Source organism: Lacerta agilis, chromosome 3, assembly GCF_009819535.1.
Source record: "Lacerta agilis isolate rLacAgi1 chromosome 3, rLacAgi1.pri, whole genome shotgun sequence".
In the NCBI taxonomy this organism is placed as follows: Eukaryota; Metazoa; Chordata; class Lepidosauria; order Squamata; family Lacertidae; genus Lacerta; species Lacerta agilis.
Genome location: NC_046314.1, coordinates 97,060,337 through 97,132,425, shown reverse-complemented (window position 1 = coordinate 97,132,425; position 72,089 = coordinate 97,060,337).

Genomic DNA, 72,089 nt, shown 5'->3' with positions numbered 1-72,089 from the left:
ACAAGGGGCCCTCCCGAGATTTCAACTGCCTAGTTGGGGCCTCCACAGGGTTTAATCCGGAACTGCTTATCCTCCAGGAATTTGCCTAATCTTCTTTTAAAGCCATTCAGTTTGGTGTCTGTTGCATCCCGTAGAAGTTAAACCCGTATTTTAACTACGCACTGTGTGAAAAAGTATTCTCTTTTGCCTGTCCTGAATATGGCACTGGGTTTTATTGTTATGAATTGGGGAGAAAAATGTGCCCCAGCATCCCCTCTAACATTTCTCTGGTGAAAATAGGAATTATTATTATTATTATTATTATTATTATTATTATTATTATTATTATTATTTTATCGTTTATACCCTGCCATTTAGGGAAGCTTTTAATGTTTGGCAGACTATTGTACTTTAATATTTTGTTGGAAGCCACCCAGAGTGGCTGGGGAAACCCAGCCAGGTGGGCGGGTTATAAATAATAAATTGTTGTTGTTGTTGTTGTTGTTGTTATCTGACTGGGTTGCCCCAGCCACTCTGGAAGGCTTCCAACATATATAAAAACATAATAAGACCACACAGGGCTTCCTTCTAAAGGACGTACAGTGGTACCTCGGGTTTCAAAAGTAATCCAACTGTTCGAGTTCCGAAACGTTCGAAAACCAAGGCGCAAAGGGCGGCCTGCAAATTTAATTGAGAAAATTAACATATACACTCAGTGGAAGCCGTTTGACTTCTGAGGCGTGTTCGAAAACGGAAGCATTTGCTTCCGGGTTTACGGTGCTTGAGTTCTGAAATGTTCGTCAAGGGAGATGTTTGGAAACCGAGGTACCACTGTATACTTATCTGCTTGGCTTGGAGGTAACATAACTCCATACCCGCCAACATTTCTCTGAAGAAAATAGGGACGCCTTAAGGAGAAGCAAGACATTCTAGGGACAAACCAGAAACCGGGATGGCTTCTGTAAATTCTAAATCCGGGGGTGTCTCTTGTATGGACTGGTCCCTATATACCGTACTTTCTCCACATCATGCATTGCTCTCTTCACTGAACTGTCACAACTTAAAAGTCCCAAATATTGTGATCTTTCCTCATAGGGGAGTTTCTCCAACCCCTTGGTGATCTTGGTGATAAGACTGCTGGCTTAGGACACTGGCCCATCTTGTGCCTCATCCTGTTCTCACAATGCCTGGCCAGATGCCTGTGGGGAACCTGTAAGCAGGACATGAGTGCAACGGCACACTGCCTGTTATGTATTCAGTAGTCTGTGTTTGCCTGAGCTTGAGTCTGGACAAAGGATTCTGAGGCCCTGTGTTCTGATTCAATACATGATATCCAGTCACAGAACATTTCAGGATTTGGGCATCTTCCATTGGCCCTTAAAATCTGAGTTATGATTCGCAGCTTGGAAGTTTAGACAGCCAATCACGTTGGGAGTGGCCAAGGCCTTCAGAAATGTATATACAGTGGTGCCTCGCAAGACGAAATTAATTCGTTCTGCGAGTGCTGTCATATAGCGAAAATTTCGTCTTGCGAAGCACCAACGGGGGAAGAGCGGTTTGACGGGGGGGGGGGAATCATGGAAATTTTTCGTCTTGCGAGGCAAGCCCATAGGAAAATTCGTCTTGCGAGACAGCCTTTCGCTAGCGAATGCCTTTCGTCTAGCGAGGCATTCGTCTAGTGAGGCATTCATCTAGTGAGGTACCACTGTAAGCAGTTGCTTTGCCCCAGTTGTCCAGTTCTGTTAGTTCAATAAAGGTTCTATCTGTTATCACTGTGTCTTGCCTCATGGGAGACCACCTGCACTTCACTGCCTACCTGCCATCCCTAACAACTGGTATTCAGAGACATAATGCCTCTGATAGTGGAGGCAGAAAGTAGCCAGAACGATTTGGTAGCCCCTCTGAAATGGAGGCAGTGAGAGATTTCACTTTCTTGGGTTCCATGATCACTGCAGATGGTGACAGCAGTCACGAAATTAGAAGACGCCTGCTTCTTGGGAGAAAAGCAATGACAAACCTAGACAGCATCTTAAAAAGGAAAGACATCACCTTGCCGACAAAGGTCCGTATAGTTAAAACTATGGTTTTCCCAGTAGTAATGTACGGAAGTGAGAGCTGGACCATAAAGAAGGCTGATCGCCGTAGAATTGATGCTTTTGAATTATGGTGCTGGAGGAGACTCTTGAGAGTCCCATGGACTGCAAGAAGATCAAACCTATTCATTCTCAAAGAAATCAGCCCTGAGTACTCACTAGAAGGACAGATCCTGAAGTTGAGGCTCCAGTACTTTGGCCACCTCATGAGAAGAGAAGAATCCCTAGAAAAGACCCTGATGTTGGGAAAGATGGAGGGCACAAGGAGAAGGGGACGACAGAGGATGAGATGGTTGGACAGTGTTCTCGAAGCTACTAACATGAGTTTGGCCAAACTGCGAGAGGCAGTGGAGGATAGGCGTGCCTGGCGTGCTCTGGTCCATGGGGTCACGAAGAGTCGGACACGACTGAACGACTGAACAACAACAACTGAACATTGAAAGCAAAGTGAATCATAGAAGCCTGACTTCGGAAAATTGATTTGGCAACCATAAGCAACCATCTTTCCTGGGAACAGGTTTATTCAAAGTTATTTATGTTATTCAGCGCAATTTGAAATAAATGCTTACAACCCTATTGACAAAGAATGACCAGTGCCAAAGCACGTCTTAAAATCCCACACAGTCTTATAACTATGTCTATAAAACAGTTATTATGGTTCTGCCTTGCATGTTCTAACTTGGATATATATATAGCCACGCAGTGTGGAAACAGTTAAGTCCATGGAATTTGTGGCAAATTATACTAATGAGCTCTTCTGGGGGTGTTGTCTCCATTTATAGAAGGGGTGTGCTTTTCTTTTGCAAAAAAATTGTCCAAAGGAACTTCGCAAAATAAGAAATGAATGAGATGACTGCCTACTAGTGAATACTTTAAAGCCTGTTTTCATTTCTCAATCAGGGCCCATTCCTTTCTTCTTTGATGCTCTCTTCTGAATTGCACGAGAAGAGACTACACAGTTGCTAATAACATACCTAAGTAGTTGGGTTTCAGAAGATAATCCTATAATTTAACCTAGGGTTAAATATTGGCTGCTACGAAAAATCAACTGAGAAGCAATTCACACGAAATGTTTACAGATGGCTGTGAGCTCCACTGTATCACATTCAGAAATGTTTTCATTCGTTGTTCTTTTAAGCAGCTTTACACAATCTGGGAGTTATTACACTTTACATTATATTTTCTGCCGCAAACTGCATAACACAGGACTTTGCATCATGTGTGTGTGTGTGTGTGTGTGTGTGTGAGGCAGGCTATAATATCATATTAACAAAACGTGAGGTCTGTTTCTTAATCCGTATTCATTGTTCCAGGATTGGGAAAATCAATTGCATTGGTGGGGAATGGTCCAGCTCATTTCCACAATCAAGGAATTCTGATTCAGTCCCAATCAAGGGGTCCCAGGTGACAGCACCACCAACAAGGCCCCAGCTCCCGAAATTTGCACTTCTGAGCACAGTTCAAAGCATAGCTGTCAACTTTTCCCTTTTTTTAAAGGGAAATTCCCTTATTCCAAATAGGATTCCTCACAAGAAAAGGGAAAAGTTGACAGCTATGGTTCAAAGTGTTGGTGCCAACCTTTAAAGTCCTAAATGGCCTCGGCCCAGTATACCTGAAGGAGCGTCTCCACCCCCATTGTCTAGTCTGGACACTGAGATCCAGCTCCAAGGGCCTTCTGGCGGTTCCATCACTGCAAGAAGTGAAGCTACAGGGAAAACTGGCAGGGGCCTTGTTTGTAGTGGAGCCCACCCTGTAGAATGCCATCCCATCAGATGTCAAGGAAATAAACACCTATCATGACTTTTAGAAGACATCTGAAGGCAGCCCTGTATAGGGAACTTTTTGATGTTTTACTGTGCTTAATGTTTTAATGTGTTGGAAGCCGCCCAGAGTTGTTGGGGCAACCCAGTCAGATGGGTGGCATATAATAATAATAATAATAATAATAATAATAATAATAATATAGTTAACATTCTACCAGTGATGCAACTGACCGACCATGTTATGCAATGCATAACTTTTAGAAATTATCAAAGAAAACAACACAGTTTGGGGTCATCTTCTGACTTCTTCCCTAAATATGTATTTTTGAGAAGTGACATGGGGGGGGGATGCAGAAAAAGAAGTACTTGGTTAAGAGGAGTGCATGTCCCCGGCCTCATTAGGAAGTGATTGCCAGTTGCCTAGGATGTGGTTTGCAGTCCTGTCCTTCAACGTGAAGGACCAAGTGCAGTACAGACACAGAGCTGACTCACACACACTGTACAGACATATATTGTAACACTCCCATCATAAATGGCTCTCCCTATGGGCTGATAACATTCTTCACATTTTACTCAACGCACACAAGAAGTTAATAGGTAAGCAAAATATTACTCTCTGATGCGTTATCACCGGAACACAGAAGGGAGGCAGTCATCGCTCGGTAGAACATTTGCCAAGTATTATGACCTGGGATAGGATCAGCCAAAGTTCATATATACCCCCACAGGAATTTAACCTTACCAGAGGTTTGTGAAAGCGCAGCACATGCCAAACAAACGTTTTCAGAGCAGATTGGGTGATGTTGACATGCGTCTTGGGTTTGATTCGACCAATGTGCCTGGAGCCGAGACCAGACTTCATTGGTGATATCATGCTACAATATTAGATCTTTTGATCAACTCGATCTTGACTGCAGTCTAAGCAGCTCAGGTGCTGTCCATCTGCTTCAGGTCAGGTCAGCCAGGGGACAAGATGATGCCAAGCTTCAACCAACTGTCAGACCACGTCACCAGCACTTCGTGATCAATGCTATCAAATATAGCCAAAAGGAATGACTGGCATCAGCAGGACAAAAGCTTTCCTGTTGATACCTAGGTACCATAACAAGGGGCACAAAAGTGTTTGTGCCAAGACTGAAAGCCTCTGGTAACTTTACTGCACAATAGATTGCAGAACCCATTGCATGATGGGTTTCTGCGCGCACAGCTGTTGTTTTGGATTCCACTGCAGCATTAAAAATTGCCCATTTGCTAGTGCAAAGCCCCTTCTGCTAGCAGACGGAGCATGTTGGATACAGCCCAGAGTCTTTCAGGGAACTCTCTGCACTGTGATGGATCTTCCCATTAGAAACTCACTGAAAAGCTACCCAGGAACACAGCCATTTCCCAGAACAGAGTTTGAAAAATTGTAGTCTTGGCCAACATTTCATCCCCACAATTTATTCAGAGATCTCATATATATATATATATATATATATATATATATATATATATATGGTTTGAGTGTCAGGTGAGGCCCTGTTTAACAATACTTAAACTAGATTAATTTTTTTATTAGCCACAACATTGTATTTCAGATGTCAGCACCAATTGCCCCAAGTCAGGCTGAATATTTGTTAAACATCAGATAGATGGAGCCTTACTTTAATCAAATCCTATTGATATGGTTTTAAAAGGGGTGGGGGAAGCGTGCACACATGTGTTTCAAATAAAGTTCATTTTGAATTTGAACAGTTAAAAAGACACACGCACACCCTTTTATCTCCCTGGGATCGATCCCAGTGGAGCAATGTGACTTATAAAAGGAGGGGAACCATCTTGTTCTGTGATTGAATAGGCCTTTGGGAAGCACCAAATGGGTTTCAGATGTCTGTCCAGGGGTGCGCTAAGTGCTTGCACCATGGAAAATCTTCCCAGGTGTTTGCAGTTTCATGCATTGATGAAAAACAAGGACCACAAATGATTTCCCTAAAGGAAGAGCAGCCCGAACGAAAGGAATGTGAACAACAAGAAGATGTAGTCCCGGAGAACGCAACCACAAAAGGATGAAAGAGGTAAAGATGTAAAAACGATATCGTCGTGTGTGCTTTGCAGCAATGGAGGACTTCTTAAGCAAGGACATCAAAGCATATTTTCCGGCATGAATGAAGGCAAGGAACAATTGTAGCAAATAAATCCCTACACAGAAGACGACTCCTTTCCTTCAATCCACTCTGACCTCTGGGTTGGCTGACAGCGCCCTCTTAAGATGGAACCATAAATGACAAGAAAGCTGGATTGTCCTGTGTCTCTTTCTTCCCCAGCTGTGTAATAGTTTTGCTTGCCTTAAGTCCTGACAGGTGTCATTATGTTATGGGGTTTCCAACCTCGCTAGCAAAATTGGGAATAAGCACATAGAGCAATGCTACCAGGACACATATCAAATTTGAAACTTTCCCCTCAAAATTTGAATGATGGAATTGGAAATGCCGCCACTAATTTCCCCCCCTCCATCTGATCTTAACACAACTCTGCATAATTCTCGTTTGTGTCCAGTAAGCGGCCATTTCTGGATGAGAACATAAGGAGAAGCTGCCAGATCAGGCCATTGACTCATCTAGTCCAGCATACTTTTCTCCCAGTGGCTGAGCAGGTGCTTGTAGGAAGCCCAAACACAATACCTGAGCACAACAGCCCTCTCCCAACTTGTGTCTCTCAGCGACTGGCATTCAAAGGCTTGCTGCCTCCAAAAGTGGAGGTATAATCTTTTTCTAAAGAGAGCCAGTGTGGTGTAGTGGTTAAGAGCAGTAGACTTGTAATCTGGTGAACTGGGTTCGCATCTCCGCTCCTCCACATGCAGCTGCTGGGTGACCTTGGGCTAGTCACACTTCTCTGAAGTGTCTCAGCCCCATTCTCCTCACAGAGTGTTTTTTGTGGGGGAGGAAGGGAAAGGAGAATGTTAGCCGCTTTGAGACTCCTTCGGGTAGTGAAAAGCGGGATATCAAATCCAAACTCTTCTTCTTCTTCTTCTTCTTCTTCTTCTTCTTCTTCTTCTTCTTCTTCTTCTTCTTCCATCCAAATTGGTGGCTCTCAGTACTTCTTGCAGGGGCAAATCCCACCAGTGCTTTTTTTTCTGGGGGGACGCAGGGTTACGCATACCCCTAAACATTTTGTGAATCTAAGTCTGGCCTCATTGAGGAGCAGTATTTCAATATGAGTAGGAAAATGAGGGTACCCCTAAACATTTTTTTAGGGGGGGGGAAGCACTGGTTTTACCTATGCATTGTGTGAAGAGGTACTTTCTTTTGCGAATACAAATATAGCATCCGGAACTCTCCTAGAACTCATTTCGTCAAACTCATTTTCTTAAGCAATTTCGGAGGACTGAAATGTCATTTACATGACAGAGCCATGATAAAAACAAACCCATATAGCAAAACTGGGTTCTTCGGGGAGAGCATGAAGGAACTTCTCACGAGGGAACTCATTTGATGTCGAGATGCTGATGACACCCATTTGGCACAGGTGTGAGCTGAGGCGAAACGCAGTCCAAAGTGGCAAAGTGTCATGTTTCAGACCAGCTTGTGGTTGCTGTAAATATTCTATGGGAACAGTCATAGGTCACACATTCTTCTGTACTGTAAGCTCAGCGAGGTAGCATGTAAATGATTCGAGGGGGCTATCAAATGACACAACACGCAATTGCAGCTGTTCTTTTGCTTTTATCAGTTTCCCTACTTCAAATATCAAGCCATCTCTCCTTTAGCCTTAAGAGATTATGTTTTCACTACTTTGTGTGTGTGTGTGTCAACTCCCAGCTAAACCTGAAGAGCAACAAGTAGAAGAAAACTGCCAAGGATTGAGAAGAATAAAGGAAACAGCCGTTAGGATCCTGGGGTCAAAGAAAACGCAAGTCTACAGGCTTTCTTTTTGGCCGCTGGATTATGGGTCGCTTTCTTACAAGCAGTCTGAATCACTTGCTCGAAAACACAATGCACATCTGTCAGGAAAACAAATGATAACGTTTCAGAAGGAAACACGGAGGCTCACTTCTTTTGTGCAATAGAGGAAGATAAATGGTTTTGTAGGCAGAACTTAATCATCCATTTGCACCTTTGGATTGACAGGTGGCATTGGAACTGAAGAACTCTTTGGTTTGGTTTCCAGCTAAGGCTTGCCAGATGCTCCTGAGAAATCAAATCAGGGCGTGAAAAACAACAACCCTCCTCATAGTTTATATCCAGCGTTGGTCCTTCGACGAAGCAGAATGATAGCATAAGAATAAGAATTAAAAAAAAGAAATGATCGCTGTGAAATGCCACCGCCCCCTGAGCATCCATGAATATTGGAAGTAAATGTCCATGGAAAACAATGAACATATTTCAGCAGAGCTTACTTTCAATTAAACGTCCTTTTGTTTTAATTTATTTAATAAAAGAAGCAGCTACATTGGACGCGCATCCAATTCTAACATTGCCTACATCGGATGAAGATGACTTAGCATCTAGCCAGAATTCTGCCCCGTAAGGAAGAACATCTGACAACTCTGCGATGTATGCAGAATGCCCTGCCGTACTCTCAGCAGTCCTGATTACAATGGGCTCTTTTCATTAAATAAAACTTTAGTTCAGTCATTTCCTAGCAAAGGTTAGGTCTCTGCATGACAAAAAGAAGCATTGGAATGTGGTTTTAGAAAGAGAGAGAGAGGGAGGGAGCACTTTACTGCTATTCATTAAATCTCTTTCTTCTTCCGATCGCATACAACTTAGGATGATTGCCTGGATTCCAAAGAGGAATAGCAATGCAAATTTACAGGCTTATTGCAGTGGTGGTGGTTGTTCAGTTGTTCAGTCATGTCTGACTCTTCGTGACCCCATGGACCAGAGCACGCCAGACATGCCTATCTTTTACTGCCTCCCGCAGTTTGGCCAAACTCATGCTAGTTGCTTCGAGAATACTGTCCAACCATCTCATCCTCTGTCGTCCCCTTCTCCTTGTGCCCTCCATCTTTCCCAACATCAGGGTCTTTTCTAGGGAGTCTTCTCTTCTCACGAGGTGGCCAAAGTACTGGAGCCTCAACTTCAGGATCTGTCCTTCCAGTGAGCACTCAGGGCTGATTTCCTTCAGAATGGATAAGTTTGATCTTTTTGCAGTCCTTGGGACTCTCAAGAGTCTCCTCCAGCACCATAATTCAAAAGCATCAATTCTTCCGTGATCAGTCTTCTTTATGGTCCAGCTCTCACTTCCATACATTACTACTGGGAAAACCATAGCTTTAACTATACAGACCTTTGTCGGCAAGGTGGTAGAAAAATCTATTTACTGAAAAACAGCAGCAGCAACAAAAATGGTATATAGGAATTCCTGCTAGATCATTTAAAAATGTGTGATTGCAAACATCATCATCATCATCACTCTGATGATTCAGTGGCTCTGCCTCTTGATCTATAGCCAAGAACAATATTTTAGGGAAGTAGTATTGACTGTTCTCCCCCACTTCCTTGCCATTACATCACATGAGTTGCCTTCTTCACTGGTTTCACATTGAGCTAACAATGAAATGGAACTATTGGCCTTAGGTAGGTATGGCCAAAACCCAAATCCTTCAGCTTCAAAATGGTGGCAATTTGCCTTGTGCTCTTAACATTGCTGTAATGATTATGAGGTGTAAGGTTTTTAGCCGAGCCTATTAAGGTTTTATGCAATAACACCAAGAGTTCAGAAAAAGGACCCATACTAGCTAGATTTACAGTGCAATCTTATGCATATTTATTCAGAAGCCAGTCCCCCTTGTTCAACTGGACTTGCTTCCAAACAAGTGCACACAGGATTCCACGGTTATATGTTCTTGCTTTGATAATATGCTAAAACTGGAATTCAAACTTTTCACCTAACCTAATTCTTAAAACTGGTTTTTTTTGGGGGGGGGGTTAAGTTTAAACATTGAAGCATCAATTTGTAAAAGGCATTATTTATACACAACAACAACATGCTATAATTGGAGCTTTCGTTCGCCCCCAGATCTGACTTTGTGGCCTTGATCTACTTGTGCAGGCAACTGTCCGTGGATAAGACCAAGGAACAGATAAGGATATGCGACTTTCACAGGAAAGAGTTGAGCAGAAAAGGGTGAGGGAGATGATGGTATTGCAGCATTGGTAGTAGTAGTAGTAGTAGTAGTAGTAGTAGTAATAGTAATAACAACACTCTGCCCACTTGCAGTTCCCAGAAACGGGAATAATAATAATAATAATAATAATAATAATAATAATAATAATAATATTTATTATTTATACCCACCCATCTGAATATTAAAAACACCAAACATTAAAAACTTCCCTAAACAGGGCTGCCTTCAGATGTCTTCTAAAAGTCAGATAATTGTTTATTTCCTTGACATCTGGTGGGAGGGTGTTCCACAGGGTGGACGCCACTACCAAGAACGCCCCCTGCCTGGTATTCAGAGGTAGCCATATAATTAAAGCACATCCAACACACATTTAAAACACATGACTTTCCCCAAAGAATCCTGGGAACTGTGGTTTGTTAAGGGTTACTGGGAATTGCAGCTCTGTGAGGGGGCAACTAGTTCCTGGGTATTTTTTGGGGGGCGTAATGTGCTTTAAATGTATTGTGTACAACTGCCTGCAGTCATTTTCATTCATTTCAATGGGTCTACTGAGCTGAGTATCACCCCTGGCCATTCTAATCAGGACATTGGAGGCAGGATATCGAATCCTACGGCTTCTGTGCAAAGTAGTGCTTAAATCTCTTGCTCTATTAGCACAAGGATGTACCCTTGCAGAATGGACCGTTTCGCCCCTCATCTCCTGCCATTCATTCAGCAGTTTCCGTCAATCCTCCAGTGCAGATTTGGGGAGGAAGGCGTGAGATGCACATGGGAGAAGAAGAGGAAAGCTCGGTTGCACAAGCATAAATCCTTGTGCTGGTGAAATGAGGGATAACCCCCCTTGTTTATATAACCAGTTTATATCATCATTCAGCATCTTGCACAAATTCAAAAGTCATAGCTTTGGTCCATAAGTCCATAAAAATATGTGAGGGAAAAAAGAGTTGTGAGTAGAAGGCAGTCGTGTTTTGAATGATTACCAAGAAGGGTCAGCGTTGGGAAGGCAAGGAGGTTGGTGGTGGGAGAGTCTTTAATGATTTCTTAAACCAAGAGAAGGAGCCAGTTCCCACCATCTACCTTCACATGGGTGTTTTTTTTCCCCGGGAAGGCGGGTAGAAAAGAAATTTTATTTGGAGTTTGTTGCACTCCAGGCTATGCCACATGAAGGAACTGAGGACTTTGCATAGAGGGCAAAAGGTGAGCTTGTTTGGTTGATTCCAAAAAGGAACACCAAGAGAACACATAATATGCCATTATGTCTCTGGTTTCCAACTTGAACTCAGCATAAATTATTCCAGGAATGTTTGTGTAGTCCCTTTTTATATCTCCTTGGCAAGAACTATTTTGATCTCATGGCTCCGTTAACATTTCTTATAACATGTTAGAAACTCTCTCCGCCTTACATGTAGATTTTGTTGTTGCTGCTGCTGTATTTTTTTTTCTTTTTTTAGAAAAAAAGCCAAAATAATACCACTTGTCAAAGCAATGAAGCAGGCTGCAGAGGAAATTCCTTTTTTTCTGAAGGAACTAGTTCTGACTTGAAAAGGAAAAGGTGAGAGGATGAGATGATGGTGAAAGAACGTGAGCTAGATTTCCACCAGTTTTGTATTTTTTTAAGCTACGTTTTCAGGGCAGCTACTTAAGGGATGACCAAAAAGGAGGATGCTCATTTGCATACAAATTACATATGGAAATATATATGTACAGATGCAGATGGGAAAGACTTTGACCAGCAGATGTGCATTTCAGCTCAGGTGACATTCACACCATATATTTTATTTTATTTACATACTGCCCTTATTTTATTTATACACAACCTCAAAACAATGAGGTTTGAATAAGCTCTGATTACTGTATTTGCTGTACTTCCATGGAAATCAGTAAGTAGAGTTTAATGTTATGCTGTAGCTGCAGTATCACATCTTTTAAAGAACCCATCCATATTGACCAACCAATTGGTAACTCATAAGTATTCTCCATTTCAACAGAGTATTGCATTTATTCATGCATTTATAAAAATGTTTTTAAACATTAATTCATTTTTTAAAATGAAGCCTTTTTTTAAAAAAAATGACTTTATACCCAATAAATAAATTTTTAAAAATGAATTTATACCCAAAGGAGCATCTCCACTCCCGTCGTTCAGCCCGGAAACTGAGAGCATCGAAGGCCTTCTGGTGGTTCCCTCACTTGTGAGAAGTGAGGTTAAAGGGAACCAGGCAGAGGGCCTTCTCAGTAGTGGCACCCGCCCTGTGAAACACCCTCCCGTCAGATGTCAAGGAGATAAACTATCTGACTTTTAGCAGGCATCTGAAGGGAGCTCTGTATAGGGAAGTTTTCAATGCTTAGTGTTTTATTGTGTTTTTAATATTTTGTTGAGAGCTGCCCAGAGTGGCTGCAGCAACCCAATCAGATGGGGGTGGTGGTGGTGGCATGTTGTTGCTGTTGTTGTAATTTCTGTATGTTTCAATGTATGGCTGTGTGCTGTTCTTCATTTTATTGTTTTATCTTTCTGTAAACTGCTTTGAGGGTTGTTGTTTTTAAAAACTATCAAGCGGTATATAATTTTGATGAAACAAATAAAATATGTTTCTATATATTTATGATCTCAAGGAGGATGTGTTTTGCCTATCATCCCATGATATTGCAATATTTATTTTCATTGCTATAAGTTGCCATCTGCAACTAGGCGCTCTTGTCATGCCAGCTGCTCCTTCCATGCCTTTGCTAGATGAGATAGCTTTAAACATTTCCACCAAATGCACCACATGCTCACGTATTCCTTGCAAGCTTGTGTAGAACAGAGTCAGGGGAGCCAATATTGTGCCTCTGCCAGGTATTGTTGAACTATAACTCCCATCAGCTCCAGCTAGAATGGCCAATGGTCAGGGATGATGGAAACTGTAGTCTAGCAATATCTGGGGGTCACCGCATTGGCTATGCCTGCACTAGAGCGTTGCATCTCGACTAGAGTGGCCCAGGTTCAAGCCCCTACTTACCGAGGGCTAGGCCACCATTCACTCTCAGCCTAACCTGCATGAAAGGTTGAGATGATAACATGGAGAGCAAACCTGTACACTAGCCTGAACTTCTTGAATGAAGGGTGGGGTAGAAAGTGAATAAACAATATAAAGCCCTGGGGACATTTGGCTGAGGTACAGAGATAAAGAGAAGATCAACATTGATGTTCCCTCAGACCTTGGGTAGGCAAGGGGTTGTTGTACTTGCTGAGGCCTGCATTCCCTCAGAGGTAACTTGATGGGAAGCACATGGGTAGAGCCAGAGCTGAAGTTGGGAGGAGCCAGAGACAAAGGTATTCTGGATTAACGAATCCAAACTAAGGAGCACCCTACATCAGTTTTCACCACGGCTGCCTAAGATTAGAATTCCCGGGTCCACTCAGAAATTAGCCGCCCTAAGTTTGATAGGGTTATTTTCCAAAAATAAAAATAAAAATTGGGAGGTGTAGTTAGTTGGGGTTTAGATCACACAGCCCACTCTGATAATGCAGATTTATTCTTGACTATTTTTCTGCTTTGAGTTCCCACCTACATCTAGATCAGTTGGTTGAAGCATGGTGTTGATAATGCCAAGGTTGCAGGTTCAAACCCCATAAGGGATAGCTGCATATTCCTGCATTGGACTAGATGATCCTCAGGGTCCCTTCCAACTCTATGATTCTATCTCTTTCTCTCTCTCCACCCTGTGCCTTGGCTTTGTCTTCAAAAGCCTCTGTCGTTTACTCAAGAGGGTGTCTCCAGTCTGTTGTTTTTCTTTGGACAGGCTCGGGTCAGGAAGTGGCTTTCTTTACAATGGGAACCATGCGAAAGGTCTCTAAACAGCTTCCCTCCTCGGCTATATTTTTGTGAGCACCGCTTGTCAAGAGGCAGGAAAAAGGCTTGAGAAATCAAATACTTCATGAGAACAGGACCATACAAGCACCACATGTTTTGCATGAGTTGTGTTCAAATCCTTTGTGTCACGACTAATCATAGCCTTTGTTGCTTTAAGCAACTTCTTGTGATTTATTTATTTTTTTAAACAATGTTATCCCTGTAGCCATTTGCAATACCTAAGGCAGCGTAGAACACTGAAACGTTTCAGTCAGCGCCAAAGCCATTATCCCTGCAAAAGCAGCACCGAGGACAATGTTAGCAGCTAAAAAAAAGGGGGAGGCATGGTTAAAACTCACTGATTTAAAACAAACTCATTCATTTGTTCCCCATTAATTTCCTAACCGCAAAAGTCTGGGCTGATGTTGTTGTGCCAGGGTGATAGAACGCTTTAAGCCACTTCAATTGTACAAACTTACATTTCTGAACATCAAAACATCAGAACAGCCTGCTAAATCAGGCAGGTGTCACATCCAGGCCAGGAATGCATCCTATTCCCAGTGACCAATCAGAAGTCTATTGGAAACTTGCAAGCAGGACATGGTTAGAGCAGCACTCTCCCCTCCTGTGGCTTGAATCCTTCCAGCAAAATAGTGACAAGTCTGGAGGTTACCAGACTTAGCAAAACTAAGCAGCAGGCTACACCAATTTAAGGCAGTTCATAATTACAGTACCAGCATCAAGCATGCCACTATTTTGCTTGATGCTGGTACTGTAATTATGAACTGCCTTAAATTGGTGTAGCCTGCTGCTTAGTTTTGCTTATTAGCTCTGTTTCTGTCTTTTCATTCTACCTTATTTTGCATTTGAATTGAACTCTTTCTTTATGTAAACTGCCTTGTACAGCAACCACCACCACAGCATAAATTAAGGAATTCAAATAGTTTTTTTCTTTTCATTGTTACAACTAGTCTAGGAAATGATTTTGGGATCACTTTGTATTTTTTTTTTTAATGATAGTGCAACATTCAATACTTTGAATCTGCAAACTTCTTAACTACATATATTCAGAAATGTTTTGAGCTCTACACAGTGCTACCCTGTGCATGTTTACTCAGAAGTAGACACCATTGAGTTCAATGGGACTAATTCCCAGGTAGATTTCAGACTGAGGGAGAGTAATTTGCTCCAAGTACAGAAAAACAGCCAGATTCATATCTCCCATAAATGCAAGGGCTTGATTATTAATGTGAATAGACACATACCTTCATACTTTTCCAAATAACTCTTCATACTTTTATATTATATTATATATTTTTAAAAAACTTATATTGTTCTTTTTTAAAAAAATGCTCTCCCTGATCCTGAGACCTACATATGCACCCGCAGTTGAGAAACACTGACTTAAACCCTTCATTTAGTCACTTAACTGACATGTCTGGGGAAGAATAACAGGTTCTGCATTCTTAGAAATAACCTGTTCTTCATCTCCAATGGGAGTCCTCACCCTCTTATTTTGAACCTGACCTTATGTTCCATATAGCTATGTAAAGAATGTGGATAATGTGTTTTAGGATGTTGTACTTGTGGGTCCAAGTCTCGTTTTTAGCCGTGAGCTCACTTGTTCAGATCTAAAGGTCCAGGGTTATTAGACCCAATGTCATAAACAATGTCCATAATAATTACTTGTACAGTAACCTGCATTAGTAACTGAGTTCTTTGGTCATAAGAAGAGCTCTGCTGGAACAGGCCAAATGCCAATCTGCTTCAACATCCTACTTATGACAGTGTCCAAACAGATGATCCTGGGAAGCCTACAAGTAGAACGAGGAGGCAATAGTCTTCTCCTGTTGCTACAGGCTGCCTATGATCCTGGAGCTGGTATACAATTATTATGATAAGTAGCCATTGATAGCCTTATCTTCCATGAAATCTTTAAATCTACAATAAAGCAATATAAGTTGGTGCCAGTACTGCTTCTGTCTTTTTAGCTCAAAAGTGTCTAGATACTGGAAAGGATGGAGGTTATAGGCCTGACAATAGGCTTTTCATCAAATGACAAACTCCGGAACCCTTTTTATTGCTGCTCAGTGCTCACTGATCTCACTACTATTCATTGATCAAATTGCTAAGGTCTCCACCAAGTACTCCAGCTCCTCTATCTTGCCTCAATGCCTCATTGTCTTCCAAGGTGAAATGGTGCTCTGCTTCCCTCTCCAATCCTTTAAGGAGTCCTTGCCAAAACAACCACTTGAAGGAGTAAGTCATCATCACAGATATGCACAAGAGCGCAGGAAAACTTCTTGGTCAATTTAGCCCACAGTCTCTTGTGATGTTATTATACCGTCTGCCAATTTGTGTTTGTTGGTCCACACCCTTTCACCGTTCAAGCTGCACATCTGGCCTTCAAAATCACACTGGGCGAGGTGGACTATTGCTTTGCCTCAGTCTGGATGTTCTTTCATTGCTTGTGGTTTGTGATTCAAAGAAGAGTATGGCATATGGCATCCCAGAAAGAAGCCAGGAGTTCAGAAGCATGTCAAGGATATATGATGCTGGTCGGCAGAATGAAGTTTGCGTGAACGTACAATTCCGCAGTGTCTCCTGTTTGACAACTTGGCTTCACTCAGCTCAAAGGACATGGCAGTTCTTTGGCACATGAAGTGGAAAACATTGATTGCATGTTAGAAGTTTTAAAATGGTCAGAGTACAATGTTATCCAAAGTATTGTAAAGCAGTACACTTAATGGGATCAGGATGTTAGGATTTCTTGCATAGACATTGGTTAGAATACTAGGTTTTTGCCAAAGGTCTATCTTCCAAAGAGCTTGAGATCAGGGTTCACAACCCAATTCCATGTGAAATTGTTGCGGTCATTTAGTTTCAGCATGGCACTTTGAAGGATGACACACAGAGATGATAAAACCCAACCCAAGGGAGCTTACAATATTTTTTTTTAGACAATGTGAGGAGGAAGAGAAAAGTTAACAAAGGATGCAAATGCACTCAATAGGTAAAGTTAAAGGTAAAGGGACCCCTGACCATTAGGTCCAGTCGTATCCGACTCTGGGGTTGCGATGCTCATCTCGCGTTACTGGCCAAGGGAGCTGGTGTACAGCTTCCAGGTCATGTGGCCAGCATGACAAAGCCGCTTCTGGTGAACCAGAGCAGCGCACGGAAACGGCGTTTACCTTCCTGCCGGAGCGGTACCTATTTATCTACTTGCACTTTGATGTGCTTTCAAACTGCTAGGTGGGCAGGAGCAGGGACCGAACAACCCCATCGCGGGGATTCAAACCCCCAACCTTCTGATCAGCAAGCCCTAGGCTCTGTGGTTTAAGGCTAGGATGGGGAACTCTTTTCAGCCTCAGGTCCACATTCCCTCTAGGGCAACCTTCTGTGGGCCACCTGTCAATAGTGGGTGGAACCAGATGCAGAAGTGGGCAGACCCTTTGTACTGTAGGGTGCAAGTAAGCCAGAGGATGGAAAGGATCATTCTGTCCAGGCCAAAGAACTTGAAGAGGACTGACATATGTGCCACATATCTTGCGCTGAAACCCCCAAGCTGTCAGGTGTGAGGGAATCCAATCCCCGTGTCGTTCTTCTTCAAGTCATGACGTTGCTCTGAGTAACCTCCACGCCCCTTCTCTCCTCCATCGTCAACAGCACCACCCACCTTATGGCCATTTGCCTCTAAGCCCTTTGCTCTCCTACTTTCATTGCTCGCTGGGTTCTGGGAGAAGGGGGGTCTGGAATGCTTTCTAGTGATAACATGTCAGTCAGCTGCTCCAGCTCTGCCTCCCCCTCCTCTTCTCCCATTATTTCCCAACTTTGCCCCTCATCTATCTCTGAGCTGTGACCTCCCACAAACCGCTGTAGTAAATCTATACTGTCTTCCTCTTCTCTGGAAGGCTCATGCTGGGGAGGCGGTCTCCACCATTCCTCCTCTGTCCAGTCCCTGACACAAGCTAGCCTGCTGCCCTCAAGTAGAGTGGACAATGCTGCTTTGACCCTAGCTTTGAAATAATGTTCAGCTCTCACCCACCCACCCATTCCTACCTCCACATTAACTTAGCAAACTGCCTTCCACCAAATCAGACCACTGACCCATCGAGCTGAGTACTGTCTGCACTGGCCTTCAGCAGGTCTCCAGGGTTTCAGGAAGGAGTCTCTCTCAGTCCTACCTGAAGATGCCAGGGACTGAACCCAGGGCCTTTTGCAAGCTAGGCAGGTGCGCTACCACTGAGCTAAAGCCCTTCCTCTAATTATTTCCCCCTTTCCCCCAATTATACCCTCCTTTCCCCTAATTATTTTCCCCTTAACTTACTGATTGGTCCTGAACACTTTTCTTTAGTTCTCTACATTTCCATATCAGTTTGTGGTTTTGTTCAATTTTTATAAGAAAATGCTCAGGAAAATTCATGAACAACTTTCTTTTAATATAGATGTTTATATACATTTTTTTTTCTGAACAAACACATTTTGTCAAAGGACCTTCCCCAAAAGAAAAGTCTCTGAGCTTGATAATTTGTATTTGGGGAACCCTGGATGATTTCTTTTAAGCCCCTAATTTAGTCCCTGTTGTCTTTGTCCATGGAGTTTTCTTGGCAGGGATACTGGAGTGGCTTGCCAGTTCCTGCTCCAGTTCATTCATCTTTGCCGACAAAGGTCCGTATAGTTAAAGCTATGGTTTTCCCAGTAGTGATGTATGGAAGTGAGAGCTGGACCATAAAGAAGGTTGATTGCTGAAGAATTGATGCTTTTGAATTATGGTGCTGGAGGAGACTCTTGAGAGTCCCATGGACTGCAAGAAGACCAGACTTATCCATTCTGAAGGAAATCAGCCCTGAGTGCTCACTGGAAGGACAGATCCTGAAGCTGAGGCTCCAAAACTTTGGCCACCTCATGAGAAGGAAAGACTCCCTGGAAAAGACCCTGGTGTTGGGAAAGATGGAGGGCACAAGGAGAAGGGGATGACAGAGGATGAGGTGGTTGGACAGTGTTCTTGAAGCTGCCAACATGAGACTGACCAAACTGCAGGAGGCAGTGGAGGGCAGGAGTGCCTGGCGGCTCTGGTCCATGGGGTCACGAAGAGTCGGACACGGCTAAATGACTGAACAACAACAAGTTTAGTCCCTGCGAAAAGTATAGGAATCAATCCAAAAGTCATAAATTTGAGCCAAATTATTCCAACTTCATCAAACAGACATATGTTGACCAAGTCTGGTGCTTTGCATGGATTGGTTTCAGCAAACAGAGCCTTGCACCACTGCATCTGTGGAAGCTCAGGTCTATGCCTGTGAATCAAGGCAAAGTGTGTTCTTTCCCCCACCCTTTCCAGGAATTCCCTATTGCTTCCCTTACCATCGCAAGCATTCGGCATGTTTAGATTCCCATACAAAGGGGTGAGAGAGGAAATCCTACTCCTCCCTTCACCCTCCCCAAACATCCTGCATTGGCTGTAACCAAAACTCCTGAACCAATGCTACTATTATCTGGGGTGTGGGCACAGGAAGGAATTAAAGGGGAACCTTTGGTGTGATGTCTTCCCCTATAACTACTATTTTTAGTAGGCTCTGGGATGGATCCAATTGCCATACTAAGGCTTCATAGGTCCTTCACTGAATTTTCATACCGGATCACATTTATATTATTCCAAACCGGAAGTAGTTGCTGGCATGATTGCTTTCCAATTACTAGGCAAATAAGTGCATAAACAGAGTCCCCTCTGTTTATGCACTTATTTAGCAGTTGCATCCTGCCCCTTCCACTCTCAGGGTATCAATATTGTCGTGAGACGTAACTGCATCCCTCAAAAAAGCAAACTGCTTAATCCTGTATATGTTTACTTGAATGTATTTTTCATCAAGTTCAATGGAAGTTAATTCCGGGGATGGTGGCAGCAATGGGCATTCTGGGGCAGCTGTCAGGGCACAAGAACCTCAGCAGGGCCCTTTGCCTACACAGGCCCAGCCCCTTCCCTACACCCTGTGGATAAATGGCTTTGGAAGCCACCAGCCATTTTAAAATTCCCAGAATGCCTCAGTATGTATCTTCAGGGCATTGTGGGAAACTGAAATAGCAACCCCTGGTGACAATTATTTCATCTCACCATGGTGGGCATCGTGAGGTATTTAAAATGGCAGCTCAATGACCACATAGTTTGTTTGTTTGTTTTTTAAATGCTTTTAAAAACTTTTTTGATAATACAAATTAAAAGTAAACAAAACAACTGCGAAGGGTGATTAACATAACAGGCTGAAGACAGCTCAAAAACTATACTTATCTTGATGCCTTCTGAGAGCCCACATCATTGAGACCCCTTCAAACCTAGGACCAACCTTCCCAGTACCAAGTGTGTACAGGACTGCAGGATTATCCACAATAAAATTCAACATAAAGCAAAAAGTCAGCAATGGTAAATACTCAGGGAAAAAAAAACTGAAGCAAAAACCTCTCTTGAACAACAAAACTTTATTGATTGCAGAAATCTGCTGGCTGTTGTTGTCCTTTCCTTGCATTGGATAGTGGCAGTCTTCTGTGTGGGTCACAGCATAATGCTTTCGAATCCCTTATGCAATCCACATAGGATATATGTAATTTACTTGTGCTCCTTGCAAAGTGCCATACACTGTGTTCTTCATGTTGACATTGAACCAGCCTTTCCAATGTCCTTGGCTGCTTTGCATACTTCTTAGAGCCAAACCAGGGGCATTCTTGGCTTCAGCTAAATTTATCTTAGGCCATTCTAGCACAACCCAGTTTGCAGTTCCCTCTAGCACTGAGTTTTCTTTGTGAAGTGGGAGAAAAACAGGATAAAACAGGGTGTGTGTGTGTGTGTGTGTGTGTGTGTGTGTAGGATTATATGCCTGCAATACATGTGTCATTTCTTTAAGCAGGTGATCCAGAAAGCTTTTTCCTAGGAAGAATATGATACTAAAACAAAAAAGAAACACACAAAACACAACTCCACAAATATTTGAATGGCTATTCTTACTGAACTGCAAATTTAAATGTATCCCTATTGTGTTTCATGACTTCCCTGATTTTGTATGTGAGCTGGAACTGGTCTGTGACCGAAATAATAAATTCATTCATTCATTCATTCATTCATTCAACCAACCGGCGTTAATAATATGTGGATCAACTGTACAGGACTGCTACAGATCTAGGTGCTTCATTTCAGAGACCTGCAGTCACATCAAATGAAGGGAAGCATCTAGGTTATCAGCCACCCACCCTGTTTCCTTTGAGCTTTAAGCGAAAACCATTTCTATTGCTTGCAATTCTACTCCTGGTCAGCATAATACAAACCACAACTCACCTTTGCCCACTTTCTATGACATAAGAATCCTGTGTGTTGCAACGGATGATGCTTGCAGCAAGCTATGTCCTCTACACATCAAGTAGTGACTTCACCTTTTGAAGGCTAGACCTCTCTGACAAATGAAGCTGAGCCCCTGAAGGATTCAGAACAGATAAAAGGAAGTAGTTCTCCATCCATCCATCACATAATCAAACTATGGAACTTGCTCCTGTAAGAGAAGGTGTCGGCCACCAACTTGGATGGTTTTAAAAGAGGATTGGACAAATCCATGGATGAGAAGGCCATCAATGGCTACAAGCCATCCTGGCTATATTCTGCATCCACAGTCAGAGGCTGTAATGCTTTTGAATGCCAGTTGCTGGAAACCACAGAAAGGGAGAGTGTTCTTGTGCTTGAGTCCAGTTTGTAGGTTTCCCACAGGCATCTGGTTGCATCATAGGACTTATTTTTGTAAGATACTCTTTTCGGCTAAAAGATCAGTTATAAATGCTGCTGGAAATATATAATTAAATGCATTTGTGACATGGGGGGAAAGGGGCAAGCTGTTTCTGCTGAATGCTTGAGGTCTTTCTCAATGCATGAGGTCTTTATCAGAGCAAGGATAAACATTGCTCGCTGTGTTCAAGCAACGTTTGGATCTCTCATCACTGAATTTATTTATTTTTTAAAATGCGAGCTTTCCCTATCTTCATAATGGGTGCTACCATCCCCATGAAATCAAACAGAGAGTGGTTGACTAACAAGTTTCTCAGACTTCTCTTTTTCCTCTGGAGAGATGCTTTCGTGCCATATGTGGATAGTCAAACTGAGCAAAACACTGGAAAGTCGTCCACAACCACACATAGTTCAGACGGCATAAATCAAATGTGGCTCAGAGGCTGAGATTCCTCGGCACATTTATCCCCTGATCTTTCCAGAGCATTGAGGGACTTTTATTTGCCTAACACCAGTTTAGCAATGAAGCCAAGAGCTTGAGCTAAGCAGGGCCGGATTTAGGTTTGATGAGGCCCTAAGCTACTGAAGGTAATGGGGCCCTTTATATGTCTAGCTGTCCTTTGTCACCAACAAATTGTCGCTGTTCTTTTGTGTTGAGTATATGCTATATGGTAATTTATGGACCTAATAGGTACCTAGAGCCATTTGCACATGTTGCCTTGCAACCAGTCCATGCAGAATGTAGGCACCCTAGTGATATTTTAGGGAGCAGGCTAGCAGGCAGGGCCCATGACTTATATCATAGTATGTAGGTTTCTTTTTATTTGTTTTTTATCTTATATTTTGGAAATGTACACCCAGTTTTTTCCTTTAAATTTTGTTTAGCACCCCCAAGAGAGTGGGGCCCCAGGCTATAGCTTGTTTAGCTTATACGTAAATCCGGCACTGGAGCTAAGTATATATACCTGTTTGGGGAAGGGCCCAGAAGTCGGAGACATCCTTTGCATTCCTACAGTTCCAGGTTCAATCCTTAGCTTCTGGGGGAGATGCCTAGCTGTCACCATGGAGAGCCTCTTGTCAGTCAGTGTAGACAGTACTGAGCTCAGTGAACCAATGGTTTGACATGGGCTGGATCTACACTGACCTGTTTAACACCATTATTATTATTATTATTATTATTATTATTATTATTATTATTATTATTAAAATTAAAATTAAAATTATATACCGCCCTATACCTGGAGATCTCAGGGCAGTTCACAGCAAACATCAACATAAAAACCACAATATATATAATAAAATTAAAAACAACAACCCAATACAACATGCCCCCCTCCCAAGGAGCCACGTTTTAAAAAGGGCATAGAATGTCAATCAGATCAACCAAAGGCCTGGTTAGAAGGGAATGTTTTTGCCTGGCGCCAGGCAAACTTTCCCGGAGAGAGCATTCTGCAGATGGGGAGCCAAGGAGATAAGTTTACATCCTTTATAAGACATGTGAAGGCAGCCCTGTCTAGGGAAGTTTTAAATGTTTAATGTTTTATTATGTTTGTATACACGTTGGAAGCAACTCAGAGTGACTTTGGATGGGTGGGGTATAAATAATAAATATAAATAATAAATAATAAAGTTGTTGTTGTTGTTGTTGTTGTTGTTGTTGTTGTTGTTGTTGTTGAATAGGACATCCCTATTTTCACCAGAGAAATGTTGGAGAGTGTGTTATAACCATACTAAAAAAGATGGCATGAAAACATTTATTCTTCTGATGAATTTTAATGAGGATTTCAAAAATAAAATAAAATTACAAACTGATGTGGAGATTTGGAGAATTGAATATTCAAAAAATGAGAAAATCAGAGAAACCAAAACTGATAGACGTGCCCATCCATGACTCTCCTTTCCTCCTTAACTTCTCCCACTGGTTCCACGCTGAAGAAGTATCTGAAGGAGTGTGCATGCACACAAAAGCTCATACCAAGAACAAACTTAGTTGGTCTCTAAGGTGCTACTGGAAGGAATTTTTAATTTAATTTTGTTTTGACTATGGCAGACCAACACGGCTACCTACCTGTAACTGGTTCCACGCTGTCTTTTTTTAATATTGTAAGTTTATTGGAAGCAAGGACACAGGTCTGTATTCCCTCTGCATCTCTTTAGGATGCTAGGAATACAGACCGTATGAAGAATAACAGGAGCAGCAAAATGAAAAGGTTTGACACTTTCCTGGCAGTAAACCCCATTGAACTTAACAGGCTTTACGTCTGAGTAGGCACACACAGGATTGCACTGTTGAGCCACCTTTTCAAATTTATCGTGACTTCCCCGTCTACTTGCACGAATGAAATCAAAATCATAACCTCCTGTTGGTTCCAGCGTGGAATTTTGTTTAAAAACCCCACAGCAGTTTTCATCTGGAGTATTTTTTTGCGGCTCCGAATCGCTGAAAACACAGCTCTCTTTATTAGCCTAGGTTAGTAGCTTTCCAATTCATGAATGCCCAGCAGACACAGAAAAAAAAGAAGAAGTGGGGTTAGAGGTGATATTTTAACCAGATGGTCTTATTCAGGTTGTGAGAAAACAAGTATAAAACAGGGCTTATAATAATAAAACTAAACATGCCGTCCTTTGTTTTTCCAGGCTGACAAGCTTTTGCAATCAACACATTACTTAAAGGTTCAATCCTAGATCTAATGTTTCTATATTTCAAAGGAGTTTTGTTGGTGCTTAAACTCTGTCAGCCAATAGCCTAGCCTATATCTTACTTTACAGAGATTACATTTCAATGCCCAAAATTACCCCCTTTCCTTTAAAATTCTTGACCGAGGAATGTGGATTAATTGCTGGCATATATTATACACAGAGAGGTACACAGTCTAAAACCAGGTGGGTGTGGGAGCAGAACTGCTTTGTAGGCAGAAATGAAGACTTTAAGCCGGTGTTTCCCAAACTCATGATACCTGGAATGTTTCTTTTTTAAAAAAAAAAAAAGGATTAAAATTAAAGACTTAGTTCATGCTGTACCGCAAAGGAAGAGATATATATGCATTTTTTTTTAAAAAAAAATTGATTCCCAGAAAAGTCAGGCATCCGCCCTACTACTGTGGGATAGCCTGGCTAATATTGCATTGCAGCATCCCACAAGCCACTTTGTTCCGTCAATCAGGGCTCAGGGGTGGAAATACGTTTTCTGAGAAATGGTGATGCTTATGGATGTAGTGGAGTTCTGGTTCCACTTGCAGGGCCAGCTCTGGGATAATTGGCATCCTGGGCGAGGAGCATAGCTGTCAACTTTTCCCTTTTTAAAAAAGGGAAATTCCCATATTCCGAATAGGATTCCTCGCAAGAAAAGGGAAAAGTTAACAGCTATGGCGAGGAGTGCCTTAAACATACATGTGTGCATGTGTACACTCACACACACACACACACACACACACAGAGAGAGAGAGAGAGAGAGACCCATTCTGCAGTATTGACAAATGTGGGCTGTAAAACCCAACAGTGCAACAGACCTGACTGCTCCCAGACTTTCCTAGCAAACAGGGCTGGCCCAAAACATTTTGGCACCTGATGTGAAACACCCCATTGCCGCCCCCAGTGACTGGGTGGGGGGCAAACTCTGTAAGGGCTTCTCATCAAGAAGCATTTGTGGAGTCTTCCCTTCTGGGTGGGAGGAAGAGATCCCTTTTCAGGTCCCCCTCCTGCCTGGTGGCGGAGCTTTGCACCAGTTTCTTGAATGGGGAAGATGATGATGATGATGATGATGATGATTGATGATGATAGGAGCACCCAAATATACATCCCTGAGATATTTGTGATCCAGCAAAGGATAGTAATATTATGTTGTCCTTCCTGGATGGATTGAAGTTCTTCTCTATGCTGAATCTGAAGTCCTTAGAATGCAATACCATCTCCAAGATTGGACTACTCCCCTCCCCTCGTATCCGAAAGACTCCAATCCATCAACAGGTTAGCCTTTCATTACTTTCTCCTCCACCAGATTGGAGCAAATCGCAAAAGCCACAGCAAGTTTCCACAATCCAATCAGTAGGCTGTGCAGAGAGGAGCAAAGTGAGTTATTTCCTTAGTCATGGTTCTAGGATTAAGAATGCAAGAAGAGACTTGCTGGATCAGACCAAGAGTCTCTCTAGCCCAGTATCCTATTCTTACCACAGTCAACTAGATCTGCATGGGAAGCCCCAAAGCAGGACATAAGAACAGCACCGTTCCCTACTTGTGCTCCCCAGCAACTATTATTCAGAGGCCTACTGCGTCTGATCATGGAGGTAATGAATAGCTCAGTTGGTTAGAGCATGGTATTCATTCATGCCAAGGTTGTAGCTTTGATCCCCAAATAGGACAGCTGCATCTTCATTCCTGCATTGCAGGGGGTTGGATTAGATGATCCTCAGGGCCCCTTCCAATGCTACAATTCCATGATTATATGAATACCTATCATGACTGGCAGCCATTGATAACCTTGTCATCTGTGAATTAGACTAATCCTTTGAATCCATGCAAGTTGGTAGCCATCACTACCTCCTTGGGAAGTGACTTTCATAGTTTAGCTATACACTGTGTGAAGAAGGACTTTCTATTTTCTTTCCTGAGTTCTGGTCCAGTTCCTTCTTCTGGTCCACTTCCCAGTTGGTGCTGTCTTTGATTTTTTAATCTCAAATTATCTTTACTCCTGGCTTCAGGATGCCAGCACTTGCACGTATACCGGCAGTGAGAGGAGTGTGTGTGTGTCAATGCTGCAACGAACTTCTCCAGTCTGAGGGGGGCCCATGATGCAGGAGATACATCTGACATGTTGGTTTAATTTTTCAAGACACACTTCAGCCCCTTTCACAACACACTGATGTGTGCCCAACACACGGATGGGTAAACACGGCTTTTAAGTTTTACATTACATGAATAAGAAAGTTAACACTGAAATAACGGTGGTGTATAAGTTGAATATTCACTCCAGCCCCCTTTCAGGGGTGGGGGTGGGGGGTGGGGACAGAGGAAATGAATTTCCTTTAACTCAGAAATTCCTTGCTTTGGCACGTTTTCTGTCCTGGGATTCATGTTATTTAAAGAAACTCTTGTTCAATCATTCTGTATTTTCCACATCTGACTAGGTGGCAAATAGACTTGCCACCTGGCTGTTCCTTTTTTTAAAAAAAAAAATGGACTTGGACATTTCTTTCTACTCCAAAGCCAAGAAAAATGAAGATGCCGCCAGAGGTGCGTGTGAGTGTTTTTAAAAAGGCCTTTAACAAACAGAAATAGATGCTGCATAGGATTCAAATTTAAAGGCACTCCCTGGATTCCACACCCCCTCAGAATTATCTTCTCAATCTTTGCCAGAATTAAAATTTCCATAGGAAGCGCTGTGAATTATGGCTTCCATTAAGCCTTGCTGCTTCTTCCTGTTTAGCATCCAGCGATTCCCTGCAAGAACTGCTTCCCATCATTTTTGCAATCTATCATCTCCAGTACTTAAATCTTCTCTTCAGCTTGTCCACTTTTGTTTGCATTTCTTTCTTTCTATATATATTTTTAAAGTACATTCTGCAAACCAATTACTATAAAGTAGTCCCATTGATATTATAGTCAAACGATTTTAAAGTATGCAATTGGGGCTTATTCATCAGGCCATGGTGGAGTTTTGAAAGAAGAAAACAGATGGAAACCTACTAGAGAAGGGGTGGGTAGTCTGCGGCCCTCCAGATGTTGTTGTACTCCAACTCCCATCATCCTCAGCCAGAATGGCCAATGGCCAGGGATGGTGGGACTTGGTAGTCCTGCAAAACCCAGAGGACCACAGATGAGAAACTAGAGGGATGGACAGGGACATAGTAGTTCTACTGTTGACCATATGTTTTGTGTGGATAAGGTTCCGGATTAACTCCCATTTGTGGTTACCAGATTGCAGCTCAGCGGTAGAAGTTCCCAAGTTCATTTCTCAGCATCTCCAGGTAGGGCTGAGGGAAAACCTTTTCTGAAATCCTGAACAGCGACTGCTAGTCACTGTAGACAAGACTGAGCTGGATGTTCCTATGCTCCTACAGACAAATGACATTTTGATTCATCACTGCTGAATAGGAAGCTGTGCCAGGAGCAGATTATGCATGCAGCAACAATCTTAAAAACCATTGTATAAAGTCTTCATGAACAATTAGAAGGCAATTAGAAAGAGCAGAAAACCACACGTAGCCAATCTGCAGAGGGTCTACAGCCCAGAACAGAGCTAATCCATGCAACCTTTTAGTGAAAAGCCATATCTTCAGTCAGGAACCCTGAAAAGTAGAGGTAGTGGGACAAGTTTATGTGGGAGAACCTAACTGTGCAGAATTTGCTAGTTAGTATATGAAGGGGTTAAGAAACACAGAGTTCTAATTGCTGGAGTAGGCTCAGTTAGGTCATACCCCTCACCTCTGTGAGGGAGGAAGTGGTGTGTTTCTTCTCTTCCTTTCCGTATTCTCTTTTTCATTATGTAAGCCATGGAGGAGGATGTGCCTCATGATAACTCCCAGCTATTTTCCTGTATTTCCACCCAAGAAAACTACACCTGTGTTGTTTGTGCCGCATGGTTAAACCATGTTATGGATCAATGGGCTGACCTTTTTAGGGTTTACAAGCATCTCAGTAGGTATCACAGTTTTGGATTTTGCAGCTGAAGGATTTTTTTCATGACAATTTTGGGGTAGCCCAACTGGAACTCTTCTAGTGATAACATGGTGTGCTTCGAATAGAGATTCCAGTCCTTTTGCTTGCAAAAGTATACATTGTCTTTTTATAGCTCCTCTGTTTCCCTTCCCTGCTCTTCTGACTTCTGTTTCCTCTCCAGTTAGCCACCAGAGGTAATCAGAGAACTGAAACATCTGCATGTCAAAACAAATAGACGCATTCTGCAATTGCCACTTTGTTTTCAATTGTTAATGGTATCAGATGCGTTCAGTCGCTGTGCGTGCTTTCCCGGTCAATGTGTTATATACAGACCTTTCCTTTTGCAGACGTAGTGTCAACATGCTTTGAAGACATCCCATTTCTCTTATTCCACTTTGCTTTTATCTGCGGTAAGATTTAAGCTCCCATCTAAGATGTGGCCACAGATCTACACCTGAAGGTTTCAATTAGGGCACATGCTATTTTGAGACTGCTGAGAGACCGCAGTGCTTCTCCCCACAAGTCTCTTGGCTTTGTGTACCTGATGGAATTGTCCAGCATCTTTGCAATCATTCTGTTTGACCACAATCTCTAATTGGATGCACCAGAGTTTCCAAGTGGTGAGCAGGAATTAAGCCCATGTTTGCAATTAGCTCCACTCAATCAGATGTCTTGTTTCTCTCCTTGTTTTCCTTCCTTGCGGACAATTGTTTCAACCAAATACTTTTTTAAGCTTTCAGAGACGATCGGTTTTGTATTTCATCCAAAGGGTAGAACTGTTAGACCACCTGCCCGAACAAATAAAAACAAGAATAGCTTCCACCTATAGTAGAACCTGCCATTCTGGACACCTGGCCGGGGGACGGGGGATGGGACCTTAAATAAAAAATGTAGAAGGATGGCTAGATCAAAAAGGGAAAGGAAGTTAAGAAGAGTCTTGCTGGATCAGAACAAAGGCCTATCAAGTCCAGAGTTCTGTTTCCAATCAGTTACCTATGGGAAGCTCAGAAGCAGGACATGAGCTCAATGCAACATTGTGCTCCTATTGGTCTGTCACTGGCTGGTTGGATGTAGAGGAGTGGTGGGAGACACCAGTCAGGGAACCCCCAGGGGAAGAAGGCTCAGAACCAGAGGATTGGTGGTGGGACAATGATGAGTGGTCAGAGGGAGAAGGAGCAGACTGGGAGGAGGAGGTGTCAGAAGCAGAAGAGGTGACAGGGTTTAGTGAACAGGAAGAGGCTGTGCAAGAGCACAGTTCAGACTCTGATGCAGAAGCAGAAGCCAGGGAGTTTCCCCCTCATGCTGTGACCAGCTCCCCTCCCATCTGGTCTCCTAGAACACACCGAGAAATGAAACGAGCAGAGGAAAGGAGGGTTTGTGCGCAGACACAGCCTGCGGCTGTGTGGGAAATACCTGGGTGGGGGAGTCCTAATGGGCACTGGGAAAGCAGGGACCTTCAGTCCTCACAAGATGTCCTGGAAAGAGTTGCTGAGACCACTAGACCAGAGCTATGGTTTGTTTCCTTGAATAAAGAATTCACTCCACTGGCCTCGGCTGATTTATTGTTTTGCTGCTTACCTATGCTTGACTTCAGCCATGACCTTGGACTCATCTACAATGGTCAGTTAAAACATTAGAAATGTGTTATAAAAACGTGACACTGGGGGTGCTGTAGAGCAGTGATCTGTTGTCAATGTAAAATTGCATTGAGAGTTATACTAAGGGTTTGTTTGTTTTTACAGCATTTTACAGATCAGTGTAGATCCAGCCATGGTCCTATTACAGGAGAACACCAGGTCCAAGAGCCAAGTGTGGTAGTCTGTGTGGTATCTGACCTTCAACTCTTCCACCCCACCCCACATATGTCCCACCAGTCCTGCTCTGAGCCTCCCTTGAGGGCTTTTGCTTCTTTGGAATGTGATCTTGCACTATGATGATGACTCTTGCTTCTGTGCATGGAGGGCAGAGGGTGCTGACTTTAGCATTGCTGGAATGTACCCAAATGTGCAGAGATAAGAGACACATTCATTGTTCCACCCATTTTTGCCTCTGCTCCTGCCCAATGTTTGTATGGGTCCCCCATGAACTAATGCAGCCCTCAGGCTGAAGAAGGTTCTACAGCTCTGTTCTACCACCTAGAAAGAGAAAATGATTGTTTTATTATAAGCTGCTTTGGGTGCTCTTTTTTAGGACACACTTTCTTGTGTACACAGAGAATTATCATCTAGCTCTGCAGCTATGGGAGAACACTGAACCAATTTGGCTCTCTAATTCATTCTTCTTCTTTTGCCAGTGCTAGTTAAGAGTGCCATGAACGAGGGCAAGAGAGGGAAGCTTATCCTCCAAAATCTAATGTATAAAGAAAGGTTCTCTGACTTGAATCAACTCTGAAACAATGCCAGTTCTATTCAATGCTAACGACTAATTATAAGTCTGGCTTTACCGCTTTGCAGGTTTGAACATTTTGGCCATAAATCTCGACTTTGACGCATGGGTTTCAAAGCCAACATAACCACCCTGAATCCCATAATTACTGCCAGGTCTAGGTTTTGTTTCTCTGCTCCTCTCCCGCTGCATTCGTCTTGACAAACAACAAGACTCACAATGGGTTTTCTGCCCGTTTTTACCTGTGGAAAATTAATACATTTCAATCTATAAATAAAAATAAATCAGTGACTGGAGTTTTCAACTAAACTGATTGATACAATGAAATCTATGGGACACCAACAAGTAGGCCTCAAGGTTACTTTCCTATTTACAGTTTCCAACGTCCTTTATAGTCATGCTAATTCCAGGATTTGACAAATCTCTGCAGTCTGTTTTCCCCAAAACATATCTGAAGCAATTTAAATGCGTCTCCTGCATATTAAGATGTCAGCAAATTTTGCTTAGGGCATTTTGGTTTGGAAACATGTTCCCTAAACCACAGTGGGGCAAGATAAATACAGGCTGACAGATACGCCTTGAAATCTCCGGCAAGTTTTTATGTAAACAATGATCTGACTGAAGTTTTATTCTTAAACAAGGATTTATCATTATTATCAAATTTCACTGCTAGTGTTCAGGGCACTGAGCACAGATTCATGGAGGATAAGGCTGTCAGTGCCTTCCAGCCATGATGGCTATGTTATTCTTCCACTTTGGAGGCAGCATGCCTCCGAATACCAGTTGCTGGGAATCACAATTGGTGTTGTCCTTAAGTCCTGTTTGTGGGCTTCCCATAGGCAGCTGGCTGTGAGAACAGGAAGCTCGACTTGATAGGCCTTTCAGCCTGATTTCAGCCTGTGTGAACTGCATTGTTGGCATATCGGGTTCTACCTTTAGCTAGAGCACGCGTTGCGGTGGGGCCTGGCAAGCCACCTCCCTGGTTAGCTGGGTGGGGCTGCTAGCTGGCCACAGCTTCAATAGGACCCTGGGGTGTTGCTGGGGGGAAAATAAATGTTGCAATCTGTGATGGACAGCCCAGCGTCCTTTATATTGCTCTGCACGCAGGGTGATACTCCTCTTGGCTGCGTGCTTCGGATCACCCACGCTCCCTCCCTTTATTTAAGCCTCTGTATTGACCCTGCAACTGCCTGTCATGGGGTCATCTGCTTTTGGGGCAGGGGCCCAGTAGGAATTTTTCCATTTGGCTGATTGGCTGTTGCCATTTGGTTTTCGCCTACTGCAGTAGCAACTAGTCACAACAGAACTTGTAAGGTTGGCGGTTAGGCATTGGTTATCATGTTGGTTACTGGAAGGGTGGTGCCCACCTCCAGAATGATGATGATAGTGGTGTGCAGGGAATTCCGTTAAAGGAATCCAGGGGCTCAACATGCTTTTGTCCAAACCCCCGGTAGGGGGACAGGGCCACGCAAGAGCCCCTGGGACCTCTGGGGAGAGGGAGGCTTTGCCCCCAGCCTCCTTAACTCTCCCCAGATGGCATTCTCCCGACGCTGACCAAAAGTTAGCTCTGTCCCGGCGGACAGCTAGTCTGAACCAATGCCTACGCAACCACTCACAGAATTGTAATTGAATAAAGTTGTGGCCTAAATTATTGCCAAAAACCCAAACAAAATTTACGTCTGAAGTGTGAATTTTTTGGGGGTGGCTTGGGGACCTCGACACGCAACTGTCAGTCTCGAGAGACAATGGAGTGCACCTCCAGGGCTGAGGTGATAACTGCTGTGTTATCAGCACCAAAGTGACCTCTCTGGGGCGCAAGCCTGGACAGTATGTATGGTGCCCAGACAGCAAGACCTCCCTCTTCATATATAGCTATATAATGCCTAGTGTAGTAAGATAAGACCTTCAGAGCAGGCATTGCTTTTAAAAATAGTTTTTATGAACCACCCTAGTAGGGCAGTAATTGTTCCTTGATAATTTATCACCCCCCTCCATGATGGCAACTGGGGCAACTCACCCCCTGCCCCCCTTTCCTATGCCCCTGCCATTGGGCACACTATTGGTCTTGTCCGTTCAATCGGCTGGAGCCTGTCTTCACATGCAGGGGAAGTCCCTAATTTGCTGAGGGTTTGAAACCCTTCAGCTGTCCTCACCTGGTTTAGTCGGCCAGTCGAAGCCATTTCCCGGGGTGTGGTCTCTGTCAATTGCCGACAAACAAAAACTGCATATTAAAAGGATAAATGACACTATAATGCCAGAAATTTTTCACAAGGGTGTTTCGTTTTTAAAAATCCCCAACTCTGGTGAAGATGAACTGAACTTAAATTTGGGGAAGTGAGTAACAGAGCAAAACTGCAATTGACAGGTTTCTCCATTCCTAATTTTCCTTCAAAGTATTTTGAAACCTCTGGAAATATATCCTTTGGAAAGGTAATACAGACCTGCTTTGGAGTTGACTGACATATATTCTTGAAGATTCCACATGTAGTTGTTTGCACAATAATCCTCAAATTCTTTGATAGGCTGGAAAACTCCGTACAAGTAATCCCACTAAGAATACAGTTTGCATCTTGAAACTTGTTGAAATTCTTGCGGTAATGACATTTCCTTCTAGATGGGCAATGAACGTTTAAATAAAGGAAGTTTATATCTTCCTGTAACTTAGGCAGTAAATCTCCCAGTCTCATTTTACACACAGCACACACACGGAAATACAGAAGAGCCACTGTGCTAAGTGTATATTGTAAACACAATGGATAGTGATAAGCATTCAAATTTAGTGGTATTACTAATGGACTAACTTCCACCTTACACTATTTTCATTTCCCTATTTTGCATCGAAAAGTATGTTGATACTGATATCAGTGGCATCTGAGGCAATGGAAGAAGAAGAAGAGGAAGAGGAGGAGTTTGGATTTGATATCCCGCTTTTCACTACCCGAAGGAGTCTCAAAGCGGCTAACATTCTCCTTTCCCTTCCTCCCCCACAACAAACACTCTGTGAGGTGAGTGGGGCTGAGAGACTTCAGAGAAGTGTGACTAGCCCAAAGTCACCCAGCAGCTGCATGTGGAGGAGCAGGGACGCGAACCCGGTTCCCCAGATAACGAGTCTACCGCTCTTAACCACTACACCACACTGGCTCTCACTGGAAGTAATGTGGTCAACTTTCACCTGCCAGGAGCAATGTCTCAACACCTTCCACATGCACTGTGTCAGGAAGATTTTGGGCATCACATGGCAGGACAGTCTCAAACAAAGATGTGCTCTCCCAGGCCCACATTCCCAGCATGTTCGCACTCCTGTCTCAGTGACGTCTATGCTGGGTTGGTCATGTCCACAGAATGGAAGATGGCAGGATCCCCAAGGATGTGCTCTGTGAGGAGCTTCAGGAACCATACCTGCACCACAAAAATGTTTGCAAACGTGACATGAAGACAGACAACATCAACACCACTGTGAGGGAATCTCTTGCAAATGACTACAGCGCCGGGAGACAACCAGTCAGCTTGCCTATCCACAGCAGTGACCAGAGAAGGAATGACCCCAAGGACAAAAAAGAACATATTCCTGTACGCAACAGCAGCGGCTAGAATAATAGTGGCAAAAAAACTGGAAATCAGAAAAAATGCCTGAATTACTAGAACGGCAAGCTAAAATTTGTGAATTTGCAGAAATGGCAAAACTAACGGCATCAATTAAAGGCTGCACTAATAAAAAAAAACTTACAAAGAATGGGAATGCGTACAGGAATATATGACAAGATTAGGTTTCAGAGCTTAAATTTAACATGCAGTAGCCTGAAGTATGCAAGGATATAATAGGTTTATTTTGGTTGCAAAGTCCTCTGTTGTGAAGATTGTACATAAACTCAATAAAACATTAAAAACCAAAGGGGGGGGGGAGAAGGGCTCACCACCTTCATCTACCCCAGCTGCAACAAAACATGTCTCTCTTGTATCAGTCTCTGCAGCCACAGCCGATGCCCTAACTCTCGAGTTGGTTTGACTTCACCCCTGTAGGCACATTCTTCCATTGTCTCCCGAGACAGACAGATGTCAGCCATCCTAGCAATCTTAAAATGAATAGGTGACCTGCTGGGAATAAGGAAAGACAAAATATATTAAATGCCTGTGGATTGCATTAGCCCCATGCCCAGAAACAGGTTGCATAGCAAAATCTCACAGCAAGTGACTGAAGAGTTAATATCCGTGCCCTGTTAATGAGAGCTTGTCGAACCAGTGACCCAGAGCTAAAAGGTACAGCCAGCTAGAGATGAGGTCTCCTTTATAAGTTAGAACAGCAAAACTGGAGTGTTTAAGAGTGGAACTCATGTTCCTAATTACTAATCAAGCAAAGGGGAAGCACACCAACACACTGTGCTTTTTCCTGGTCAAAGGAATGTAAACTAGTATCTTTTTGGATCCAGTATGGTACAGGGGTTTTGTTTTGAGTTTTTTTTAAAAAAATGCTAGAAGTTTGAAAGCCATTCTCTTCATTTTAAATAATTTCCTGGACTGCTTTCAAATAAACCGATCAGACACAACAGCATGTGGAGCTCCTGTAAGAGGGAATTTTGGCAAGGGCACCTTGTTGCCATGTAGACTGACAAAAACAGCACTGCTAAAAGAGTTCTCATCTGTGGAATTGTTCAAGGGTGACCTCCTTCACTCTTTGGGAATCTGACTGGCTCTCGGCTTGTTTCTGGGCCTAATTCGAAAGGCTGGTTCTGAAGCCCTAAACAGTTTGGGACCAGGGTTTCTAAAAAAACAAAAAACAAAAAAAACACCCTGCTTATTTCCTCTGATTTAGTCTCTTGTTATTATTTTCTGTGAACAGCATCCTCAAGCGCAAATGACAGCCTGGGGTGTGTGTGGGTATTTTTTTAAAAAATATTTTTATTAAAGATTTTCAAAGGTAGTACAATGTCTCTCTCAAGCTTTTCCATATAACATTTTTATAAGTCAGTGTTGGTGAGACATTAGAAAAGGAAGGGGGGAAGGGGGGAAGAAGTGGGTGGGACGGGGAGGTAGGTGGGGTGGGGTGACTGTGTTTCTTTTTTACTTGATATGAGTAGGGTTTGGTGTCAGCATTGTTTATGTAGGTTCTCTGTTGTTTGCTTGTGCTCGTTTGGCGGTGAGAGAGGTCGGAGTTGGCTTGGGATGTGGTTGTTCGTTTGTGGTTGGCTGTGGTGATTTTGGTTTCCTGTGTGAGTGGGGTTGGTGGGTATTTTGGGTCAGGTTAGCCATATTGATTTGTATGCTGTCGGTAGATTTTTGTCATTGTCTTGTTGGGCTGTGTATGTGATGAAGGGGAACCATACTGGGGTGAAGGTGTCTTCTTCAGTTTGTCCCCATGTCAGTTTCAGTTTACTGGTTAAAACAAAATAGGAAATTCTTTCCAGTAGCACCTTAGAGACCAACTGAGTTTGTTCTTGGTATGAGCTTTCATGTGCATGCACACTTCTTCAGATACACTGAAACAGAAGTCGCCAGATCCTTAAATATAGTGAGGGAGTGGGGAGGGGTATTACTCAGAAGGGTGGTGGGAATGGGTGATAAGCTGATAAGTGTGGAAAACCTGTTGACGATTCTAAACGGCTGCAATTAGTCTTGCAGGGAAAGGCAAGGGGTGAGATGGCTAAAGATAGCTTTGTTATGTATAATGAGATAAGAATCCAATGTCTTTGTTCAAACCAGGTTTCTCCATGGTTTTAAGTTTGGTGATTAGTTGCAATTCAACCTGTAACAGTTTACTGGTTAGTTTTTCTAGTAGGGCTGTTTCCAGCAGGAAACTGCACGTTTCCAGAGCAGGCCTCTCCTCTACATTTTCTTTGAAAGAGAAGCAGCGAATTTTTCAAAAGCTTGTTTGCTGAATTATGTAATTTGAACCTTCAACCTTCATCAGAGGTTCTTCTTTGGGTGCCCCAACCTCCAGAGGTTATTGGCGTGCTGCTAGGGTCTTCTTTGTGGTGGCGCCAGGATTATGGAACTCCCAAAGCAGTAGTGGTGTGTGAAGGGGGCTGAGCAGCAGTGCTGCCCCTGACAGGGATCTGGGTTGCTGAACCAACCTGGATCCTGTGATCATCATCTGAGGTCTTTCTCTGTGTGCCGCCTCCATAGGAGGTCTGGATGGTGGCAACACAAAAAACAGGCCTTTTCAGCAGTGGCTCCTTGCTTGTGGAATGCTTTCCCCAGGAAACCGGCCTGGAGCCATCATAATATATCTTTGGGCACAAGGCTCAAACATTTCCTTTCTGTAAGGCTATTGGCTTTTATCTGTGGTCTCCTTGAGTGGGTGGGATGTTTCAATCCACAAATATGGTTGCCTTTTGGATTTTCGTTTGTTTGTTTGTTTGTTTCATAGAATCATAGAACTGTAGAGTTAGAAGGGACACCAAGGGTCATCTAGTCCAACCCCCTGCAATGCAGGAATCTCAGCTAAAGCATCCATGACAAATAGCCATCCAACCTCGGCTTAAAAACCTCCAAGGAAGGGGAGTCCACAACCTCCTGAGCTGTCAAACATCTCTTACTCTCAGAAAGTTCTTCCTGATGTTTAGTCGGAATCTCCTTTCTTGCAACTTGAAGCCATTGGTTCGAGTCCTATCCTCCAGAGCGGGAGAAAACAAGCTTGTTCCCTCTTCCATGTGACAAAGCCCTTGAGATATTTGAAGTTGACTGTCATATCACCTCCCAGTCTCCCTTTTTCCAGGCTAATCACACTCAGCTCCTTTAACCTTTCCTCCTTGTTATTGTTGTAAGTCACTATGAGATATTTTTGTAGAAACAGCAACTAATACATTTAATAAGGAAATAAAAACCTGGAGTGCCTCTGATCTCACCACCAGGTCACCCCAGCATGGCGTAACAGCAGTTCCAATCTACCACCTCACGTGCCGCTGCTGTCCTTAAACACATTGTCAGGATTCTCCTTTATATGCTTTGCTAAGCCTGTCCTTTTTGCCTGTGACTTTAATAGGAATTAATTCTATCTTGAAAGAATTAACACCTGTCTTGAAAGACGTACATTGGCTCCCAGTACGTTTCCGAGCACAATTCAAAGTGCTGGTGCTGACCTTTAAAGCCCTAAACGGCCTCGGTCCAGTATACCTGAAGGAGCGTCTCCACCCCCATCATTCTGCCTGGACACTGAGGTCCAGTGCCGAGGGCCTTCTGGCTGTTCCCTCGCTGCAAGAAGCCAAGTTACAGGGAACCAGGCAGAGGGCCTTCTCGGTAGTGGCACCCGCCCTGTGGAACACCCTCCCACCAGATGTCAAAGAGAAAACCAACTACCAGACTTTTAGGAGACATCTGAAAGCAGCCCTGTTTAGGGAAGCTTTTAATGTTTAACAGATTATTGTATTTTAACATTCTGTTGGAAGCTGCCCAGAGTGGCTGGGGAAACCCAGCCAGATGGGCGGGGTATAAATAAATTATTATTATTATTATTATTATTATTATTATTATTATTATTATCATTATCATTATTATTATCATCATTATCATTATCATTATCATTATCATTATCATTATCATCTTTCTTTTAGCTGCTGCTTACCTGTCTATTCGGTTTTTAGGCTGGGCTATTTCATGTGTTGGATTCCCTTCTCAGATTTGTTGTTTAGGACACACCTGGGATTGCAATGTCCATGGATGAGATTGAAACCCCAACATCACCTGTTGAATGTCTGCATGAAAAGGGTTGGATGCTCTGCTAGCACAAAATGTTTGCAAGCTTAACTCCCATGGATGTTGCAAGTGCTTCGCTGAAGGGAATAAGGCTTTTTCTGTTTAAGACAAGAATACTTTCAGGTTGCAGAAAATCCCCCCAGATTAGCCTCTCATTTTAGCGAGCCTTGATGTGAAACTTTTGAAGTTTGTAGTTTGGAAGGAAGTTCAGCTGTCTCTCCAAATTTGCAATAGGACGCAAAGCTTACCTTGCTCACTCCAGAGCTTCCCACCCATGAAGGGAAAATAGGGGATCATGGATTGAACCCTACGATTTACCCTCCAATCCCCTGTGGCTTGGCAAGGAAAGAGGAACTCTGAGCCCAGTCTTACAGGTGAGAACAACTCCCCCCCCTCCTCCCCCCTTTGGCTGACTGCTGTGCTGAGCTGGAAGCAGAGACGGTACTTGCTGTCAGAGCTAAGAAAAATCACGGCAATAGTATTCCTGTTCAAAAAAGCCTTAATGAGCTCATGATTGTTGTTGATTTATAGGGAGACATACTCCACCTAAGTTTTGTGACATATTCCCCCCGCCCCCCGGCCCGGCCTTGCTTTTGTGCCTTTGACAGCAGCCCAGAAGGTTAAAAAAACCCCAACAATTTTAACTTGGAAAAATCTGACACTTTAGCAGTCCATTGTGAGTGTCCCTGACGGCTTGTGCCCTTGTAGCAAGTTGATCTCATGATCCAGCCAAAGTTAAGCATTTTTACAATCCTATGGATTTCAGTGGGAGAGAAGAAGAAGAAGAAGAAGAAGAAGAAGAAGAAGAAGAAGAAGAAGAAGAAGAAGAAGAAGAAATTTTTATTTATACCCCGCCCTTCCCAGCCAAAAACCGGCCTCAGGGCAGCTAAAACTAATTAAAATCACAGCAAAAACATAAAAACAATCAATTGAAAATACAGATTAAAATACAAATTTAAAAATTCAAAATTAAAACTGCAGTCTCATTTTCGAATAGCCCACCAATAAAAGAACGAAGCATAACTATCAAACAGAAACCAACCCAAAGGCCAGGTGGAACAGCTCCGTCTTGCAGGCCCTGCAGAAAGATGCCAAATCCCGCAGGGCCCTGGTCTCTTGTGATAGACTGTTCCACCAAGTCGGTGCCAATACGGAGAAAGCCCTGGCCCTAGTTGAGGCCAACCTATCATCTCTGTTGCTCGGGACCTCCAAAAGATTATTATTTGAGGACCTTAAGGTCCTACACGGGACATACCAGGAGAGACGGTCCCTTAGGTACGAGGGTCCTAAGCCGCAAATGAAGCTTATAGGTAAATCTTCTGGTGAAATCAATAAGGCTTAGCTGATTTTAATTTTAACTTTGGCCAGCTTTGAGTGGGTTGCATTTCCTATGTCATATCATATATTAAAGTTTTGATGCCCTGTGGCCAAGAGTGGGCAATTTCCTAGCACGGGTGCTAAAAATGAGATAGGAAGTAGGAGTTTGCTTGTGAGATCTGCTACAACATTGTGATGGCCTTTAAATAAGGACAATAGCTCGTGGTTTTGGGATGAGGTGAGGTGGTGGTGAGATAAGGTGCAGAAAGGCCAAGATTCAGTCCCTCGTTTCTCAAGGCAGGGCTGGGAAATACCGGTAGATAATGAATAAAAAGCTCCTGCCTAAAACTCTGGAGAGCTGTTGCCAGTCAGAGTAGACAGTACTAAGTTAGATGAATCAGTGGTCAGACTCGGTATAAGGCAGCTTCTGATGGTCTTGTGCTCATGCTTATTGACTCTTTTCAAGCACTGTGCAAAACCACCCCAAGTATAGGGACAAATGACACCCTCACTTCTTCTTCTTTTACTATTCTCTCTTGCACAGACACAAAAGTTAGTCATCACTCCCTTAGGCCAAAGAAAGGAACCTGTGGCCCTCTGACTATTGCTAGACTCCATTTCCCATCAGCCCCTGCCAGCGTGACCAATGGTCCAGGAAAATGGAAGCGGGGGTCCATCATCTGGATGGCCGTAGATGACCCATCTCTGTCTTAGGCCACTTGACTGAGTGTCCTGTATATCCAGTGGAACAGAATGTTGGGAATTTGCAACAGACAAAAACGAGCTCTTTCTCACACAGACCATAGCTAACCAGTGGCCTTTGCATCCACAAGTTGCAGTGATGGCCCCCAACTTGAATGATTTTCAAAGAGGATTAGACCAATTGTCAGGAACGTGGCCTCCCCAGAGCGCAGCGGAAGAGTCGGCCTCAGAAATTGAGCTAAGCGAACAAGGGGCCAAGCCTGCAGATGAGACCTTTTTGTCAGAGTTTAGAGAGGACAGCTGGCCCTGCTCTTTCCCAGGGAAGAAGCTGTTAGCTCCCAAGGAGAGGAGGAGTTGGGAGTCAACCAGAGCATTGCCAGGCAACCATCAGATAAGCCAGAGTCTGTGACTGTGTCTTCTGAGAGTGGAGGGGGGGGTGGAGAGACAGGCCATCCATTCAGTCCCCTTACTAGGAGACAGGAGAAGCTCAGAGAGAACAACGAAAAGGGAGGAGGAGAAAGGCTGGATTTTGGCGTGCTGCCTGTTGGGGGAGGGACGATGAGTCAGAATGAGCAACTACTGTTAATGAGCACAGGCAGGAAGTCCGAGCTCTGGATGTGTTTCTTCTTGTAAATAAACTTACATAAAACTGACGGAGAGTCGTTGCTGCTTATCAGGCTGCTTGCTTACCAGAGAACGTTATACCAGTTCATGGAGGATAAGACTCTCAGTGGCTATGGACACCAATGGCTATGTTCTACCTCAACTGTCAGAGGTAGTATGCTTCTGAAAAGTCATTGCTGGAAACCACAGGAGGGGAGAGTGCTGTTGCATGCAGGTCCTGCTGATGGACTTCCCATAGACATCAAGTTGGCCACTGTGAGAACAGGATGCTGGACTAGATGGGCCACTGGCCTGATCCAGTAGGCTCCTCTTATGTTCTTATACAGGTTTTTTTAAAAAATTATTAATTAATTAAACACTTTCATTATTTTGTCACAGTATCCTAAATTCCTTAGTAGTGAATGTGAAAAATAAAGTAATTACAGTTTACCATGTTTTGTCACAGGGGAAAATATATTAACTATCACGGGAGAACCCTGCTAGTTAGGAACGCAATATGAAAATAAACATCTTTGTTTCCAGCTACAAAATGCTAATGACATTTCAGTCATTTTGCTAAGAAAACTGCACATGGTACTGCATTATAATTTTGTGGTTATTTTATCGCGCCTGGTCTCAACACACCAGGAAGGAAAAATAAGGCTGCTGGAAGCTATCTTACATCTGAGTTAATGAAGCAGCAGGAGTCTTTTTCAGAAGCCAAGATGAAACTGGAGTTGTTTTTTTCTTTTCTTTTTTCTTTTAATTGTTCTCGAGCTTATTATATTTATAGAAATATATTATGTGTAACCCTCCTGGATCTGTCCTCCCAGTTGAACGCCGTGGCCCAGGAAGAGAGAGAAAAATAGGGGAAGTGAACACCTGGCTTCGCAAATGGTGCCAGCAGGAACGGTTTGGATTCTTAGATCACGGTCTGAAGTTTCTTGAAGATGGACTGCTGGCAGGTGATGGGCTGCACCTCACAAAGGTTGGGAGGAATGTTTTCGCCAACAATCTCAAAAACCTCATCAGGAGGGCTTTAAACTGACTTATGTGGGGGAGGGTGACAGTGGTCCTGAAGGAAGGAGTCTATCAAGTGCTGAAGATGATCATCCAAATGTCAAGGACCAAATGGAGCAAACAGCATGCAGACCTAGTGGTGGGAATAAAAAATCCTTAAATAAGAGACTATGGGGAATGATCAATGGTCTTCAATGTCTGTATACTAATGCACAGAGCATGGGAAATAAACAAGATGAACTTGAGCTCTTGGTACAGCAAACTAAATACGACATAATAGGCATCACTGAAACCTGGTGGGATGAGTCTCATGATTAGAATGTAGTAATAGAGGGATACAATCTATTTCAAAGAAATAGACCAAACAGGAAAGGAGGAGGAGTGGCGTTATATGTCAGGGATGTGTATACCTGTGAAGAGATCCAGGATTTAAAACTTAAAGCCAAACTGAGACTATCTGGGTCAAAATTAAGGGAGAGAAAAATAACAGTGATCTCATTGTGGGAGTTTACTACAGATCCCCAAGCCAAACTGAGGACACAGATGATGCTTTCCTGGAACAGATGACCAAGCATTCAAAAGGAAGTGAGATAGTAGTAATGGGGGATTTCAACTATCCTGATATTTGTTGGATGTCAAACTCAGCCAAGAGCACAAGGTCTAACAGATTCCTCACTGGCCTTGCAGACAATTTCATTGTCCAGAAAGTGGGAGAAGCAACAAGGGGATCAGCCATTTTAGATCTGGTCTTAACCAATAGTGATGACTTGGTAAGTGGGGTAGAAGTGGCAGGATCATTAGGTGGGAGTGATCATGCTCTTCTGGAGTTTATTATACAGCGGAATGGAGCAACCAAGCATACTAAGACTCAAATTCTAGACTTTAAGAAAGCCGACTTCAGAAAATTTAGGGAAATGCTGGGTGTGATCCCATGGTCAGTAATACTAAAAGGGAAGGGAGTTCATGATGGATGGGAGTTTGTTAAAAGGGAGATATTAAAAGCACAACTTCAAGCAGTACCAATGAGATGAAAACATGGAAGGTGCCTAAAGAAGCCAGGGTGGCTATCTAAAGAACTTTTAACTGATTTAAGATTTAAAAGGGATATGTACAAAAAATGGAAAAAGGGGGAAATCACCAGAGAGGAATTCAAACAAATAGCCAGCACGTGTAGAGACAAAGTCAGAAAAGCTAAAGCACAGAATGAACTCAGGCTTGCTAGAGAGGTTAAAAGCAACAAAAAGGGCTTTTATGGGTATGTCCGTAGCAAAAGGAAGAACAATGAAACAGTCCAACCCCCTGCCAAGCAGGAAACGCCATCAAAGCATTCCTGACAGATGGCTGTCAAGCCTCTGCTTAAAGATCTCCAAAGAAGGAGACCCCACCACACTCCTTGGCAGCAAATTCCACTGTCGGACAGCTCTTACTGTCAGGAAGTTCTTCCTAATGTTTAGGTGGAATCTTCTTTCTTCTGGTTTGAATCCATTGCTCCGTGTCCGCTTCTCTGGAGCAGCAGAAAACAACCTTTCTCCCTCCTCTATATGACATCCTTTTATATATTTGAACATGGCTATCATATCATCCCTTAACCTTCTCTTCTCCAGGCTAAACATACCCAGCTCCCTAAACTGTTCCTCATAAGGCATCATTTCCAGGCCTTTGACCTTTTTGGTTGCCCTCCTCTGGACACGTTGCAGCTTGTCAGTATCCTTCTTGAACTGTGGTGCCCAGAACTGGACACAGTACTCCAGGTGAGGTCTGACCAGAGCGGAATACAGTGGTACTATTACTTCCCTTGATCTAGATGCTATACTCCTATTGATGCAGCCCAGAATTGTATTGGCTTTTTAAGCTGCTGCATCACACTGGTGACTCATGTCAAGTTTGTGGTCTACCAAGACCCCTAGATTCTTTTCACATGTACTGCTCTCAAGCCAGGTGTCACCCATCCTGTATTTGTGCCTTTCATATTTTTTTTTGCCCAAGTGTAGTAGTTTACATTTCTCCCTTTTAAAATTCATCTTGTTTGCTTTGGCCCAGTTCTCTAATCTGTTAAGGTCATTTTGAATTTGAATTTGAATTTGTCTCCCCTTATTTATTGTTTCAGCAAAGGCAGCAGCTCTTCATAATTCTTCTGGAATGAGTCTGTGCTGCTGTCTAAGTGACTGAACTGGCTGCTTCCATGCTATGGCATTCCTTATTTGTACAATATGCTCTATTATCTCACACACTGAACCTCTATTGAACCCACATTCACCACTGTCCAAAACACAGTCTGCATGCAGGTGCAGGCTGCAACTACTTTACACTATTATTTCAATAAATGGTCTTGGAAAGTAATACAGAGCACATAAGGAATGAAAACACAGTCATTACTGGAAGGGGGAAGCAAATATTTCCATTGTGAAAGTGTATTATCTCCCAGATTTTATTTTTTAAGAATGAACAATGCACACTATTAAGACAAGTTATTTCCCCTCCCATCGTTAAAGGTTAACCCCATTGTTCCCCTACGTAATGAGTGAAATGAAGTTGAAGAATGGCCCCATCAGCATTTTACATTCAAAGAAGAATTATACCTTTATAAGTGGTTATGGTCCCCCCCACCAAGAATTCTGGGTTAAGGGTGCTTAACTTACTATTCTCCTCACAGAGCTACAATTCCTGGAGTTCTCTCAGAAGAGGGATTGATTGTTGAGCCACTCTGGGGATTGTCCTGCAGAGATCCCAATAGGACCTACAAGACCAATTCCTCCAGAACACACCTGTTCCACCCCCAGTTGTAGTATTTACAAAATTGCAGCCGAGCCATGGATACTAAATTAGATGGAACAAACTTGATAAAACAGTTACAGGTAGGTAGCCGTACAGGTAGGTCTGCCATAGTCAAAACAAAATATAAAGTATCTGAAGAAGTGTGCATGCACACGAAAGCTCATACCAAGAACAAACTTAGTTGGTCTCTAAGGTGCTACTGGAAGGATTATTATTTTTTATATATAAAACAGTGTGCTACTACCAAATTATATACAAAACTGAATCTTCTCTACTTCCTTTCTTTTCTTGTGTCACCCAGAACTGAGAATGATGTGAGACCACTTGTCAAAGTTAACCTGTGGAAGATGGAGAAGGCAAAGATCTGGCCATCTGACTGAAGCCAGTTCCCCACCTGTACTACAAGAGGATATATCCATACATTAGACATGGTTTTAGGGTAGCACAACCGGTTTGGCCGCACTAGGCACTGCACTCCAGAGGGTGCCACAACAATGCTGTAGAATGTAACGCAAGAGGTGGGGGCAAATTTTAATGTCGCACAGGGCGTTGCTGAAATTTGAGAGGCCAGCATCTGTTACTACACTCATGGTTCCCTATGATAAAAATAAAAATAAAAAATTGTCCAGTAGCACCTTAGAGAACAAATTTATCTTACAGTGGTACCTCGCAAGACGAATGCCTTGCACAACGAAAAACTCGCTAGACGAAAGGGTTTTGACATTTTTAGGTGACTCGCAAGACGAATTTTTCTATGGTCATTGCTTTGCAAGACGAAAATTTCAATGCATTCCTATGGGAATTAAATTCCTATGCATTCCTATGGTCGTGCTTCGCAAGACAAATTTTTCGCAATACGAAACGTCTCGCGGAACGAATTAATTTCATCTTGCGAGGCACTACTGTATCTGAAGAAGTGTGCAAGCTTATACCCAGAACAAACTTAGTTGGTCTCTAAGGTGCTACTGGAATTTTATTTTTATTTATTTATTTCGGCTGCATCAGACCAACACAGCTACCTACCTTAATCTAGGTTCCCTATGATGATTTCTTTGTGGTGTCTTCGCAGTTATATATGCAATGACTCTGTGGTAATAATGTTGCCTAACCATAAAGCATTGCCATAAAGTAAGGGCAGATAACCTTTGGCCCTCCAGAGGTTGCTGCAGTCCCTCTTCTGGCATCCCTTTCACTTCATCAGACACGTTTGCCACAATAACTTTGGTGCCATTTGACAAGTAAAAGGTCCTTCAACAAGGTTATGAGGCAATCCTATGCCTGGGGTTAAGTTACTTTGAATTAAGGGAATTAAGGTTGTAATCCTACACATGGTTATCCAGGGGTAAGTTCCACTGAATCCAGTAGGACTAACTTCTGAGAATGCATGTGCAGGAATGCAATGTTACTGCTGAGGAGACATGTATAAGATTCTGTGGTAAAATATTTTGCTTCCACATAGGAAGAAGGTAGAAATGGGCAAAAAGAGTTGGACAGAAAAAAACAGCCATTTCACATGACTTTGCTAAAGCAATTAGTGTGTTCCAGTATGTGTAGTAATTGTCATGGAAACCGCATCACAAACCACATTTCTGGCCCAGAGTCATTACCCATCTAATAGGAATGGAACAACCTACAAATATTTTAAAATTTGCCTTTGTGGAAGATATAGCCTCTGTATTAAATATCCATCCATTTCAAACCAAGTCAGACAAATATGTCTCTGTTCCTTTTGCCAGAAATATCCATTCACATTCATGTTTGACCTCAGCATGGGTACTGATCTCTTTAAAGCATTTCCAAAATCGCACATATGTTTAAGCGTACAAGACCTGGTGTTGTGCAAAGACAGAGTACAGCTTGGCAATTAATATAGTCATGATGCATATGTGTTCAACTGCCCCCTTCCTCCCCTCCAAATGTAGACTTCTTCAAACATTACACGTGTGAAGGCAGCAGGCATAATGAAAGTGGCAGTGTGTAGCAAAAAACGATTACAGTAACAACTGAAAACAACATCAGGAGTTGCAAAACTTTGCATACTGTTAAATTAAACAATAGAAGAGAAACCTAAGAAATGCAGTAGTAATTATTTTCCTTGAAACCCATAATTACAATTACTTGAGACGACCCTTCTTTAGAGTGTTTAGCTACATTTCTGTTGATATCCTAGAGAGGCTAAACGTTGGATCCATTCAAAAGAAAGTTTCGTCACAATTTTGAATGACAAGCAAAAATTACTTTGTGGTTTATTTGTGGTTACTTTCCCACATAAAAAAAAATGACCACAAAATTCAACTTCATTCTAGATGGGAACATAGGAAGCTTCCTTGGTCTAACTAGCTCAGTATTCCCAACTCTGATTGACAGTTGCTCTCTAGGGTTTCAATTCAATTATTATTATTATTATTATTATTATTATTATTATTATTATTATTATTATTATTATTATTACATTATGTGCTATTTAACCACTTTGCCTAGACTATCCTTTAGTAACCTGAGCTATGTTCCCTCCCCATGTGAGTTGGAAGTAGGGAAGCACATCCCTGCTGTCCTCTGATAGAAGAAATCCATGACCCTGTTGAGACCACGTCCCCACTCACTGCAGAATGTACCATGTGGTGCCCTGAGGTCTTGACTCCCCATTTGAACATTCAACCACCCACTCATTACAACTGCGTGGCCCCAGCAAATACCATATCTCCCCCAAATTACCTGAAAGACCGTCTCCTTCCCTACAGACCCTCTTGGGTGCTAAGATCAGGAGAGAGGGCACTCGTGGTTGTTCCACCACCTTCAGAAGCTCAGGGTGGTGGTGACCTGGGAGAGGACATTCTCTGTGGGAGCCCCTAACTTATAGAACTTCCTCTCCGCAGTGGTTTGTCTTGCAACTTCATTATAAAGCTTTCGGTGAACGCTGAAGACACATCTCTTAACCCTGGCTTTTGGCATTTGAGATGTTTATTTTCAGGACCCATCTTATTTCTATGATCATAAATTATTTTAAAATGTTTTAAATACTGAGTTTTAATGGTTGCAACCCACTTTTGGATTTTAGGGTGACAGGTGGGTTAATAATGAAACTACAGTGGTACCTCGGATTACGGACCCGATCCGTTCCGGGGCGCCGTTTCCACCCCGAAAAGTCCGCAACCCGAGCAGCGCTTCTGCACATGCGCAAAAGCGTGATAGACCAATTCTGTGCATGCGCAAAGTGTGCAGAACGCTTCTGCGCATGTGCGTGCAGTGAAACCCAGAAGTAAACACTTCCGGGTTTGCCGTGTTCGCAAAAAACGCAACCCAAAGCGAACGTAACCCAAGGTATGACTGTAATAGTTCACAGTCATAGCTACAGATTGTCTGCAGCTGCAGGAAGATAGTGTAGCATCAGCTCACCGTGGAAGGTTTGCTTTGCAAGCCTGAAAATCTGAAAATGGTCTTAACGTTTTCATTTTCAGGACATAAATGGCTGATGGAAGACAGATCCAGGTATTTTGAGCCATGTGCTTGACTCCTCAAAGCTCAAAAGCTGTTTCCAGTTTTATAAATACATGCAGAAAGCTGAAATGCTTTTTTGGAGGGAAAGAGAAAGGAAATTATCCCTTGGGCTGAGATTTTGGCATGGCAAGTTTCAACCAGGAAGAAACTTTACATTACAGCCAAGTTATAAACCCCACAGGGTGAAGGAGTGGTGGAGGAACAGGGATGGAACCTAATGGAGCGGCTGGCACTAAGCTAAGAATATTACTATTGCAAACACCATGCTAGAACAACAGCATCTCTTGAACAAGAAACTGCCTCTGCCTAATCTACAGTAAGATGTTTGGCTTTTCTTTCACGTTAGGAGTTGCCAAAATCTACAAATTGTGTTTAGGAAGAGGGGGGATTTTATTTATTTATTTATTTAATGGAAACACTTCTTGAGCTTGAGCCATGCCAAATTAGAAAATATATCTATTTATTCCCAACGCCCCATGGCACATTAGCGTGACCAAGAAACAGAACTCAGGATGGGGCTATGCATTTAGGGAGCAGTCTTGATTCTGATTGGTGGTGGGATCACCAGTCAAATGTTATTTCTAAGTGCATCCATCCCTTTTTGTCATGTAAATGAATGGTTCCCATTAACCTCCTACAGCAAACAAATGCAAACAGATCAGAGCATTTACCACATACACTTTTAATGGGTACAAAACCATTTGTGAGAGTGAATGGCCTGAACCACTCTGGAAGGGCTCCTTCTAGACCAGCAATGGAGAATGTGTGGTCCTCCAGATGTTGTTGGACTATAACTCTCATCACCCTTGACCATGGGCCATGCTGGTTGAGGCTGATGGGAGTTGAATAACTTATGGAGGACCACAGGTCCCCAATCCCTCTTAAATACATAAATGCATTCCTGTATCCCTACCAACTAACCAATCAATCAATCTACCCAGTTGTCATAAAATCAGACCTCTCTCTCCACCTTTCCCTCCCCCCCTCCCTTCTCCTGTCCCTTCCTGTTAATTTGTCCACTCCAGTGAAAACTCAGCACCTCTTGGCCATCTCTCAGATCCCTGCACTTAACCAAAGACTGGAAAAACTGAAAAACAGAGAGAACCAAAACTGACAGATCCTTCCAATCCTAGTCCTTCCAGATGTGGTTGGAATCCAGTTCCCATCAGCTCTAGCCAATGTTCAGGGATGATGGCAGATGCAGTCCAACAACATCTGGAAGGACATAGGTTAGCCCAGTGTTTTTCAACCACTGTTCCGCGGCACACTAGTGTGCCGCGAGATGTTGCTTGGTGTGCCGTGGGAAAATTACTTTATATATAGTCAATATAGGCACAGAGTTAATTTTTTTAACATTTTCTAATGGTGGTGTGCCTCGTGATTTTTTTTCATGAAACAAGTGTGCCTTTGCCCAAAAAAGGTTGAAAAACACTGGGTTAGCCAGTAATGCCTTCCATAAAGGTCTGATTGAAGTCCTATATATAGCTATATGTTGCGACTTAGTCCCAAAACACACGCCCAGATTCCATGTTATGTAACATTTGTTTTTAGACAGTGGTGGTACCCATAGTGTTTCAACTGCCTTCTTTTTAAAGACACACACAAAGCACAAAACCGAAATATGGAAGAGAGAGACAGGAAAAAAATAAAATGGGAGAGGCATGTGCATGTATTAATTTCTTTAATGTGGGTCATTTGATTCAGGTTGCAGTTAAAGGTGTAATCACATTTAAGAGTTGGAAATTTAATCCTCATCAAGCAGACTAATACTGCCTTTGGTGGTTATGTAGCAAGGCTCAAGGATATTGACTTCACATAATAGATATTCAGGAGATCACTAGAGAAACTGTGAATGATGACGCAGTAACAATTCTTTTTAATTATTTAAAAGATGACAGATAAAAGACGACCCAGTTGTTCATTATGAACTTGTTGATTTTTGCAAAAGTAATTTATGCTCACTTTTGGAAATCCCCCAGTGTTCCTGCTATATTGGAATGACTTGTGAAAAGAGTTGAAATTGTACACATGGAAAAATGAACAAAATCGTTCCTCACAATTGTAGACACTGGTTGATGCAAAACCTGAACTAGAATAAGTTTAGAAAGACTGAATTTGTCACGAATGTTGTGAAACATTCTGTTTTCTTGCTCTCTTCACTTGTTGTTTCTGTATTCTTTTGGGGTCCCCCCCTTTATTAAAGTTTTGAAAATTTGTTAAATAAAATGTGTTGAGGGGTGGGAAGGAATGCATTCATACAGTAAAATAAGATGTTGTGGGTAGGAGTTAAAGGTCATTTCTGAGTATCAGAAACAACCAATTCTGTGTACAGATCCTCATGTGGTGAACCTTTGAACTGAAGGTGGAAGCTGTCTCAGTGAAGAACCTTCAGGCCCTGGACTGCACCAGCTAACTCATTTCTCATTGGAGCCTTATGGACAGATGTAGGAACATGAGAGGACTTTCTGTTCCAGTGGACCCTTGCTTGAGCAGCATGGTCATTGTGAACTCTGTCTCTACATTCTTGGGTATTTTTCAGTCATTATGTCTACCTGACTCTTTGATCCCACCTCCTGATTTGTCCTTCTGTCTTGATTTGTTTGTTTGTTCTGACTTCTAGCTTTCTCCTTCATCACGATGCATAGTTTGTCATAAGTTTCTGATTTGCTCTTCACTCCTGACTTTTGTCGGGTCCCATGTTCCTAGCTCACTTCAGACTACAGCTCAGTCCTAACAGTGAGTGGGATAAGATTAAGGTCAGCGTTGAGGAACCAGTGCTCATTTGACTACAATGCCCATCATACTAGTGATGCTGTTTGGGGCTGATGAGAGATGGAGCTTTGGGAAGGAGGCACCAGGGGAACATTTAGGGGACTAGGCTAGTCTCCTTTGTCCAATGACTGCATGCCACTGAAACTTTCTAGGTTCTAGTCTCATGGGTGTAAAGGAAGGCCAATAACTACACTTTCAGCTCTATTACTGAACACGTCGGAGGAAAAGAGTTGTCATTGCTAAGTTGAAAAGCAGCTACTGAAATCTTCATTCACTGTTAAGGATGGACAAATGTATTCATTTCAGTTTCTCACCCCCACCCCCCAATCTGAAGTTCCATCCAGCAACATGTGGCAGGTTATGGATTCCTCACCCTTGGTTTAAGAGGTCTGCTTTAAACAAACAAACAAAAACAAGTTTAGGTGATTATCTTTCTCTTCAGATTATCTATCTTCCATTTGTGAACTTGTGAGCAGCAAGATTTATTCATTTTAACTTCATTGTATAACATGTAGCGTTTGAGGTGCAAGACTAAGAACAGAAAATGAAGGTATGAGGGGAGATAAAAGTTCCAGAGTTATGCTGCAGTGATGGAGACCAGCTTCGTTTATACCAGTGGGGTGGGAACCTTTTCAGTCTGAAGCTATGTCCGTTCCTGCCTTCCAGTGGCATGTGGCGAAATTTTTCATAGGGGAACTGCCAGCTTGCAAGGGGGATAAAGGGCTATGTCATGCACGTGATATTGTGATGTCCTGACGCCGTGCACGTGATCATTGGGCCTCCCTTCCTAAGCCGGCCAGAAGCTTCCCGGGCTTTGGGAAGGAGGTACCAGGCTATGACAGGATTCTTGAGCCCTCCTGCCTCCTTCCAAAAGCCAGATGGGCTTTGGAAAGATGGCAGGATGGATCTTGGACCCACTGGAGCCTCACACCTCCCTCCCTAAGCTGGGCAGAAGCTTCCTGGGCTTTAGGAAGGAGGGACCAGGTGAACATTTAGGGGACTAGCCTAGTCTCCTTTGTCCAATGAACACACACCACTGGAACTTTCTAGGTTCTAGTCACATAGGTGTAAAGGAAGGCCAATAACTACACTTTCAGCTCTATTACTGAACACACTGGATTGATGGAGGAAGAGAGTTGCCATTTCAGTTTCTCATTTCAGTAAACATTTCAGTTTCTCATTCCCCACCCCCATCTGAAGTTCCAACCTCTATACATTCCCACACCAGGAATTTCTCCCTTGTTCTCTTATAATGGCAGTGACACCCACCCGAGGTTGTTTTTAAAAAATCTCTAAACGGTTTACACAAAATGGTACCATCATGTTACTTTTCTGGCATGTTGCCTCTTCCACTTTAAGACCCTAATGCTGTAACCTTTATAGGGGATTGCTGAACCTTTATATAGAGGGTTGCTGTCAGAGATGACTGTGGGAACATTCTCAGATCAGTCACTCATTCTCCTCAATTCCATTGCAGGGCTCCCTGGTGCAACATTTCATTGACTCCGGCTGTGTCTCAGATCCAGAATTTGTAGCCCCGAGGGGCTTGTTCCTTAGCTTCCTTTTCAAACTCGTCTGGCCCCTTCTGCAGCTTGGCTTGCAAGTCATGGCTGATCAACTTGTCTTACCTTCTGAAGGGCCAAATTAGGTGCTTGATGGACCAGCTAATTGCACCTAAGAGATGAGCTGCTGGTCCCACATTACAGCATATGGCATAATATCAACATGCTTCATATCCTCTGCTTTGCAAGAATGCTTCTCCCTCCCCTGCCCCCCAAATTAGGCTTGGTTCAGGCACAGTCCTTACCGGACCACTCTAATGATTCATTTCCAGTTGCTTAACAGAGTCATTAAGGGGGGGAGGAAGGTAGGGTGGGGAAGAGGGGGGAAATAACCATTTGTAAAAGTAATTTGTAGTCATTTGCTTTAGAGGCTCCAGAATCAATGAGTGGGCTTTTAGATATTCAGTAGAAAGAACATCTAGGTAAATAAACAATGCTGCCATATTTAGTCTTAATTCAGTTTCATTAGTTAATCCAATTATCCTCAAAGCAATGTATTCATACTAAGAAATGTGATTCTGGAACATTTAGTATCTTCTGCTTGTGCACTACATGCAAGGTTGTATGTGTATATTTTCTGATGATTAACGGATGTTAAACTATAAATCTGGAACCCCATGAACCTGAACCTTACGTCTATATTTAGGCCAGAAGTTCTTTATTTATTCATTCATTACTTGCATTTAGAAATGCTATCTGCCTCTCTGTGACAGGATCTAAATGTTGCCACCCTTTCCACTCTTTCTCTTGGCATATCCACCCAGCTCAGCCTGCATTTATTTATTTGTTCATTCATTCATTAAATTTCTACCCTGCCCCTCCTCTCATAGGAGCCCAGGGTGGTAAACAACAAGTAAGAAGGCATCTTAAAAACAATTCCAATACAGATTTAGACTAGGGAAGATCTCAACTTAAAAGGCATGTTAAAAGAAGAAGGCTTTTTAAGGCACCAAAAAGACAGCAGAGATGGTGCCTGTCTCATATACACGGTGAGGGAAATCAAAAGATAACTCTGGAGCTCCATAGATCTGGAGCATCTCTTCAGGTAGAGGAGACACACAAAGCAGGGCCTCGGAGGATGATCTCAGGGTCTGGGTAGGTTCCTATGGAGAGAGGTGGTCTTTGAGGTATTGTGGTCCTGGGCCACAATACCTCAAATACCTTAAGGCTTTTTAGGTCAAAACCAGCACTTTGAATTAGGCCTGGAAGCTAATTTGCAGCCAATGCAGTCTGGCCAGGCTCAGTGTGATATGCTTAAACCATCTTGTCCTAGTTAGCAACATGGTCATTGAATTCTGCACCAGTAATTCATCCTGAAACTGTAGACCAGGATGACCTGTCAGGCCCTCCAGCTATTGCTGGACTCCAACTCCCCAACCAACATGACCAAAGGTCAGGAATTATGGTGGTTGTAATCCAGCAACATCCAGAGGGCCATAGGCTACCCCACCCCTGCTTGTAGCCAGGAAGGCTGGCTGTGACCCCAACAGTGTCTCCCTACTTCTAGCAATAAACACAGCACATTGTTGGCAGCAAAAGTTCTCACAAATTCAAGGGAGCGGAATAGTCCTTGAAGCTGACTCGCAGCTAGGAAACAGCCTGGAGTTCACAGTGCCTCAAGGTTTGGGAAGGGCGCAATGGCACTTTAAAGTCAATGTTCCACACCCCTTTTCAGAATTTTGCTAAGACCTCTTCAAACACAACAGAGCTCGCATGGCAACTGCTGACACAGCTCCAGCTAAGCTATAAAGTCCCTTGATCAAAATGTAAACACGAAGGTTTCATTTGTTTACATATGACTCTCACCTTGGCATGGCTGATCCCAGCAACACACCCCATGTGAATCAAGGAAAGATCTCAATGGTAAATGATCAAGCTCAAACTTGTGGAGATAGAAAAGCTCGCCAGAATTCATCTCTGACAGATTAAATACTACTGTCATAAGAATGATTTGTGCTGAAAATGTACAGGAAAAACCCAGAGGACAATCCAGGAAGTCAGTTACATCACCATGAAAACAGCAGCCATGGACAAGGCCAATGACTCTTTAACCCCTTTCTTCCTTTTCCTCTTTTCACACTCTACTAAATCCTCTACAAAGGCTTGCAGAGGACACCTATGACCTTCATTTCCCCTCATTTCCCCTCAGGAAATGAGAAATGCATACAATTCATTTCCCTTTGCATGGGCTATAGCAACAGATATGTCGGTAGAGTGTTCTATTAAAGTGTGTTCAGATGGGAAGATCTGGATCTGCAATCCATGAATACATGGAACAGCTATAAAACAGCTAATCATACCTATGGGCCTTCAAGATGGAACCACCACTATTACTTCATATAAGAGTCTCCAACTGCATCTGAAGAATAAATCCTTGCTAATGAATTTGTGTAGCTCTAAAAGCAGACATTGAAAGCAATGAGCCCAATAGCTTTCTTCAAATATCTGAAGGGCTGTGACACAGGAGATGGAGCAGATGTTATTCTCTGTTGCTCCAGAGGGCACAACTAATAGGTGGAGATGTAAAAGAAACTGTTTTCAGCTAAGCATCAGCAGAATCTTCCTACCAGTAAGCAGTGTTTGGCCAGGAAACAGGTGGCCTCAGGAGGTGGTGGCCTCACTTCATGCAAATTCATTTATTTATTTGCTACACTTATTTCCCCCAATGAACTCAAGGCAGTGTATATAGTTCCCTCCCCTGCATTTTATCCCCATAACAAGCCTGTAAGGTAGGCTAGGTTGACAGATAGTGACAAGCCCAAAGTCAACCAAACTGAGCTTCATGGCAGAGCGGGGATTTGAACCTGCCTTTCCCTGGTCCTGGTCCTAGTCCAACGCTCTAAGCACTACACCACATGGTGTCTCCTTATGCCATTTCTGTCTCAAATACAGTGGCTTGGAGTAAACACCATGAACAAAGGGAAACTGTATTATTTCCTGTCAGCTCTGGTTCCTCAGTGCTTCACATGTAATGTTCAGCTGCTGGGAGAACAGAGTATGAATTTGTTTTCTTGCTCACAAACCAAGGAGGAGATTCCAGCTGATGGTCATGGGGTTAGACAGCAAGTTCTTGCCTCTTCCTGGAAATATTTATAATGGTTAAAAGTGTCAAGGGGCAGGAGAACGGAGGCAGAAAAATCCAACCAATGTGCATGATTTTCACTACGCATTTTATAGGCAGAATATCAATTCTATGGATGGATGGATGAATGAATAGTTGCATTCCTGCTTCTGAGGGGATGTGTGCTAACCTTGATTTCTCCTGTTCTGTTGGCCGATAGCAAATTATAACAATGACAGTCAACATGATGTGTTTTGGACTACAACTGACATTGTCCTCAGTCAGTATGGCCAATGGTCAAGGAGTTGTATGGGAGTTGTAGTCTACAATGTTTGGAGAGCACCATGTTGGCTACCGTTGCATTAGAACATTGTGATGCTGCTACTGTGCTCCTGGGCTTCCAGCACTCCTCTGGGTGGCCATCGCTGGGTGAGATAGGCCTGTGGCTTGACCCAGCACAACTCTTCTTATGTTAGGCTATTTGCTGGTTAATAGTCAAGATAGCCAGTTGTTGGGAAGCCTTTGGCAGCACGTAGAGAAGATGGCATTCTTCCAGTTGACAGGCTGTGTGAAAAACTTGAGCTGGTGTCAGGGAAGGTGATGGACAAAGCAAGCTGTCAGTAGGCTGAAGGGGAAATGCTTTGGAGGTGCAAGGTTTCTCTTTTCTCCCCCTGCAAATTTTATCTTGCAGATTTCTAGGTGTCCCTCTTTGCCTTCACTTGCACATTCCCCTGCCTGTTGCAGTGTGTGCAGGGGGGGCAAATTTGTGGATGTTGGCAGGGAACACAGGAAACTGCCTTGTACTGAAGCAGACCATTGGTATATCTGGCTTTGTATTCTCTACGGTACACTGACTGGCAGTGGCTCTCCAGGGTTTCAAGCAAGGGACATTCCCAACCCTACCTGTAGATGTTTGGGGGGGGGGTTGAACATGGGTCTTCAGATGCTCTACCACCGATCTCCAGCCTTTCCCCTATAGGGAGTGATGAGGCACATGGAAGTAGCTTGTGGCTGCATGTTATGCCAATGTGGGCCAGGGGATGGATCCTGGGAGTTTCTCTCCCCTGGCTAAGTCCCTTCAGGAAAAATTAGTTGTGTTTAACTGATATTGGTGGCATTTAATTGATTTATTGATCTCATCCTGATCAGGGTCTTCATTTGTAGATGAGGTAAGGGGGTGAAGTGGGCTGGGGCAAAGTAACTTTCTGCTCTATCATTAGCTCAGGGAAATTAGCATTTGACCAGAACACTTGGAATAAAAAATAGGAAATGGAAGGGTATGAGCATCCAAGAGATTCCCCCAAAGCCCTAGTTTTGTTTTTTTAAACTATCCAACTTTGTTCTCTAAAGTATCCTGACCACTTTAGCATCCTGCAAGAATATTCCATTCAGTGTGTTAGCTTCAAATATATACCCACTTTTAACTAAAGAAAGCAAACTTTCCAATATGGGAACTTTCCCCCAAGCTGGATATTTTTGAACTTATCACAACTTTCAAGTGAACATGCCCTGGAGTTGACAACCTTTTATTCTTAACGTCCATCTCCCACCTAACATTTTGTAATTGTACTGGATTAAATTCTGATTGTGATGTCTGCAAACTGCACCCCACTCAACCCCAACCGCCATCTGCTCACACGTTCAAGGAAGAAAATGCCAAATAACTGTATTTCTCTCAAGGTGGATTTGAAGTTGATTTTGTTTTGCGCTCTCTCTCTCTCTCTCTCTCTCTCTCTATATATATATATATATATATATATTCCTAAGTATTAAAGGTTTTCTCCTACCTCCCATGAGTTTCCTTGTGGGGGAACCAAACAATCCAGGCAGTTAAAGGAGCACTGTAGCTCAATAAATTAGCATAGCAGACTACCCTAATATTATTCCCAATACAACAATTCACCACTTGCTTTCCAGCTATCTAAACTGCCTCTAGACATTTTCTCATATGGAAATGCTACACCCCCCCTTTAACACCATAATGTTTCCTCATAAAGTCTGTCTCATCTTCTTTTTCCCTAAATGCTCATATACTCATAGCTCACCACATAGCCATTTGTGCAGTCTCCAGGAGCCTTGCCTCCCACAATAAGAGATTGTGTTCCTTTGGGGGTACACAAATGTTGACCATTAAGTTAAAATTGTCCATCCAAGGCAACAGCTTATTTCAACAAGGAATCTGAAAAAACAACAACTTGTTCCAGTAAGAATGAAGAAATAAATTATTATTATTATTATTATCATTATTATTATTATTATTATTATTGAAAGGCAAACGTATTCACTAGTGTGGTTCCTTATATGTAAGCAATCATGTTTTGTAAAAAAAACAGGAACAACTCAATAATGTTGGGTTTATGTTCTATCGCTGAGATATGATCCCACTCCTTTAGCCGTTGAAATGAATGGGAGCAGCACAAAAGCATGGCAGTGCTCTTGCAAATTATACCCAAGTGAAATCAATCAATGGACCTAAAACAGGCTGGCAGACCCCGTCAAACCTTAGGCAAAAGCCATGTCCTGTTGGCTGCAAAGGTCTTGACCACACCCATGGCTGATTGATCTGCTGACAAAATAAATTAAAAAATTGTCCAGTAGCCCCTTAGTGACCAACTAAGTTTGTTCTAGGTATAAGCTTTTGTGTGCATGCACACTTCTTCAGATACACTGAAACAGAAGTCACCTTATATATAGTGAGAGGGTGGGGTGGGGTGACTTCTGTTTCAGTGCATCTGAAGAAGTGTGCATGCACACAAAAGCTTATACCCAGAACAAACTTAGTTGGTCACTAAGGGGCTACTGGACAATTTAATTTTTTTTTTTTTTTTTTACTGTGTCAGACCAACACGGCTAATGCCATCGGGACGGAGATACAGAACAATGAAAGCGAGAACAAGCCGTCTCAAGAACAGTTTCTTTCCTAGAGCAATCTTGGCCTTAAATGGAAACTCTGGACTCTTATTTTATTTGTTATATTGTATTGTATTGTACTGCGTTTATTAGTATTTTTAAATTATGTGGAGTGCCTTATTTGAGTTGATATAGCAACCGAGGAATTTCGTTGTCCCCGCAAGGGGACAATGACAATAAAGATTTATTCTATTCTATTCTATTCTATTCTATTCTATTCTACCTGAATCCATGATCTGCTGACAGGCAGTATTCAGCTTGGTGGGCGCAAGTTGTGCAGGTGTGACCTAAACTAATTCCCTGCACATAGAACACTGCATTTCACTAGTGTATCAAGATGTCCAGAGCAAGGCTTATTGCGTTTCTCATTTCCCACCATTTCCCAGCAACTCAATAAACAAAGGAAAAGTGGCGAAGTGACTCCGAATGTAAAGACAACAATCTTTTTTTTTTAATGAACTAGGCCACTTCCTTTCATGCATAGATCAATTAGATGGGCACTTACTCGCTTCAAGCTGATGCTTAGCAACAATGAGCCTGGGCAGGGCAGATAGCAAAACAAAGAGCCTCATGACTCTGGTAAATATTTATGAAGCCATGAAACAGACCCTGTGTATCTGTGAATGATCAAAGGGACCATAAGTGTAATTATTAACTGAGGTCAATGACATTAAGTATCTCAGGCCGCACTTGGTGCTGAGAAGGACCAACTTGAGTGGCCACATAAACCAAGCAAGACTACATTTATCAAAGTCTGCCATGCTGTACTCCAATACCCACTTCTAGCATAGAATCATAGAATCATAGAGTTGGAAGAGACCACAAGGGCCATCCAGTCCAACCCCCTGCCAAGCAGGAAACACCATCAAAGCATTCCTGACAGATGGCTGTCAAGCCTCCGCTTAAAGACCTTCAAAGAAAGAGACTCCACCACACTCCTTGGCAGCAAATTCCACTGTCGAACAGCTCTTATTGTCAGGAAGCTTCCTAATGTTTAGGTGGAATCTTCTTTCTTGTAGTTTGAATCCATTGCTCCGTGTCCGCTTCTCTGGAGCAGCAGAAAACAACCTTTCTCCCTCCTCTATATGACATCCTTTTATATATTTGAACATGGCTATCATATCATCCCTTAACCTTCTCTTCTCCAGGCTAAACATACCCAGCTCCCTAAGCCGTTCCTCATAAGGCATTGTTTCCAGGCCTTTGACCATTTTGGTTGCCCTCTTCTGGACACGTTCCAGCTTGTAAGTATCCTTCTTGAACTGTGGTGCCCAGAACTGGACACAGTATTCCAGGTGAGGTCTGACCAGAGCGGAATACAGTGGTACTATTACTTCCCTTGATCTAGATGCTAGATGCGTGGATTGCCTACAGCTCTTACTGGAAGAGGATGTCAACAAAAGCTAATTAGGCTATCAGGGGTTACTAGCCCAGATCCTCCAAATGTCCCTTTTTTCCAGGGACAGGCCCAGATTTACAGAAGCCGTTCTGGTTTCTGATTTGATCCCAGAATGTCCCACTTTTCCTTAGCATGTCCCTATTTTCATTGGAGAAAGGTTGGAGGGTATGCCAGCTGATGGCCATGTTCTAGCTCCACTGTATGCCTCTGAATACCATTTGCAGGGAATCACAAGCGAGGAGAGTGCTCTTGCATTCAGGTCCTGCTGGTGCGTTTCACACAGGCATCTGGTTGGCCGCTGTGAGAACGAGATGCTGGCCTTGATGAGCCATTGGCTTGGTCTAGCAGACTCTTCTTACCTCAGACCTGTAAGGTGTGGGATGGACCACAGAGGAGATACCATCTGATTTAGCCCAAAAAGCTTACAGGAAAGCTTGGACTCACTGGCCATACGCTCCTGTAGAAGTCTTTGGTACCAATAGACTCCATTGTTGCCCATAGGCTCTCTTCTTGAGGCTGCTGAGGCATGATCGGTAAACCCCGGGCTAGACAAACTGTTTTCAAGGGCAGGGGACAGGATGGACCTGTTAGGGAATAACATGCATCTTATTCATTTTTCTATCATCTCCTCATTCCCTTGTCTGCTGCTTAAAGTTGTAGAAGAGACACAGATCAGCTCTAAGCAAAGCCTCAGAAACAAGCTCTATAATGCAGGGATGAGACTCTTCTTTTCCGTCTGAGAACCACATTCCCTTTAGGAACCTTCCAGAGGCCACACACCAGTAGTGGGCATGGCTAGAAGCAAAAGTGGTGATCCCCACTTGCTGGGAAGCTGTTGTAGTAGTTCTGACCCACCTGGTGAGCTACTTCTGACAACAGCTCTGTGACATAGGTTAGGCCAAGATGCAGTGACTGGCCAGTGATCACTGCTGAGAGGGGTCCTGATTGCATCTCTCCTCAGTCCTATTCTGTCACTCCCAACAATGAGAGCCAGTGTGGTGTAATGGTGAGAGTGGCCTGGGAGGCCAGTATTCAAATCCCCACTCAACCATGAAACTTACTGGGTGGCCACTCTCTGCCTCTCAGTCTACCTCATAGGCTTGTTTGGGGGATTAAATGAGGAGGGGAGAGAAAACTATATACACCACATTGAGTTCCCAGGGGGTGGGGTGGGATGCAATAAATAATTAATAATAATAATAATAATAATAATAATAATAATAATAATAATAATAATAATACCAAACTGGTTCTCAATTCTGCCTTTAATAGAGCTGCTGGTTTTTACATCCTTGCATAGTCAGGCTTCACCTGCCAGCTTTTCCTCTTCCATACAATTCTTAAAGCTAGAGGAGACCTGGCATGAGAGAAGAGTGAGATACAGACACTGGACAACTGATTTGCTCATCCATTTTCTCAACAGACTTCTGCTTGTGCAACAAAACTCGCCCTCTCCCCTTCAGCATCCCCTTTGCACCAATCAGCGCCAGTGTTTTGAGAGACCTTCCAGAACACAGATTTTGTGGGAGTGGAAGGAGAGGAGGGGAAGGGGAAGGGTAACTAGGCAATGGTACAGGCGAGATCTAATGGGAAAGCACTGGAACCTCTCCTGCAATATTAACCCAACCTTTTGCCTGGTCTGGTTGACACTGAACAACGTCGAAATGCTGGTTCTCACAAAAGGAAGGTCTTTTGCAGGAAGAGGACAATAGCACACAAAGAGATTTATGAAACGGGCTCAGGGCGAGGGTTGTTTTCAGTGGGATTACGGGAGGTTGTGCGAAACATCTAAGCGAGGTGCTAACCATGTCAAAAAGCGGTGGCACAATGAATAGAGGCTTTAATTCAATTTGGTGAGCCGACACCTGACCAAACAAAGGTGGAGCCAGACAGAGTTACCTTAACATGCTGAAACAGATGCTTTTTTAAAATGTCAGGATATAATATGTCAGTGTATTGAACCACAGAGTGAAAAGGAAACATGAAAGTCCCAGACTAAGTCCTAAGCAAGCAGCAGATTCAGCATGGCACTTGAAATGCATCCCACTGTGTCTATACAGATCACATCTGCTTGTACTAGGCACTATAGGAGTCTTGCACATATATATGTATATTCCAGTGTGGTTATTTCTGGTAACACAGGCATCCCTGGCATCGAGAAGCCAATTGAAAGATGCAATGTGGCACAGTGTTTGTTATTATTATTTGAATACCCTTCTGTCCCAATTCAGTCTATAGGTCATAGCACTGAATCTCTTGATGGACTGGAATTTGGTGGCTTCACATTGCAATATGGGACCATCGGGTGCTGCCTTTTACTGAGTCAGACCATTGGCCCATCAAGTTCAGACAGGGGACAGTCCCAGACTTACATGGAGATGATGGGGATTGAACCTGGGATGTTCTGCACGAAAAGCAGGTGCTCTACCACTGAGCTAAGATTCTTCTCCTTTTGAATGCCTACAAGGAATGCATTGTTGATCAACACTGCAGGCACTATAGAGAGGTGTGGTGCAATCGTCAAGTCCAACGCTGCTGCAGTGTTCCCTCTGGGGTGTCCATGAAAGTCATTTTCATTGTACATAAGAAGTGCCTGCTGGATCAGGCCAATGGCCCATCTAGACTCTCCTTCATTGGAGGTTTTTTAGAAGAGCTTGGATGGTCACTTGTCATGGATGTTTTAGTTGAGATTCCTGCATTGCAGGAGCCTGGACAAGGTCCCTCTCAACTCTACAATTCTGTGATTGTATAGTCCAGCATCCTGTTCTCACAGTCGCCAACCAGATGCCTGTGGAAAACTCACAAGCAGGATTCGAGCACAAGAGCACTCTGCCCTCCTACAGTTTCCAGCAACTGGTGTTCAGAATCATTCCTGCCTCTGACTCTGGAGATGGAGCATAGCTATCACAGCTAGTAGCCACTGGCAGCCCTCTTGTCCGTGAATTTGTCTAATCTCCCTTTAAACCCATCTAGCTTTGTGGCCATCACTGCCTCCTGTGGCAGCAAGTTCTATAGTTTAACTATGCTCCGCACTTAGAAGTTGAGGCATTTGGGCAAACGCTGCTGTGATGTGCCTCATTTTTCACACCACTGGTGGTGGCAAGCATGGCCCCGTCTTTGTGTAATAAATATTTATAATAACTGGAACAAATAGTCCTGTTCCCTCCTACCATGCACAAGATGTATCTCAGACAACAACACATGTCACACTTTGGTGTCTTAAACATTTCAGTATGTCAGCACTGGCTTTTCAAAAGGCGTCCTCGCGTTATGGCAAAGTGAAGTGAACCCAGAAGACAAGAAGTTTATAATTATTAACAGGCTAATCATCCTGTTACTTGCTAGGCTGAACAGAGGGAGAGAGACGATGACAGCCTGTGTGGGTGAGTCATCCCTCCTGTAATTCTGCAACACTGAAAAGGATTAAAATGTATTTAATTATCAAAAATTGTATATTTATTCTCCCGCGAACAGGCATCTCCACAGCTATTCTTCATCTCTCCCTTCCCATCTGCATTCTTCAAACCCTCGTTTGTCTTCCTGGAGGTGGTTTGAAATGAATTGTAGATGACATAATTGCTACCAGCACAAACATTTACGGTGCGAGTAGGGGCGGGGGAGAGAACAAAATGGGGTCCAGAGAACTGCAAATGGAGTTTATTTGGTACTAAACATTCGGCAGAGAGCCACCACACCAGGACCTGCTGCTAGTGCATGGGTTGTGGCACTTAGTAGATTTCAACACTTCTCTACAGTCTAGCAACATCTGATAGAATAATAGAAAAGCATCATTTCATTTATTCGTTTATGGTCTTTCGAACAGTTCAGCAAGCTGCCTTTATGGTAGATAGCTGGCCTAGTTTCTCTCTCTCTCTCTCTCTCTCTCTCTCTCTCTCTCTCTCTCCCTCTCCCTCTAATAATCTGTGCAGTTAAACATTCCCATTGATGTTTATCAAGCCAGCCAGTTTAATAACTGTGAGCACAGTAACAGGTATTGTGTTCAGGCGAAACACTCCCTGCCTTGACCTTCCAGGCACAGACAAGTTAGAGGCACGGCCATGACCCATATCACAAACATTCAAAGAGGAAAGAAACAGCTCTGTTTTCAAAGCTGAACAATAAGGCAACGAGCCGATTGCCCAACCGTGTGTTGCCAGCCATTGCAAAGACAGGCTGTGCAAAAGTAAACAACTGTGTTTTTTTAAAAATGTATGGCTTCAGTTGGTTAGCCCTGGCCTTGTGTCTGAACTTGACAGCTATGGAAAATTCCACTCTCAGTTTAGATACATAGCCTGGTCCAGCTATTTTTTCTTCCACAGCCTCTGCTAACTAGCACCTGTTTACCAACTAGATTCTCTCGCACATATTTTTTTTGCATAGGTAACAGCACCGGATTGCCTGTTTCATTTTTGCCCTGGGGCAATTGGCTTTGGGGTGGTTGTACTACTTCCCTGTCTAAAGCCCTCTCTTGTTGCAATTCTTCTTTTAGAAGGGGAGGGAGTGCTGACTCTGCAAACGTCTCTCTGCTATGGCTGATGGCATGGCAGGTGGAACCAGACTGAAATCGCTGGTGTCAATACGGCAATTCATTCAGCACCACTAGCAAGTGCGTGTGTGAAGCAGCATGACCCACCAGGAGAGAGCTCTTGCAAAACAGGCAAGCTTTTTCAGAAACTCAAGGAACCTCAAAAAATATCCAACTACTCCCCTCACCCCACAAAGAAAAAAACAAAACAAAACCAGAGTCATGGAGAAGTCTCTTATCCCACCTTACTTTTTCCCATTTCAAAGCAACACCAGGAGGAAGGTATGGAACCAACCAACCACAATCCACAAAAAAATGGTTGGGTCTGTCAAATTAATTTGGTTTGAGGGGAGGGAAAACTCCAAAAGATCCCAAACATGTGCAGGAATGGGGGAGCCTTTAATCCTTCTGATATAGCTGAACCATTAGGTGTTCATTAGCTGTGTTCCCTGGGTTGATGGGAACTGGAATTCTAACAACATCTGGGGGGCTACAGGTTCCCTGTTTGCATTGCAGAAGAACAAAAACCAGCTCAGGTAGCACTCGTGAAACACATTGATTATAGGCGAACTCCCATTGAGCCTAGAGCAATTTACTTCTGAATAAACATACTTAAGGGCTGAGCTGTTAAAAATTAACTGGTCAGTTGTGACACACACATTTGCACACACAAAGATGTACGTCAACTGATTTATTATTGCTTTGATCAGCATCTGGTCCCTAATGAAAATAATATTGAAATATGCAGTATATTGGTGGAATTGACTTGTAAAAAAATATGTATATAGGCAAAATTTTGAGAAAAAATGTAATGTAGAGAAAAATACACTGAAATACAAATTCTCACGAAGATGGTCTTTATATAAAAATAAATTGAAAACCGATACAGAAATATGGAGAACCTGAGACTGGAAGACTGGAAGAATAAGAAACAAAGAGAAACTGAAACAGGCATATTCACCGTTTTCTATGCTTCACATGTCAAAGCTGTCAAAGTCCTCTGAACAACTGGTTTGTCTCAGCGTGGTCTTTGGTTCTTGCATGCTGCAGAATAGCAATCTGTGTTGGGTTTCCGCAATTTTGTTTTAGAAGGAGGTATGGCTATGTGGTTCATAGTATGGAAGCAAGTCATAAATAAAAAGTTCACGCCACTTCCATGCTGTTTAGTGGTGTGGCCTGTCAAGTTTTATTTATTTGTTTTGGAATTAAAGAAAGAAAGAAAGCTCCACCATGATCACCCTTGGCTCAGTGGCGGAGTTCGTGTCTGGTGCACAAAAGGTCCATGGCATCTCCAGGTAAGAATGGGGAATGGTCCCTGTCTGAAATCCCAGGGAGCTGCTGCCAGTCAGTGCAGACAGTATTGATCTATTTTTTTTTTCCAAATTCTCTCTTTATTATTTAAAAACACACAAAAACACACAAAATAAACCTATACATCACATACATCCACTTCTTCAAATTTAAATATTTACATACCTTTACACACACACCTTCTCGTACCTCCAATTATCCTCATTGTATTTTGTAGAGTTGTATTTGTATAGCGTACAGTTATAATTTCTTTTTATATTTCATTTTTTCCATCTTTAAATTTCTAATTACTTATTTGAGGGTTCAGTCTACATCTGCCACTAGGATTCCATTTATACCATTTTTCCTTAAATATTCTTTAAATATCCTCCATTCTTTCCATACTTCTTGGGTCATTTGTCTTCTTATTTTACCCGTTGTTTTGGCTAGTTGCAAGTATTCTAACATTAGGTTTTGCCAATCTACTATGGTTGGTGCAACTTTATTTTTCCAATTTCTTGCCACTAGCAGTATTGATCTAAGAGGGGCCAAGTGTCTGACTCAGTATCAGACAGTTCTCATCTTATATGTACATTTCTCCAATCCCTCTAGCTGAAAAACACATTTTGCGGTCATAAATTGATATTGTTGGTCACATCACTGCCCAAATGCAAACACTTCCTAGAAGTTAGAAATTCATTGCATATACTATCAAATTTGTGAGTCTGAGCTAGAAGTATGCAGGAGACATGCCATGGGGACAGGGCTGAAAATAGCACCCCTGCGTTGTGTTTGCTACTCTGTTGCACAAAGTTGAGGGTCACTTGTTTGGATGTCATCACAATGTGACTTGTCCCCACCTCCACTCGACACCATTGGCTTCTGCTGGTAGTCACGGGAAAACTCATAAGGTTATGACCTCAAGCTGCTGTCCTCTACTGAGCAATGATTTGCCACACTTGTCTTTGCAGCATGTTGCAGGTATTTTCCATTGCTCCTGGCCTAGAAATGTTAGAGGTGTAAAGAGCTGGGGTGATCAGGCTTCCGCCCAACATCAAAATACTCTTGGAATGAGGACTATTTAAGGAACAAGCATTAGCCCTGCAATAGGAGCCGTAGGATCCGGGGAAAGGCATGCATTTGGCTTCTCTCCCTACAAAGCTGATTTTATAAATGGAGAGAGAGAGAGTTTACCTGGTAGGTGAAACTTAGAAGTGAAATTTCGGGATGTTTGAGGGCACCAGACATCCCAGACCCCGGACTTAATTAGGCCTCACCCTGTTGACCCTAAGAAAATGTTGTAATGTTAGAAAATAAATACGATGGGGATTAAGAAAATATTGAAATCCCAGTCAGCCAAGTCCCTTTGGCGGTCTGAAAAGAGCCGTTGCTTAGATTTTAAGCAGAAAGACGAGAAAGGAACATAGCTGGAGCAGAATGTTTTGAAAAAGCCTTGAAGGGAGGGTAGGAAGACTCAAAATGCCACAGCCAATTTCTGCAGATATTGAAGGAAAAATCCTTCAGACAGAGCATGACAAGAATCTAGTAAATAAATAATAAACGAGGAAAAGGCCTATAAAATAATGATTTTCAGTCAGCCAGTCCTGCTCTCCTCTACAATACTCCATTCCCCCCTTTCTATCCAGTTTTCTGTTGCTCCCCCACCCAGGGTTCATCCACATTTCAATTGGCCCTGCCACTTTCCCCTGTGAAAACCTGTGGTTTAGTGCTGAACTGGAACAAACAGCAGTAAGGTTTTCTACAGATTGCCATTTGTTCCAGTTTAGTGCTATAGAGCGGATTTTCCAGAGGAAAGCAGCAGAAAGGCCAAACCAATCTGACCCATGCCTAGAAAGCATGGGGCAAGCAGAAAAACACTTGGACACTTATTTCCCCCCAAAAAAAGTTTGTGTTTTTTTCCCTATTCTGCAAGCCTCTAGTTCAACTGAGTCTTCTGATGTCTTCTTCTTGATGCCGTTTTGTTTACCAATGCAATGTCATGGCACTCACATCTGAAGATCAGAAATAGAAGGAATCCCTGTTAATTGCTGTTTGCACAGCCACTACAGGGCTGATGTATGTCCAGAATTTCCTGGACATAGACGGGATTCCTGGATTTGTCCATCCCCCCCAAAAAAAGCTCAACAACAAATTTTGTGTCCAGATTTTCACTTTTTGAAAACCAGCAACAATAAGTCATGTTGCATTCAGTGGAGTTGTAACTGAAAGCAGTGTCATTCCTCTCTGTGTTTTTGGAGAGACCCACAGTTATTTTCTGCAAACAAAAAAACAAACAAAACAAAAATGGCACCATATGGGAAAACGATTTTAATTTTGTTTTTAAAAACAACATTGCCCCTTAGCATTCTTGATCGCATGGTGGCAGAAAGTGCATCATGAAAACAAGATGACCTGCCAGAACCTAAGTATATCAGTGACCCAGTTCTATTTATAAATGCTTTGACCCAGTCATGAGCTTGCCAGACTGCCATGATGATTTATTTTATTTCCCTGCCATGTGATATTTCTGGATATTTTGGATACATTGCAGAGATGGAATGGAAACGATATTACTGTAACCTAAAATCCATGTCCCCTGCATGGAAAGGCAGATCCTTTCTTTGACCCTGCACCAATTATATAAGACACTTCTAGGACTGGGCCATGCCTCTGAAAACAAATCTTCTTTTATAAGAAACGAGGAAGGTGAATTTTCTGGGTTGATTTTAAAAACACAACATTGTTTCCTTATATCTCAGTAGAATAAACACTTCAATGTTGATAGGCTATTGAAACGAATGATATACACCAGGCACATCCAACTCCCAAGAGACTGCGATCTACTCCCAGTGTAAAAAAAAAGTGGCTGTGATCTACCCATTGTCATTGCCAGGAGTTGTTGAGCGTTTTTTTAGGGGAGGGTTGACCAAAGTTGTCCAGCTTCTTTTACAGGAAGGTTGACAAAATTTGTTGAGCTTTTTTGAGGGGAGGGATGCTCCAGAGTTGTTGAGCTTTTTTAGGGAGCAATAAGGAACACAAAGGCGATCGCTTTACTGTATTATTCAGCGATCGACCTGTTGGACTTGCCTGATATACACCATATACCTCAATATGGAAAGGGGGGATATGAATGATGATTTCAGTCTGGTTCCACATGGGGGTAATATGGGATTCTGATGTGTGTGTGTGTGTGTGTGTGTGTGTGTGAAAGATTTTGCAGCTGCTTTTGTTTATTGGGAGAAGTGTTCCTTGGAAGAGCATCTACTATGGAAGAAGAAGGCCCCAGGTTCAATCCGTAACATCTCCAGGTAGGGCTCTAGGATTCTTGCTTTCTTAGAACCCTGGAGAGTAACTGCCAGTCATTGTGGACAATACTGTGTTTCTCTGTACTAGTTTGCATTGTTTTTAGCGTACATGTTGCTTTTGCGGTGTATTGGTTCATCTGCTGTAAGCTGCCCTGATGGGAAATTATAAAGTGGAACGGCGATATAGAAATCTCTTAAAAAATAAAAATAAACTGGCTCTGGAGCAGTCTGTGTAAATTATATTAATAATCTGTATATATTTTAAGATGCGGCTGCTGGATCAGACCAACAGCCCATCTAGCACAGCATCCTGTTCTCATAGTATGTCCTTTTTATCTTTTACCAGGTTTGCTCTGACCATCGGAGAAGGGAGGGAGCTTTATTTACATTTAACTTTTTTGGCTACTAGAATTACATTTTTCCGTTTTATTTCGGCTTCATTTATTTTTTTAAAATTGTTTGTGTGTGTGTGTGTGTGTGTGTGTGTGATGTTTCATATTCACGCCAAACCCTAAGGATGGGCCGAGGCAGAAATCTGAACAAACAAATGCAATTTATCAACTGAACAAGAGACGGCATCCTTTCAGAAAAACCATCTGGGTACTGCCCAAACTCTTTTTGAATGTTACAAAATAGATTCAAATGAGTGAAAACTGAAAGTTCCCCCCTTCAGAATGACTCAGTGCTGATCTTCATTGTGTGTGTCCCCGTCCCAGCATTGCTGAAGATCTCAAGGGTTTTTGCCTGATATAAAAGATAACAACTTTGCGCACTAACTCATCTATTGTGAGTCTCTGCTTCCCTTTGTTCCTTTAAAAAAATGATTTCATTCCTGTTTCGTCATCAGACATTTCATTGTGATGGGCTGGGGCATGTTTTCTTTGATGATGTTCCTGAAAAGTCCCCATAGAGTTCTATTTCAGTCCTATTGAATATTCTAAGATTTCTCTCTTGGACAGAAGTTATTATTTCCTCGGGGGTCAGCTTTCTTTGCTCCCCTGACATTAAAGGCCTAACAAACACCTTGTATTTGGTACTCAATTCTTCCTTGTTTATCCAAAGGGGGAAATGCCAAAAGAAGGGGGGACAGAGCACATTCAAACGGACAGATGGAAGGCTGCCTTCTTCCAGCTCAGATTATTTGTCCATCTAGCAATATTGTCTGCTCTGACTGGCAGCTCTCTGGGGGTTTCGGACAGAGGTCTTTCCCACCACCTCTCCCTAGTCCTTTAAATTGGAGTTGTCTGGGATAAACCAAGGATGTTCTGCATGCCGAATATGTGCTCTGGCATTGAGCTGTTGTCCCTCTTAAAGACTTTCTCTGTAGTTCTTGAACCCTTGTCCTGAGGAAGCCTCACCCTTCACCCACTGCAGCTATTTGGATGCTATCTGGTAATGAATCCAGAGATGCTTCCATCGCATTGAAACCAACGGGACACTAGGGCTGACCTATCTGCTTCTAATCAGCTAATTTAAATGGGACTGCTTTCATTAGGATGAGCTGTGATAGGAGATGCATGGCGGCCACAAAAATAGCAGTCTTGTTGTTCTGAACCACAGGCCCAAAGGAGGGCTCATGGGAGTGATTTGGCACAGCGGTAAGAAAGCTGTATACTTACAGCAAATCAGCCTGCCAGTTCTCCTAGCCTTTGCAGACATGGGGCAGGCAAGCCATCTCTGGGTACGGTTTCTGTCCTGCGTCTGTAAGTCTACAGCTTTATTTAATAAAGTACTAGAACTGATCACTCTGGCCAGAACTGTTCACCTTTAGTTCAACACACTTGCATCTTCTCTTTTTCTGCTTCCATATAATATCACTACGCAGCAACTCTGCCTACTTCAAGCCCACTTCATTGGCTGCCTCTTGAGAGAGGTGGAAATTCATAACATGGTGACTTCATGTCACACAGAATAGTAGCAGGTGCTAAAAAGGAAGAAGGGAGAAAGAGACATGGGGGGGAGGCTGCTTTTTTTCAGCAGCAATGGATCCAGAAGTTGTTGGACTCCAACCTCCTTCAACCCCAGTCAGCTTAGCCAATTGGCAGGGATGATGGGAGATGTTATCCAGGAAACTTTGGAGGGAACCATATTGTCTTCACTTGCTTTTATTCGGGTGTTGTCTCCTGTTAACACCATTCTGGAAAACTGACATTTCTAATGAAAGACTATTTTGATGACTGATGAGGAAAGCTTTCATAAGCCCTCCATGGAGACACCTTGTAGTACCATTGTATTGTAGGATCATAAGAAGAGCCCTGCTGCATCAGGCGAAGGGTCCATCAAGTCCAGCATCCTACTCTCATGATGCTGCCTGAACACTGGAAATAAAGGGAACGAATGATGTTCATTACATTCCAGCGGTTCCAGTTGGCTACATTTTGATGACCAATTGGCTTCAGAGCTAGGAGGAAGTGGCTTTGAGTCCAACTGTTAGGGACAGGGCAGAGGAGGAATGGTGGAGACCGCCTGCCCCTTCCAGGGAGGAGGAAGAGGAAGACAGCACATCAGGGGTTTGAGGGAGGTCACAGCTCAGAGGCAGATGTGGGGAAAAGTTGGGAAATCATGGGAGAGCCGGAACACCCACCAGCTGACACATTGTCCTTAGAAAGCATTCCAGACCCTCCATCTCCCAGAACCTGGCGAGCCTTAAAAGTAGGAGAGCAAAGAGTTAGAAGACAGAGGGCACATAGCAGCACTTGTGGAAGTGACAAACAAGGAAGTGGGAGAGACAGGGGGGTGGAGAATCACTTGGGACAATGCCATTATCATAGAGGCTGGGTTCTATAGCCCCTCTCTGCAAAGTTTGAAATAAAATAGTACTATAAGAAACTTTCCCTTGCCTGTATACTTTCCTGGCAACCAGCCAGGAGTCGCTGACAGCATCCTGACACCAGCCACCAAGTTAGGCTTGAAAGCAACAATTGTATCTGAGCATTCAACATATATCCAATGCACTTGCATAACAGTACTTCTCCCCTCTCCACCTTCCATGCCTCCTAAATCTGTTCTGTTTTTTACTCCCGAACTCTCCAGAGGAGATCTGGAGGGGGTGGGGTGGGAGAAAAGAGAAACTCCAATGGCAC